Source organism: Phacochoerus africanus, chromosome 10 (assembly GCF_016906955.1).
Source record: "Phacochoerus africanus isolate WHEZ1 chromosome 10, ROS_Pafr_v1, whole genome shotgun sequence".
Taxonomy (NCBI): Eukaryota; Metazoa; Chordata; class Mammalia; order Artiodactyla; family Suidae; genus Phacochoerus; species Phacochoerus africanus.
The window spans coordinates 43,979,589-44,051,296 of record NC_062553.1 but is presented as its reverse complement, the minus strand read 5'-3'; the positions used below and the strand labels follow the sequence as shown (position 1 = coordinate 44,051,296).

Sequence of the window (71,708 nt, the reverse complement as noted above, 5' to 3'; positions counted from 1 at the left end):
AGAGTCTTTGCTCCTTCACCCTACATGGCCTTTTCTATTTCTGGCTCTACTGCCCTGTTTGCAGTCTTTTAAAAATCCCTGCCATTCAGACAAAGCACAGTGTCTCTTGGTTTTCACTTTGTTTTCTCTGGATTATTAAAAATGATCGGCTTTGATTTCATAATTGGCCATGTTCATCTTCTTTACCACTTATATCCAGATTGTTCATGAGGTTTCTTTGAATTGCTTGATATAAGCTAATTATTGAAGCAATAATGTAGTTTTCTGGAATTCCCATGGTGGCTCAGTAGTTAACGAACCCAAATAGTAATCATGAGGTTGCGGGTTCAATCCCTGGCCTTGCGAAGTGGGTTAAGGATCTAGCATTGCCGTGAGCTGTGGTACAGGTCACAGACATGGCTCAGATCCTGCGTTGCTGTAGCTGTGGTGTAAGCCTGCAGCTACAGCTCCAATTTGACCTCTAGCCTGGGAATCTCTATATGCCACAGGTGTAGCCCTAAAAAGACAAAAGCCAAAAAAATAAAAATAAAAATAATGTAGTTTTCTGACTTTCAAGCAGAGATTGAACGTATATTTCCATAATGGTCTTTTGTTTTTGTTGGACATGCACTCAGAAAACTGCACTGGCCTGTAAACCTACAACCACCTCCCAGATTAAGAAATAGATTATAGGAATTCCCGTCATGGTGCAGTGGTTAACGACCCGACTAGGAACCATGAGATTGTGGGTTCGATCCCTGGCCTTGCTCAGTGGGTTAAGTTTCCATGAGCTGTGGTGTAGGTCACAGACGTGGCTCGGATCCCGAGTTGCCATGGCTCTGGCGTAGGCCAGCAGCTACAGCTCCGATTAGACCCCTAGCCTGGGAACCTCCATATGCTGGGGGTGTGGCCCTAGAAAAGACAAAAAAGAAAAAAGAAAGAAAGAAATAGATTATAACCAGCATCTCCAGGGCCCTCTTCATGTTCCTCCCAATCACTAGTTCATCCCTGCTCCCCAAATATGAGCTCTAATGCTGAGGTCTAACACCACAAAGTCATTGTTCCTGCACACATAGTGTGTATTATTTTGGTTTGTTTGCTGCACTCTGCAACATATGGAGTTCCTGGGCCAGGGATCACCGAACCTGCACCCATAGGAGGAACCAGAGCCACTGAGGTTACAATGCCAGATCCTTAACCCACTGCTCCACAGGAGACCTCCACAGTGTGTATTATTCTGTACACAGCTTTTTGTCACAATGCATTATATCTTTGAGATTCATCCCAGTTTGGGGGTGAAGAACACATTGCTGATTCATGTCACATTGTATGAATGCACCACAATTCATTTACCACATTCCATAACTTTGGGGTTATTTCCAGTTTGGACTTGTGAAATACGTACTGAATTTTCATGTGTGTATTTTTGTGCACATAGTTTGTAGTCCATCTTGTTCATATTCCCAATGGTTATACAGCCTGAGTAGAATAACTGAATGTACGTTCTAAGTTAGTTGATCATGTAAAATGGTTTGCAAAGTGGTTGTACCCACTTCCTTATCACCAGCTATGTATGAATGCTACGTATGAGGTATCTCTAAGACTTTATATCCTATCACTTCATTTTGTTTATTTGGGTTTTTTGTTTGTTTGATTGGTTGGTTTGGGGTTTTTTGCTTTTTAGGGCCACACCTGCAGGATATGGAAGTTCCCAGGCTAGGGGTCAAATCAGGAGCTGAAGCTGCCCTCCTATACCACAACCACAGCAACTGCAGATCTGAGCCGCCTCTGCAACCTACACCACAGCTCATGGAAATGCTGGATCCTTAAATTCACTGAGCAAGGCCAGTGATCGAACCCATAGCCTCATGGATACTAGCCGGGTTCATAACCCACTGAGCCACAAAAGGAATTCCAACATTTACTTTCTAATTAGAGTTATATTGCACCTAGTGTCCGGCTTTTATACAAATGACCTCTTCTTTGCTTAATTACTAGTGGTTACTTTCTAGTTACATTGCACCTAGTATTTTCTTTTGTAATTGGAACATTCCCTAACACCCCTTCCCTGTAGGCAATCTTCTTTCCAGAGAAAAATTCAAGGAATGGCAACCCCGAAGACAACAAGAAACCATCACCCAGACCAACTGACTCAGGACTTGATATATCTGAAATGATCTATGGAGGGAGAATAATATAGATACCTTAATCAATAACCCTGTCTTCTGAGATAAACCTATAAACCCCCTTGCTATCCCCTCTCAAGAGGGGACGTGGTTTTGAGGCCTGTTGTGTCCTCCTTTGCCTGGAAAAGCAATAAAGCTGTTCTTTCTGCTTCACCCAAAACTTTGTCTCTGAGACTTAATTGGTGTCAGTGTACAGAAGCCGCTTTTCAGCTACAACGCTACCAGCTGTTCTCAAAGCAGCATCAGCTGGGAGCTGCAACCTTATGTTTTCAAGGGCTCCTCTTATAACTATTGCATTTTTGGACAATAAAATTTCTTGAGATCATACATTAACAAAAAGAAGATATATGTATATCATATATATAATGACTAATATATATTAGTATATATAAAATATATAATATTGAATACAAAAATAAACACCTATATAATATATATAATAATGACCAAAACTCCTATTACTTATGTTAATACCACATTAAATTTAAAACTTACTTAAATAAAACTAGACAATAGACTACTGGCTACAAGTCTCCTTGAAATGCAAGGTCCAGATTGGGTTTCAGCTTCATTCTAAAAAGAAATGAGGAGTTCCCGTCGTGGCGCAGTGGTTAACGAATCCGACTAGGAACCATGAGGTTGCGGGTTCGGTCCCTGCCCTTGTTCAGTGGGTTAACGATCCGGCATTGCCATGAGCTGTGGTGTAGGTTGCAGACACGGCTCGGATCCTGCGTTGCTGTGGCTCTGGTGTAGGCCGGTGGCTACAGCTCCGATTGGACCCCTAGCCTGGGAACCTCCATATGCCGCGGGAGCAGCCCAAGAAATAGCAAAAAGACAAAAAATAAATAAATAAAAAGAAAGAAATGTGTTCTATTTTATCTATTAACAGTTCAGGTTGTCACTTAAATTATTTCTTTTTTTTTTTAATTTATTTTTAGGGCTGTACCCATGGCACACGGAGGTTCCCAGGCTAGGGGTTGAATTGGAGCTACAGCTGCTGGCCTAGGACACAGCAACGCAGGATCCAAGCCGAGTCTGCAACCTACACTACATCTCACAGCAACACCAGATCTTTAACCCGCTAAGCGAGACCAGGGATCGAACCCACAACCTCATGTTTCCTAGTCAGATTCGTTAACCACTGAGCCACGACGGGAACTCCATCACTTCAATTATTTCTAACTGAGTCTGTTACACCCACATTAAAATATATGAACTCACTAAATGGCTTCATTCCTTTGGACAGGGTAATCCAAGCCTTGGCTCTATCTAGACAACAGTCAAAAATGTTACTAAGAGGAGTCCCATCATGGCGCAGTGGAAATGAACCTAAGAACCATGAGGTTGTGGGTTTGATCCCTGGCCTTACTCAGTGGGTTAAGGATCCAGTGTTGCCATGAGCCGTGGTGTAGGTCACAGGCGCAACTCAGATCCTGCATTGCTATGGCTGTGGCGCAGGCTAGCAGCTATAGCTCCTACTTGACTCCTAGCCTGGGAACCTCCATGTGCCTCAGGTGTGGCCCTAAAAGGCAAAATAATAATAATAATAATAATAATAGTAATAGTAAAATAGTAAAATAGAATGTTGCTAAGAATAACCTGGTTCCTACCCCTGCTTGGGCCACTGATTACAATAAATTTTTACTGATCTTTGGCCTCAACTTTTACTCTGCTTAAGTTTTTGTTTCTTCTAGAATACAACAAATAAGTCTTCAAATGATAATCAACAGGGACATCAAACAGTCAATACATGGACAAAGTTGGAACAAGCTGCCATATCATATATCATTCTGTGGAGTGACACCTCCCTCTTCAGGAATGCCCTCATGAGGGTGAGCTGGACCCTACAACACCCCTGTTCAGCAGAAAGCAGCCAAAGCAGCCATTGCCCCTTTTCCTTCATACTCTTCATTCCCACACACTGTAGAGGGAAATAGGCAGGTATTTAGACATGAGCAGGGTATTCAAAGGAGCCAAAGGCTTGGCCCTCAAGAAAAAGAGGGGGGAATGTCGGACTTCAAGTCACCTTCAAGAAGATCAAACTCAGAGTTCCCATTGTGGCTCAGTGGTTAACGAATCCGACTAGGAACCATGAGGTTGCAGGTTCCATCCTGGCCTTGCTCAGTGGGTTAAGGATCTGGCGTTGCCGTGAGCTGTGGTGTAGGTCGAAGACGCAGCTTGGATCCCATGTTGCTGTGGCTCTGGCGTGGGCCAGCGGCTGCAGCTCTGATTTGACCCCTAGCCTGGGAACTTCCATATGCAGTGGGAGTGGCCCAAGAAATGGCAAAAAGACCAAAAAAAAAAAAGAAGATCAAACTCAAAGCCTCTGGCCAAGGCAAGAATTACCAGACAGACCCTTATGATTGCCCAACCTGTCTCACTGTAACACCCCTTTCCCAACTTGAGCAACCTGGCCTACTCCTTCCTGCCCCTACTAAGAAAGGACTTTACTGTGGAAAGGAGAGAAAATCCAAGTTTGGATCAATAACTGGGGGACTTGGCAGTGGAATAAAATGAAGGAAAAATATTCTATGATTGGAAGATATAGCAATGGCCAGATTTTACTGACTGGGAGACCACAGTAACAAGCTGGTATTGTTGGAGTTCCCATTGTAGCTCAGCAGAAATGAATCTGACTAGTATCCATGAGGATGCAGGTTTGATCCCTGGCCTCGTTCACTGGGTTAAGGATCTGGTGCTGCTGTGGCTATAGTGTAGACCAGCAGCTACAACTCTGATTTGACCCCTAGCCTGGGAACATCCATATGCCACAGCCCTAAAAAGACCAAAAAAAAAAAAAAAAAGTTGGCATTGTTTCTAACTGAGATTAAAAAAAAAAAAGAATTGTGGGTATTCAGGTGAAAAGTTACAAACTTTGATTTATGTTTAAAGAATCAGTGGAGATGTGCAGGTTCTGATTTAAATTTTTAAGGAAACATGGATGTTAAGGATAGAGAGAGTGTGAGGGCTAGAATGAATTTGTGATAGGCTTCAAGTTCCCTTCAAGATTAAACCTTGTAATGCCCCTTCCCCCAACTTGACCAGCCCCGGCTGCTGACTGCCTACTAGAGAAAAAATGTCAGAGTTCCCGTCGTGGCGCAGTGGTTCGGATCACGGCATTGCCGTGAGCTGTGGTGTAGGTCACAGATGCGATTCGGCTCCCATGTTGCTGTGGCTCTGGCATAGGCCAAGGCTACAGCTCCGATTAGACCCCTAGCCTGAGAACCTCCATATGCTGTGGGAGCGGCCCTAGAAAAGGCAAAAAGACAAAAAAATAATAATTATATATATATATATACACACACACACACACACATACATATATATCGCCCATTCCTTACCCTGCCACCATATAACCTTTTCCCTGTGCAAATAAAGTGTCCCACGCAAGACTAGTCAGAAGATCAAATATGCCCCATCCAAGATCAAACAACACTCAGCCCTTACACACAGCGTAAGGGGATGAAGCAGGAGAAATTGGGTCTTCACTCACGTCCACCTGGGGTTGGTGGGAGGTAAAGAATGATTGTAAAATAAATTGGCCTCTCTTTTTATTTTTTATTTTTATTTTTTTTTTAATTTTTGGTCTTTTCTAGGACTGCACCCTCGGCACGTGGAGGTTCCCAGGCTAGGGGTCCAATTGGAGCTATAGCCGCAGGCCTATGCCAGAGCCACAGCAACGCAGGATCCAAGCCATGTCTGCAACCTACACCACAGCTCCCAGCAATGCCAGATCCTTAACCCACTGAGCGAGGCCAGGGATCAAACCTGCAAACTCAAGATTCCTAGTCAGATTCATTAACCACTGAGCCATGATGGGAACTCCTTGGCCTTTCTTTTTAATCTGTCCACATGTGAGTTCTCTCTCTGTGTCCCTGAATATGTACTTCTGCTTTAATAAATCTGTAAAACAGTCACCAGTCCAATGCTTTGCTACAGTGAGATGGGGACTGAGGAAACTGACTATCGAATTCACAGAAACCACTTAGATTTTTAAAGGAATCTAGACAAGACAGGATGATGGCTGAGTCTAGGATTTTAGGTGAGTAGAAGGATTCTATAAATGTTTGAAGAGCTTTTTAGTGGAAAGGATAATTGAAGAATAAGAGAAAAAGAAAAATGGAGCAAAAAGTTTACCATTTTGGCTTGAGCAAATGGCTAAGTGTTGGCATTGGCAGTAAACATGATAAGAGGTTGGAGGAACCTCAGCTGAGGGGGAACAAAAACTGATTTCCTCATGTAAAGCACAATGACATATACATCTATATTCATCTCTGTGTGCTATACATGTATATCCACAAACACTTCCCTAGACAAAACTTAACACACAGGAATAGAAGAAGAATTAAAGTGTCACCCTATTACCCACTACTGAAGGAAGAAATATAAGGAAAGACGGAGTGAAAGACAAGACTTTTCACTTTTTCCCAGTATTTGCATACAAAGGATCTAAAGTTTTTGTAATCAAAACAGTAGATAATAACAGTATAGTTGTACCTGAGATAAACTATATTTGGAATCATTCAAAATTTTAATCTGGGGAGTTCCCTTTGTGGCTTGGAGGGTTAAGAAACTGACTAGTATGCCTGAGGATGCGGGTTTGATCTCTGCCTCATTCAGTGGGTTAAGGATCCAGTGTTGCTGTGAGCTGCCGTGTAGGTCACAGACGTGGCTCCGATCTGACATTGCTTGGTGGTGGCATAGGCCAGCAACACAGCTGTGATTCAACTCCTAGCCTGGGAAATTGCCTATGCTGTGGGTGTGGCTCTAAAAAGACAAAAATAAAATTGGGTAAAAACTCACAGTATATTTGTTCTGTACCTTTTTTTTTTTTTTTTTTTGGTCTTTTTAGGGCAGAACCCCTGGCATACAGAAGTTTCCAGGCTAGGGATTGAATCAGAGCCGTTGCCACTGTCTTTCACCACAGGAACAGCAATGCCAGAACCAAGCCACATCTGTGACCTACACTGCAGTTTGCAGCAATGCCAGATCTTTTATCTCACTGAGCAAGGCCATGAATCGAACCCACTCGGCCACAACTGGAATTCCTCTTCCGTATCTTTCTGGGAATATACTATTCATGAACACACAGGAAAAGAAATTTTTCCCTTTTATTTTATTATATGAAAATGCCTTATCCTTAGTGTCTTTTCATGTAAGTATATCCAGAGACATTTTAGAGGGGAGAACCTGTGATATGAGACCATTACTTTTTGGATATATTGAAAATTTCATACTAACAATGAAATATCAGAAAGAGAATTTAAGGAAACCATTCCATTTACCATCACATTAAAAAGGTTAAATTGCCTAGGAATAATAAACCTACCCAAGGAGCCAAAAAACCTGTATTTTCAAAACTCTTTCAAAGATGCTGATGAGCAAAATTGAAGACAGCAAAAGCAAATGGAAAGATATACTGTGTTCTTGGATTGTTTGAATAACTGTACCACCAAATTCAATCTACGGATTTAATGAAATCCCTGTCAAATAACCAATGGCATTTTCATAGAACTAAAACAGAGAAAACTTAAATTTATGTGAAAGAAAAAAGACCCCAAGTAACCAATTCAATACTGAGAAAGAAAAATGGAGCTGGAGGAATAAGGCTCTCTGAGTTCAGACTATACTCCAAAGTTGTAATCTTCAAAACAGTAGGGTACTGGAACAAAAGCAGATCTATAGATCAATGGAACAGAATAGAAAAGCAAGTGTTAAACCCCAGTACTTCTGGTCAAATAACCACAAAGATGACAAGAATATACCATGAAGAAGAGACCATTTCTTCAATAAGTGGTTCTGGGAAAACTGGACAACTGTATATAAAAGAATGACATTAGAACACTCTCTAACACCATACACAAAAATAAACTCAAAATGATCAAAAATCTAAGTATCAACCCAGATACTATAACACCACTTGTGGAAAACATAAGCAGAACAGAGTTTGACATAAATTATACCAATATCTTTTCAGATGCACCTACAAATATAGTGAAAATCTATTTGAAATAGATTAATACATGTTTCTCAAAAAAATAGGAATCACAAATACAATATAATAATTTTAGAAAAAAAGGGGCTAAGCTACATTTTTAGTATTTAAAAAAAAATGTCTCCTTAGATCAAAATATCTGAAAAATAAATTGGGATCATACAATATTCTAAGCATGATTGTGATCAACCCACTGAAGCAAAAAATAAACTATTGAAATTTTGGATCTGGTATCAAGATTGCAAATGCCCCAAAACATCAAGTGGGAATAAAATGGTTTATTTTCAATTATCGTGGCTTTTTGTGGAATCAGGGTGGTCATTGGTCCAAAAAAGGCCTGAGAGAAAGCAGAAAAGCCACTAATGTGGGGGCTTTTCCTGGTTGGGAAGACTGCCTCTATAAGAAAGTTCTTCCTGGGTTAGAACCCCCCTCCTAAACCCAGAGAAGGGGCACCAGGCTGTCCTGAGAGCTTGCCCAAATGTGGGGCAGAGGTAAGCCAGAGAATGAGGATTAAAAGAAATCACCACCAGGAGTTCCTGTCATGGCGCAGTGGTTAACGAATCCGACTAGGAACCATGAGGTTGCGGGTTCGATCCGTGGCCTTGTTCAATGGGTCAAGGATCTGGTGTTGCAATGAGCTGTGGTGTGGGTTGCAGACATGACTCGGATCCCACACTACTGTGGCTCTGGCGTAGGCTGGTGTCTGTGGCTCCGATTGGACCCCTAGCTTAGGAATCTCCATATGCTGCAGGAGTGGCCCTAGAAAAGGCAAAAATACAAAAAAAAAGGAAGAAAAAGAAATTACCAGTCAGACATCAAAGAGGGACTTGATTCTTTATTACAAGGACTTTCCCAAACACAGGAAGTAAGCAGAACACACAGATCATCTTCCCAGGGGGCTCAGACCTCATCTTCAACTAGTCTTAGTTTAAGTGATGTGGCAAAAGGACAAACAGAGAAGTAGGGCATAAGTTTTCCTGTAAAAATGGCACTGAATGTATATAAATTAGATCTATCAAACAAGTTGTAAAAAGAAACTTCTCCCAACTCATAGTCCAGAAAAACACCAATGTGACAGGAGTTGCCTGAAGCCCCTGTGTCAGGTGTAGTAGCCCAGACCTGAATTTTCCAGCAGCCATTGTCTGGGGTTGGTGGTATAGGAACATTTCTGGGGAAAGATTCTTTACACACACCTAAGGACAATTCACCCAGGCCTCTTCCTTTCACCTGCCAAAAATGCCTGCCAGCATCAAATCCCTCAGAACCCAAAACAGCTGGGTGAGAAGTAAAGGCCTTGGATTGATGAGCTCGGTTTTGTTTCCTCCTTTGAAATGTTGCTGTTTTCCCATCTTGTGAAAGGATGAGACTGCCGTGAGCAGTTTTAGCATCAAGTGTCAGATATTCCTGAAATTTACTGATCATTTTGTGCAGGCCAAAATATTGTGGGGGGAGAGTGAGAATCTCCTTGTTTAATTCATAGGAAAAGCCTGCTGGGCTCTCCAGGTTTTCAAATGTGCTGTGGACCTTTTCAATGCCCATCAGTAAATTTGTGTCAGGCTGCACACGTTTATCGTTTATGTCATCAAGCAGAGTTTTCAACATGGATATGTGGCCTGATATTTGGTTATTTTTCTCAATTATTTCATCTTGAACACCCTTCTCTTCCTTTAGTAACCTGAAATGAATGTCATCATGCATCTTACCCAAGAAATGCTTCATATGTTCAACTTCCACTTGCAGTTTGCTCCTTTGATTCGCTACCTCCTCCATCAAGTGATATGCTTTTGAGGTTTGGATTTCTAATGCCTTATCAGCCTCTTCAAGATGCTTTGTAAGGAATTCGATGGAGCCTTTGAGCTTCTTCCTGTGACAGGCTGCAGCTGGTTCCATGGGCACCACGAGGTGCCCACCATGGTGAGAAGAGATCTTGCATTGGGGACACAGCAGCTCCAGGTCCTCCTCACAAAACAGGCTGAGAACCTGATGGTGCTTCTCACATAGCGGTTTCTCTTCCTGCCGCTTCCTCTTGCGCCTTGTGTTGGGAAGCTGCTTCACAACATCAACCATGTGACAGAGCTGGGTGTTCCTCCTGAGGCTCCTGTCAGGGCAGTGCTGGAGGCACACAGGACAGGGAAAGTCACCCTGCAGACCCTCCCAGCGCTGGAGGAGGCACGAGTGACAGAAGTTGTGCCCACAGTCAGTGGTCACTGGGTCTCGCAGGTAATCCAGGCAGATGGGGCAGCTGGCTTCTGCTTGGAGCTGTGCCAGGGAGGCTGCCTGGGCCATTGTCCAAGGAGGGTTTCTTTCTGAGGACACTCCTTCAGACAGACAAGGGAGAAGCTTCTCGTCTTCAGCCTTCTCTCTGTTCCTTCCTGGCTGCCAGGAGGTTGGCCGGGATCTGCAGGGAGCTGTGCTTCCTCAGGACTATTTCTATCCCTGCCCTTCCACTCCACACAAGCAGCCAGGAGGACTTAGAGTCCCCGTCACTCTCTGCTTCCTTTGTCACTTTGGTCCCCTTTTACTCAAGGGGCTGAAATGGAAGTTTGCTAGGTAGTCCTCTTCCTCAGAGAAAGACACAGCTCCAGAGAGGCATGCACATCAACAGCACAGTCCAGACGTGGGCAGCTCTATGACACAGCTCACCCGGTTCCTGCAAGAAAATGATAACAAGGGAGGGAAGAGATAAAGATAATATAATTGAGGAGTTCCCGTCGTGGCGCAGTGGTTAACGAATCCGACTAGGAACCATGAGGTTGCGGGTTCAGTCCCTGCCCTTGCTCAGTGGGTTAATGATCCGGCGTTGCCGTGAGCTGTGGTGTAGGTTGCAGACGCGGCTCGGATCCCGCGTTGCTGTGGCTCTGGCGTAGGCCGGTGGCTACAGCTCCGATTCAACCCCTAGCCTGGGAACCTCCATATGCCGCGGGAGCGGCCCAAGAAATAGCAACAACAACAACAACAACAAAAAGACAAAAGCCAAAAAAAAAAAAAGATAATATAATTGAGAATATTTACCCAAAGTTGTTGTCTGGATTCAAATGTGGTCATTTCCAAAAAACAATATAATTCTAGTCTGCTAAGATAATGGATATTGATGATTTTTAAAATTTTAATTAATGTATTTTGGGTAATTATAAGTGTTCCTATACTTGACCCAGAGCACTCTATTTATATATAAAAACCTATGATACCGACGAATGAGAGTTCCCATTGTGGCTAAGCAGTAACAAGCCCGACTAGCATCCATGAGGACACAGGTTCAATCCCTGACCTTGCTCAATAGGATAAGGGTCCGGCATTGCTATGAACTGTGCAAATTACAGATTCAGCTTGGATCCCACATTGCTGTAGCTGTGGTGTAGGCTGGCAGCTGTGGCCTCAATTTGACCCCTAGCCTGGGAACCCCTAGCCACAGGTGTTTTCCCCCACCAAAAAAAAAGGGGGGGAGGGAAACCTATGAGTCACTTCACAGTGATTAGGAGCAGGAAGAAGTGGGGCACCCCTCCCTGGATGGACACATGTGATGTTGGGGGCTGACTTGTGTCTCCTCCACAGTTCATATGCTGAAGCTGTAACTCCCAATAGACAGGACAGGATCCTATGTGGTGATGAGATCTGTAAGTGCTAATTAAGTTAAAAGGAGACTGCTGTGGAAAAGCCCTTAGGAAACCTTGATGGGTGTCCTTAGAGGGGAAAGGACATCAGGGATGGACACCCACAGAGCAAAAGCCACCAAAATGTGGCAGAACCAAAAGAGGAGGCAGAACCTATAGATGACCATTAGAAGTAATTGATGGGAATTGGCTGCAAGTTCAAATACATGAAAAAATACTATTATTCCATTTGGAAAATAATAAAATAGAATAAAATAATAAAATACCTAATAATAAATTATCCCATAAAAGGCTACTGATACTTATTTTAAGAGGCAAACATAGTATTAGACTTCATATTATTACTATTTTTTTTTTGGCCTTGCCCACAGCATGTGGAACTTTTTGGGCCAGGGACTGAACCCCATGCCACAGCAGGGACCAAACCCCTACAGTGAGGACGCTGGACCCTTACCCCACTGCACCACAAGGGGACTCCCATTATGATACTGAGTATGTCACCACTACAAGCTCCCACCCATGATTACACTTCTTCTTTTAAAAATATTTGAGTTGAAATTTTTAGATGCCTAGTGAATTACTTCAAATTAATTGTACAGGGCTGCTTCTGGGTAAAGAAGGTTGGAAATTGTCCACTCTGCTGTCCATACAGTCTGTTCCAAATGGACCCACTGAGCTCCTCCAGCCCTGTCAGACCTCCCAGGTGACCCCATGACCCTGGGCAGCTCACCTGTCCCCACACAGTCCCAACCAAGAGTCTGGCCCTGCCCCAGGTCTGTGCTTACCTGTCCACGCAGCTTGGTCTTGGCTCTGTGCTGGGGGAGCTGTTCTGTGTCCTGGAGGCCTGGGGGCAGTCTTGGCTCCCCCACCGTCACTCTGGGCTCCTCACAGCCCGAGGGCCTTCCTAGGTCCAGGTTGGAGCCCAGGACCAACCCCTCTTCTCTGTTCACTGCTGGGGTCAGAATCGGATCCCTTGGCCTTATAAAGCCTGTAGGGAGGGTCCTTTCCTTCTTCTCATTGGACAGACTGCAGATTCAATCAGCCTGGGGTGATGACTTGATCATGGTGATGGCTCATAATCTTTCTCTCTGATTACATCTTCCTTCCAGGGCCTGGAAGACACTCCCACCTTAATCCCCTCTCTCTAATTCAATCAGTGATCTTGTTTCTAGGTCCATTGAGTAATTTAGAAAGTCCTCATTTTGTTTTTCTCAAGTGAAATTGCTGAATAGTATTGGCTTCTCCTTTCAAAGACTGTTTAACTCTATCTTCCCCTTGTATGTGCTTGGTTGAGGAGACAATGGGGCTATGCCAGCATCTGTGGGATTATGACTGAAAGACTCTAAATCAGAAACCTGTCCAGTCAGAACTACATTTGCATGGAGTTCCCGTCGTGCTTCAGTGGTTAACGAATCCGACTAGGAACCATGAGGTTGCAAGTTCTATCCCTGGCCTTGCTCAGTGGGTTAGGGATCCTGGGTGTTGCCATGAGCTGTAGTGTAGGTCGCAGACGGAGCTCGAATCCTGGGTTGCTGTGGCTCTGGTGTAGGCCAGTGGCTACAGCTCTGATCCAACTCCTAGCCTGGGAACCTCCATATGCTGAGGGAGCGGCCCTAGAAATGGCAAAAAGACAAAAAAAAACAAAAGCAAAAACAAACCTATACGATATGGCTGTGGTCATTCCGGTTGGTCTCAGATAAGCAGTCCCCTGCTGTCCTGTCAGTGGGCCACCCTACATCAGGATCAGGGTTGATGACAAGGGCCCTTCATCATGGAACACTGAGTGTAGCCGAAAGGCAGCCACCCCCTTGCCTGCCTGTCACTCACTGAACATTCATGGGGAACCCGATGCTAAAATTACCCAGACAATCTGCTTCTGGGTCATGGTTTCATGCTTAACAGAGAAGAGCAGCTTGATTTACGGCAATCTTTTTTTTTTTTTTTTTTTTTTTTTAGGCCCAGCATAAGGAGGTTCCCAGGCTAGAGAGAGGTTGAATAGGAGCTGCAATAGTTTCCGTCGTGGCTCAGTGTTTAATGAATCCAACTAGGAACCATGAGGTTGCAGGTTCGATCCTTGGCCTCGTTCAGTGGGTTAAGGATCCGGTGTTGCTGTGAGCTGTGGTGTAGGCTGCAGACTCAGCTTGGATCCCGCGTTGCGGTGAGCTGTGGTATAGGCCGGCAGCTGTAGCTCTGATTGGACCCCTAGCCTGGGAACCTCCACGTGCCGCAGGTGCAGCTCTAGAAAAAGGCAAAAAGACAAAACAAAACAAAACAAAACCAAAAAAAACATGAATAGGAGCTGCAGCCTCCGGCCCAAGCCACAGCCACAGCAACTTGGGATCTGAGCTGCTTGCCACCTACACCACAACTCCTGGCAACACTGGATCCTTTAACCCATTGAGCGTGGTCAGGGATCAAACCCGTGTCCTCATGGATACTAGTCAGATTCTTTTCCACTAAGCCATGACAGAAACTCCCTCACTGCAATCTTTTGAAAGACAGCCCTCCCACAGGGTTTTGAAAATAGATTTTACATATATATATGTATATATATATACATTCCATCTCTCCTTAAAGGAGATGTTTCAAAATCTATCCTTTTCTGGTTTCCGGATTTCTAAAGCTTCTCAAAGGTGGCAGTTCTCAACCTTGTAGACCCTCAGGCAGCAGACAAGCAGATCCTCTCCTTCAGGAGGTGGGGGCTTCATGGGGTGTTGGAGGGGTGAGGAAGGGACTGTGACAGGGCAGCACCAGGACACCTAGAGGGGCAGGCTTCCCTGGATGGAGTGAATCAGAAGTTTGCATTGGGGAGCCCTGGGCTATAATTTAAATAAACATCCTTGGTGCTCCTGAAGTTTTGTGAGTTCCTCAGTAATCCTCAATCTCCACCCGCAGATTTGATCTTTCTCACATTTTTATATTCACAGAAATAGGATTTTTTTCTTTCTTTTTTTTTTTGGCTTTCTTTAGGGCCACCCACAGCATATGGAGGCTCCCAGGCTTGGGGTCTAATCGGAGTTACAGCTGCCAGCGTACACCACAGCCACAGCGACGCCAGATCCGAGCCTTGTCTGTGACCTACACCGCAGCTCACAGCAATGCTGGATCGTTAACCCACTAAGTGAGGCCAGGGATTGAACATGCAACTTCATGGTTCCTAGTCAAATTCATTTCCACTGCACCAGGACCGGAAATCCAGGATTTTTTTTTTTTTTTTTTTTTTAGCAGTAAGAAGAGTTCCTGTCGTGACTCAGTGGAAACAAATCTGACTACTATCCATGAGGATTCAGGTTTGATCCCTGGCCTCGCTCAGTGGGTTAAGGGTCCGGTGTTCCTGTGAGATGTGGTATAGACTGAAGACGAGGCTCGGATCTGGCATTGCCGTGGCTGTGGTATAGGCCAGCGGCTACAGCTCTGATTCCACCCCTTGCCTGGGAGCGTCCATATGCCATAGGTGCAGCCCTAAAAAGACCAAAAAAAAAGGCAGTAAGACATTTATTGACAGTTTCTTAAGTTACTGTCCCTCTAAAGTCTCTGAAATGTAACATTTGTGAACTACACATGCATCCTATTTTTTGCAAGACAATTTATAAAATATTAAGAGAAATAGGGAAACACAAAAATATATGTAATTTCTGGGTTATACAATATTTTGGGAAAAAGACATGCATTTCTATGTAAACAATCCACTGAAAAATAATGAGAGCACAGTGGGTATGGCTATTCTTTACACAGACCATTTATTCTGTGGTGTGCACTGAATTCAGAAGCCACTTCTGCCTCCTTTCACCCTCTTCAATCTCTCTTAATTACCTCACACTTGCATATTTATGTCAATAATACATCTAAGAAATCTTCAGCAAACCCAAAAGATTAAACCTTCGACAATATTATCTTCTGTTGCTTGAAAAGGCAGCTCAGTTAATTACGGTCATACCAACATCTATATGCTAGCAAGCAGCAGGAGAGAACATATGTTAAATGCTACTAAAATCTGTTACAGAAGAAATAAGAATTTTGTTTTAACATGTAAGGAATGCCTACATGCTGTCCCCTTGACTGAAAGCTCAATCATTCATATGTTCATCTGTCAAAACTGTCACCTGCTCACTGTCCCTGGACTCTGACTAGCAGCCTGGGACACGGGGACCCCAACACACTCCCCACAGGGGGCAGCTATGGTGCCCGTGCAGGGAGATGGAGTCCAGGGTGAAGGGGTTCCCTCCTCCCCGTGAGGACAGCATCCACTCCCAGGAGAGCAGAAGCATTTTCTTCAGCAGGAGCACACATGCCTGCACTCCAGAACCATCTTTCTTCCCAGTGTTGACAGGTAAAATGATAGGATGTGTTACAGAAAACCCTCGCAGGTAGAAGAGTCCCATGGTGGCCTCCTCTCCTCTGTTTCCTTTTCTACAGGAATCCTACCTAATTGCTTTTGGATGAGCCTCCCCAAGTAGTCTATACATATAAAATCCAACATTTATATTATTATGCATTGTGTGTATAGAAAATTCCCCTGTGTGTTTTTGCAATGAGGGCAATTTATGTTTTATTTAGCTTCCTAATTTGCGTTTGGTTTTTTTGTTGTTGTTTGTTTGTTTTTGTCTTTTAGGGCTGCACTAGCAGCATATGGAAGTTCCCAGGCTAGGGTTCTAATCAGGGAACCACCGGCCTATACCACAGCCACAACAGCTCAAATCTGAGCCGCATCTGCAACCTATACCACAGCTCATAGCAACATGGGATCCTTTACCCACTGAGCGAGGCTGGGGATCCAACCTGTATCTTAAGGAATACTGGTCCGATTCTTTTCCACTAAGCCACGATGGAACTCCTAGCTTCCTGTTTTGGACTTATATTTGTCCAATATCAGCACATTTTCTTCCTTTTTAATTTTAATTTTTATTTTTTTTACTTCCTTTTTAAAAAATGTTTTGGAGTTCCCACTGTGGTGCAACAGGATTGGTGGTATCTTGGAATCACTGGGTGGCAGGTTAGGTCCCCAGCCCGGCAAAGTAGAGTAAGGATCTGGCATTGCTGCAGATTGAATAAATTGAATCCAAATAGAATAAGCATTTGCAGCATCTTCTTTTATTTTATGGTAAATGTAGGGAGTTGAGGAGGCATAAGTTATTGACCTTAACAGCAACAGCACATCAATGTGGGAAATTGTACAGGACAGTGATCTAGTCTCTCCACCAGTAAGTGTGGTCAAAAAGGAAAGATACTGAATTGAAAATGGAAAAAAAAAAAAAATTCTAAACGGAAACCTAAAATTTCTAGGCTCGACCTTTGAATAAACCAACTTGAAAAAACATTTATGAACCAACTGGGGAATTTTTACTATATGTTAGATATTACATTATATCAAGGAGGTTTTGATTATTTTCTTGGAATTATAATTTTTTTATTTATAAAGCCTATTTTTTTCTGTTGGGTATGAGTTATATAGGAGTGAAATAAGAGCGAAAAAAGGAAAGAAAAAAGATAAACTAACAAAACTTTGATAAATATTGAGTGTTAATGGAAATATTTTCTAATTCAATTCTCCTTCTCTATATCTTTGAAATCTTTCATAATAATTATTTTGAAAATGCACTGAAAAATACAAACTAAATCCAGCTGCATAAAATATGAAAAAGAAGAGTCTCTGGAGTACATAAAAATTATCTATAACACTAAATTTTTCCTTTATATAAAATGAATTAATCCTTTATTGACAAAATACAAGTATTAATAATATGTGCCTTTTTGATAAAACTGTATTGACTATTAGAAAAACTTTTTTTCTTTCTTTAAATCGGCACCTGCAGTGTATGGAAGTTCCCGGTCTAGGGATCTTTGTGGTTGTTGTTGTTTTGCTTTGTTTTGTTTTTCCTTATTAGGGCCTGCAGCATATATAAGTTCCCAGGCTAGGGGTCGAATTGAAGTGGCAGCTGCCAGCCTACACTGCAGCTTGCGGCAACACCAGATATTTAACCCACTGAGTGAGATAAGGGATGGAACCTGCATTCTCACTGATGCTATGTTGTATTCTTAACCCACTGAGCCACAAGGAGAACTCCTAGAGAAACAGTTTTATGATAGTGAAGAACACCAGTTTATACAATGTTAAGGGGAGGGAAGCAAATTAAGGAACTATATGTAAAATGTTCTACGATTTACACTAAATTATCTGTCACATAAAAAAAATATAATGATATGGATATATAAAATTTTCTGAAAGCACACAGCTGAGAATATGCCTTTTTTTTTTTTTTTTGGACCACACTGGCAGCACATAGAAGTTCCCAGGCTAGGGGTTGAATTGGAGCTACAACTGCTAGCCTACACCACAGCCAGAGCAACGCAGGATCCGAGCTGCATCTACAACCTATGCCACAGCTCACAGTAATGCCAGATCCCTGACCCACTGATCGAGGCCAAGAATTAAACCCACATTCTCATGGATATTAGTCAGATTCATTTCCACTGCCCCACAACAGGAACTCCTAAGAATATGAATCCTGATTCATCTAACTGTTCCAATGATGGCTGATTATCCCTCTGTTCACATGTTGTGTTTTGTTATGCTTCTGTATTTTTAGGGAACCCTCCCCACCCACAGCATATGGAGGTTCCCAGGCTAGGAGTTGAATCCGAGCTGTAGCCACCAGCCTACACCACAGCCACAGAAATGGGAGATCCGAGCCACATCTGCAACCTACATGGCAAAGCTCACAGCAACACCAAATCCTTAACCCAATAAGCAAGGCCAGGGTTTGAACCCACTCCTCATGGATACCAGCCGGGTTCATTAACTCCTGAGCCATGGCAGGAACTCCTACATGATGTGTTTTGATGTATTTCTTCTCCTGGCATCAAGTAAATAATATTAGAAATAATATTAATCAAAAGGCTGAAAATAGGAGTTCCTATTGTGGCTCAGTGGGCTAAAAATGTGACGTAATGTCTGTGAGGATGCGGGTTCAATCCCTGGCCTCCCTTGGTGAGTTTATCTTGTATTGCCACAAGCTGCAGCGTAGGTCTCCGATGTGGCTCAGATCTGGAGTTGCTACGGCCATGGTGTAGGCTGCCAGCTACAGCTTCAGTTCAATCCCTAGCCTGGGAACTTCTATATGCCATGGGTGAAGCCATAAAAAGAAAAAAAAAAAAAAAGACTGAAAATAATGCCAAACAAAAATATAGCACATCATGGGCACCATGCACTTTACATGTATTCCCATTTGAAGTCACTATAGAATTTCTGGTCATTAGATTACAGATATTCTAAGTATGAAGTACTATTCCCATCCACCAATTACAAATGGGGAAGTGACTTCAAGGGATAGAGGATAACCTGCCCCCTTCTCTGGGATGTAAGGCAGATAAGCCTGATCTGGGTCATGTTATCTGTATCTGAAAGGATCATAATAAACATTGTCTGCCACCCTGGAAAACTCAACCCTGGAGTTCCCATTGTGGCTCAGCAGGTTGAGGACCCATCACTGTCTCCATGAAGATGCAGGTTTGACTCCTGGCCTTCCTCAGAGGGTTAAGGATGCAGCATTGCTGCAAGCTATGGCTTAGGTCAAAGATGCAGCTCAGATCCAGTGTTGCTGTGACTGTGGTGTAGGCCTCAACTGCAATTTCAATTCCACCCCTGTCCCAAGAACTTCCATATGCTGCAAGTGAAGCTGTTAAAAAAAAAAAAAAAAAAACCTCAGCCCAGTGTCCAGAACTTCATTGCTTCCTCACCAGTAGCATTGATTTCTTTTTAATTTTATTTTTACTAAAGGAGAGCTGATTTACAGTGTTGTGTCCATTTCTGATGTGTAGAGGAATGGCCGTCATCAAAAATCTACTAACAATTGGGAGTTCCCGTTGTGGCTCAGTGGTTAATGAATCCAACTAGGAACGATGATGTTGCAGGTTCAATCCCTGGCCTTGCTCAGATTCGGCATTGCTGTGAGCTGTGGTGTAGGTCGCAGAGGAGGCTCAGATCCTGCGTTGCTTGTGGGTCTGGTGTAGGCCGGCACCTACAGCTCCGATTTGACCCCTAGCCTGGGAACCTCCATATGCTGAGGGAACAGCCCAAGAAATGGCAAAAAGACAAAAAGAATAAAATAAAAAAAATAAATGCTGGAGAGGGAACCCTGCTACACTGTTGGTGCATATAAAAATTTGTACAACCACTATGGAGAACTGTACGGAGGTTCCTCAGAAAACTAGAAATAGAAATAACATATGATCCAGCAGTCCCACTCCTGGGCATATATCTGGACAAAACTCCAAATCCAACAGATACATGCATCCCTATGTTCACTGCAGCCCTATTCACCAGAGCCAAGACATGGAAACAACCTAAATGTCCATCGATAGAAGAATGGATTAGAAAGATGTGGTACATATAGACAATGGACTGATTAGGCATAGAAAAGAACAAAATAATGCAATTTGCAACAACATGGATGCACCTAGAAATTATCATACTAAGTGAAGTAAGTCAGACGAAGACAAATATCACATGAGATCACAAATATGTATAATCTAATAAAAAGTGATGCAAAAGAACTTATTCACAAAAAAGAAATAGACTCAAGAGATTTCAACACTAAACTTATGGTTACCAAAAGGGAACTACTGGGGGGGCGACAAACGAGGATTCTGGGGTTAACATATACACACTGCTGTGTATAAATAGGTGAGTAACAAGGAACTACTGCTCAGCACAGTGAAATCTATCAATAATATATAATAACCTATATGGGGAAAAGGGAGATTATATACATATATAATCTATATGTATACATATAGACATGTGCATACTTATGTATATAATCTATATGTATACATGTGTATGTATGTACATATACATTGATTCACTTGAAGCAATGCTGTAAGTCAACCATGCTCCAATAAAATTTTTTTTTCTTTTGTCTTTTTAGGGCCGCACCCAATGCATATGGAGGTCCCCAGGCTAGGGGTCCAATCGAAGCTGTAGCCGCCGGCCTACGCCACAGCCACAGCAACACCAGATCCAAGCCGCATCCACGACCTACATCACAGCTCACAGCAACACCGGATCCCTAAACCACTGAGCAAGGCCAGGGATCGAACCTGCAACCTCATGGATTCACTAACCACTGAGCCACAACAGGAACTCTCTAATAAAATTTTTGAAAAGAATGAATAATGCCAATTGCAGCAACATGGATAGACCTAGAGATTATCATACTAAGTAAAGTCAAACAAAGACAAATATGGTATCCTTTCTATGTGGAATTTAAAAAAAGAAAAAGAAAATTAGAGTTCCCACTGTGGTGCAGCAGGATTGGTGGCATCTCAGCAGTGAAAGGACCTGTGTTTCATCCCCAACCAGGTACAGTGTGTTAAAGGACCCAGCATTGTTGAAGCTGCTGTGTAGATAGCATTTGTGGATCGAATCTGATCCCTAGAAATCCATGACACTGGGTGGCAAAGAAAAAAATTTTAAAGATTCCTACACCTTTCTCACTTTCTCAGGAGAAATGGAGAATCATAATCACAAAGTCAGGATTATAATTTTGGAAAAAAAGACTCAAAGTTCCTGTTTTATTGTACTTGAAAAACAAAAATGCTTCCTGGAATCAAAATATCTGAAAAATAAACTGAGATCACACAGTATTCTAAACATTGTTATGGTGAACCCACTGAGACAAAACCCAAGCTACTCAAAATTTGTTTCTGGTGTCAAGTCTGCTAAAGCCACCAACACACCAAAAGGGTATGTAAGGTTTATCTTAACTCACTGAGGCATTTTGTGGAGTCGGGCAGCCAATGGGCCAAAAATGACTTGAGAGAGGAAAGCAAAGCCACCTTGGGGGGTTTGGTGGTTGGGGAGATTGCCTCCACAATAAGAGTCTTCCTGGGTTAGAACCCCCCCCCTCCTAAGCCCAGAGAAGGGGTCCTGAGAGCTTGCCCAGATGTGGGGCAGATGTGGGGCAGAGGTAAAGCCAGAGGGTGAAGATTAAAAGAAATCACCACTCAGACATGGAAGAGGGACTCAGATTCCTTATTACAAGGACTTTCCCAAACACAGAAAGTAAGCAGAACACACAGAACGCCTTCCCATGGGGCTCAGACCTCATCTTCAACTAGATTCAATGTAACTGATGTGGGAGAAGATCCAACAGAGAAGTAGGGCATAAGTTTTCCTGTAAAAATGGCATTGAATGAATATAAAAGAGATCTCTCATTCAAGTTGTAAAAAGAAACTTCTCCCAACTCATAATCCAGAAAAACACCAATCCAACCAGAGTTTTCCAAATCCCCTGTGCCAGATGTGGTTGCCCAGACCTGAATTTTCCAGCAGCCATTGTCTGGGGTTGGTGGTATAGGAACATTTCTGGGGAAAGATTCTTTACACACACCTAAGGACCACTCACCCAGCCCTCTTCCTTCAACCTGCCAAAAATGCCTGCCAGCATTAAATCCCTCAGAACCCAAGACAGCTGGGTGAGAAGTAAAGGCCTGGGGGTGATAAAAACAGTTTAGTTTCATCCTTTGAAATGTTGCTGTTTTCCTATCTTTTGTAATGAAGAGACTGTTGTGAGCAGTTTCAGCATCTAGAGTCAGATATTCCTGAAATGTACTGATCATTTTGTGCAGGCCAAAATATTGTGGGGGGAGAGTGAAAATCTCCTTGTTTAATTCATAGGAAAAGCCTGCTGGGCTCTCCAGGTTTTCAAATGTGCTATAGATCCTTTCAATGCCCATCAGTAAATCCAGGTCACGCTGCAAACACTTCTTGGTTATTTCATCAAGCAGACTTTTTAATCTGGAACTGTGGTCTGATATTTGGTTCCTTGACTCAATTATTTTGTCTTGAACATCCTTCCCATTGTTTAGTAACCTAAAATGAATTGCATCATGCTCCTTATTCAAGAAATGTTTCATATACTCAACTTCAGATTGCAATTTGCTCCTTTGCTTCTGCACCTCTCACATCAAGTCAAATGTTTTTGAGACTTGCATTTCTAGTGCCTTTTTAGCAACTTCATGCTGCTCTTCCAGGGGCTCAATGGAGACTTTGAGCCTCCTCCTGTGACAGGCTGCAGCTGGTTCCATGGGCACCACGAGGTGCCCACCATGGTGAGAAGAGATCTTGCATTGGGGACACAGCAGCTCCAGGTCCTCCTCACAAAACAGGCTGAGAACCTGATGGTGCTTCTCACATAGCGGTTTCTCTTCCTGCCGCTTCCTCTTGCGCCTTGTGTTGGGAAGCTGCTTCACAACATCAACCATGTGACAGAGCTGGGTGTTCCTCCTGAGGCTCCTGTCAGGGCAGTGCTGGAGGCACACAGGACAGGGGAAGTCGCCCTGCAGGTCCTCCCAGCGCTGGAGGAGGCACGAGTGACAGAAGTTGTGCCCACAGTCAGTGGTCACTGGGTCTCGCAGGTAATCCAGGCAGATGGGGCAGCTGGCTTCTGCTTGGAGCTGTGCCAGGGAGGCTGCCTGGGCCATTGTCCAAGGAGGGTTTCTTTCTGAGGACACTCCTTCAGACAGACAAGGGAGAAGCTTCTCGTCTTCAGCCTTCTCTCTGTTCCGTCCTGGCTGCCAGGAGGTTGGCCGGGATCTGCAGGGAGCTGTGCTTCCTCAGGACTATTTCTATCCCTGCCCTTCCACTCCACACAAGCAGCCAGGAGGACTTAGAGTCCCCGTCACTCTCTGCTTCCTTTGTCACTTCGGCCCCCTTTTACTCAAGGGGCTGAAATGGAAGTTTGCTAGGTAGTCCTCTTCCTCAGAGAAGGAAGGGGGATGCGTGTCAACAGCATGGGGATAGGATCAGCACAATCCAGACGTGGGCAGCTCTATGGCACAGCTCACCTGGTTCCTGCAAGAAAATGATAACAAGGAGAAGAGAATATATATTAAAGATTAGGTGCACGTGCATGCACGTACCCACACAAACACACATATACATACATATATATTTGACAGTATTTCACTAGGTCTTTTTTTCCTGAATTCAAATACATACATTTCTTTTTTGTTTGTTTTTGGTTTTGGTTTTGTCTTTTTGCCATTTCTTGGGCTGCTCTCACGGCATATGGAGGTTCCCAGGCTAGGGGTCAAATCGGAGCTGTAGCCACCGGCCTACACCAGAGCCACAGCAACACAGGATCCGAGCCACGTCTGCGACCTACACCACAGCTCACAGCAACGCCAGATCCTTAACCCACTGAGCGAGGCCAGGGATCAAACCCGCAACCTCATGGTTCCTAGTCGGATTCGTTAACCACTGTGCCACGACGGGAACTCCAAATACATTTCTTTTGTTTGTTTGGCTATGGGGATTTTTTTGTTGTTTTGTTTTGTCTTTTTGTCTTTTAAGGGCTGCACCCATGGCATGTGGAGGTTCCCTTGTTGGGGGTCCAATGAGAGTTGTAGCCGTTGGCCTAGGCCAGAGCCACAGCAACAGGGGATCTGAGCCAAGTATGCAACCTCCACTACAGCTCACAGCAATGCCAGATCCTTAACCCAGTGATCGAAGCCAGGGATCAATCCCTCAACCTCATGGATGCTAGTCGGGTTTGTTAACGGATGAGCCGCTAGATGGGAACTCCTCAAATACATACATTTCTAAACAAAAAGATAATTATAGTCAATTGGGATAGTATATATCTGATGATTTTAAAGGTTAATTGCTGTGATTTCATTAATGAAAAGTAATTCTATTCCTGAAATATATATATAGCACACTCCTTTTTTTCCCCCTTTTCTAGGGCCACTTCTCACGGCATATGGAGGTTTCCAGGCTAGGGGTCTAATCAGAGCTGTATCCAGCTCTGTATTCAGATGGGAACTAGGTCTTAATAAGACCTGTAAAATCCTGATTAATTTAAATGAGGTTCCTGGGAAGAAGCCATAATGCAACATTCACTTGTGTCCTTAGAGAAGAGAAAGGAGATCTTGTCTTGGCTCAGTGGTAAGGAACCTGACTAGTATATCCATGAGGATGCAGCTTCAATCCCTGGCCTCCCTCAGTGGGTTAAGGATCCAGTGTTGCCTGAGCTGTGGTACAGGCTGGTAGCTGCATCTCCAATTCGGCCCCTAGCACAGGAACTTCCATATCCCAAGGGTGTGGCCCTAAAAAGACAAAGAAAGAAAGAGAAATCAGGGATGGGCACCCACAGAGGAAAGATCATGTGAGGTCACAGTGAGGAGGAGGCCCCTTGGGAGCCAGAGGGGGTCCTCAGGAGAGAGTGGACCTGCTGGCCTTTTGATCTTCACCTTCCAGCCTCCAGACTGTGACCATAAATTTCTGTTGTTGAAGCCACTCCAATTGTGTGTGGTGATTTGTTATGGCAGCTCTTGGAAACAGACATTGGGTTTGTTGAACTATTTTTCTACTATTTATAAGCTTAACATGTTCTGTGTGGAAATATTTTTTCCCAAGGCTGACCAGTATTCCCAGTGTGCTCCTGCCCAGCCAGGCCAAGCCTGTTTCTCTGCTCTTTGAGTCACAACTTGCCCTCTGCCTACATCCCTAAGTGTCCACAGCCCATCAGTCTGTGTCTCATGGAAACGCAGTAGAGATTGCAGCAGATTCAAAACACGAGCCAACAGTTAGAAGTCATTTTTTTTTTTTTTGTCTTTTTGCTATTTCTAGGGCTGCTCCCTTGGCATATGGATGTTACCAGGCTAGGGGTCCAATCGGAGCTGTAGCCACTGGCCTATGCCAGAGCCACAGCAACGCGGGATCCAAGCCGCGTCTGCGACCTACACCACAGCTCACCGCAACGCCGGATCGTCAACCCACTGAGCAAGGGCAGGGACCGAACCCGCAACCTCATGGTTCCTAGTCGGATTCGTTAACCACTGCGCCACGACGGGAACTCTGAAGTCATTGATATGAGTTTGTTGCAAATTCAAACATGAATATCACCCTATCAGTTACACCAGAAGACAAGTGCCCTGCCCTTTTGGAAAAGGACTGGGGAATGTCCTTGGGCAAAAGGGGCTTTGCAGACTTTAGAACAAAGGCCCTTGGGGCTTGAGTCCCAGAGTAGGGGGAGGGGAGGAGGGAAGGAAAAGGAAACAGGCTTAAAAGCTTAACTTTATCTCAGTTACACTAAGGTGTAGACCTAATTGCCAGAAGACAAGAAGCTTAACTATATGTTTTAATCTCATCTGTTCCTCTTTTCTTGCATCTCTTTCCCCACCCAGAGGCACGCCCTAGTCCTGATGGTCACCATGCAGTTTCAAACTGCTGATCAAAGATGGATTTCTGGAAATTATCAGTGGTCATGAGACAAAATTCCCTTTCTGCTCTTATTAAAGCAGCTCCCCCCTTCTACTCAGGGGCCCCTTCCACTTAGGGAGTTGGCCCTTTTCTCCCCACCTTCTCCCTGTGCACAAGCTATCACTTTTCAGAAAGCTTTGCTTGCCCAAGAGACTTATGGAAGGGTATTCACTTCTCTCACTTCTCTAGTATTCCTGTCCAAGAAGCTAGAAAGGGCCCAGTAACAATTTCATTAGGGAAGGAGGCTATCTGATGATGAAGAATTTAACTGAGAGCTATTTTAAGTGGCAAGCATGGTATTCTTGACATCTTCATTTTAAAAAATGAACTTTAAGGCGATACATGAGGAAATGTTTAAAAATGAAATCTTCAGATGCCTAGAGAATTACTTCAAATTCATTGTACAGGGGGGCTTGTGGGCTCTTGGTAAAGAAGGTGGGAAATAAATTATAGTTACATGAGTACAGAAAGCCTTAGTACGTGGGGAGATCTATTATGGTAGTCTCCCTCCAGTCTTGGCTAAGTGACCCATTCTGTAACAATAGCTGCTTCTCCTAAAGCAATTCAGAAATTTAGCTTCAGCGTTTTACTCACTTGCCCACACCAGCCAAGCCAACTTCTCTCCCCTGCTTCTTTGAGTTACCCTCCCTCTCAGAGACCTTGGTTCCTGGAGGTTCTTCTCTCTTCTTCCTCACAGCTGATCCTACTCTGCCTGCATCTCCTCCCATTCAACCCCCCACATTCCCAAGCCTACTCCTCTAACCCCCAGAAATCTCCCAGACTGAGACTGAGGGGAGATGGAGGCAGGCGGAGGGGCCATCTGCTTGGATGCTGTGAGGGCCAGCATCCAGGCGGAACCTCAGGTCACCCGTGGCCTCCAGGGCTGGTTCCTTGACCCCAGACCCTTTCGGGGACACGTGGAAGAAGGCTCACTGTCCTCTTTCCTGGCTTTAGTGTGTGGGCATAAATATAAATACAAGCAGACCTCCTGGCATAGTTTGATTTTGAACAATAAGGAATTGGTGTCACCCAGAATTCCAGGGTGTTTACATCTCTCATCCTTATTTGGGTGGATTAATTCTAGATTTCCTATTTCCAACACCATCCCCAAAACTACATGAAGAATTACATTGAAGTTCCTGAAAATACTAAAATCTTGTGTGATGTGATGATCACTAAAACAAATTCTACACAGCTGACTACACATAAAAAGAAAAATGTCTATATATACGTCCATATTAAAAAGCCACCAAAAGCCAGCAAATTACTATTTTCCATAAGGTAACCAACATTCATGTACATAAAAACTTAACTAGGAAGTCCAAATATTGAGAAGGGGAGTTCCCGTCGTGGCGCAGTGGTTAATGAATCCGACTAGAAACCATGAGGTTGCGGGTTCGGTCCCTGGCCTTGCTCAGTGGGTTAATGATCCGGCGTTGCCGTGAGCTGTGGTGTAGGTTGCAGACGCGGCTCGGATCCCGTGTTGCTGTGGCTCTGGCGTAGGCCAGTGGCTACAGCTCCGATTCGACCCCTAGCCTGGGAACCTCCATATGCCACGGGAGCGGCCCAAGAAAAATGGCAAAAAGACACACACACACAAAAAAAAATATTGAAAAGAAAATGAAACATCAGCGAGCGTGTTGCCTGGCATACAGAAGGTTCCCCTCCCCTGACCCAGGAGCCTGTGGGACTATCCCACACCTCTGGCATGTGTGGTCCAGCTAAGAGGAAGATGTCAGGTAACATCTACACCTACATCTGGTGTTTCCCATCCCCTGCTGCATCCTCCTCTGAACCCATGGAAATTGTCCACTCTGCCAGCCAAGTGATTCCAATTAGCACCTCCATCCCTTTTGGACCTCCTAGACTACAACGACTTACCCATCTGCCTCACCTTGGGGGCACCCACCTTATCTGCACTTACTTCTTGATCTTGGCTCTGTGCTGGGGGAGCTGCTCTGTATGCTCAAGGCCTGGTGGAACTCTTGAGCTCTCTGACCTTGACTTTGGGCCCCTCAATTCCTCAAAGACATAAAAAGAAAAATGTTCTTTTTCCAGGGTTCCAGGTAGGAAAACTTGACACAGGCCACCCTTTCTGTTCACTGCAGGGATCAAAATCTGGTCCCTTGGCCTTATAAGCCTGGAGGATGTTTCCTTTCCTTCTTCCCATTGGGCAGACTGAAGAGGCAATCAGCCCAAGGAGATGACAGGCTGCTGCTGATGCCTCCCTTCTTCCTCCCTGATGGCATCTTCTGTCCAGGGGCAGAAGACACTCCCATCTTAATCCTCCCTCTCAAATTCCATCAGTGAACTCATTTTTGGCTATATTGAATATTTTATGTCAAGTTTTCATTTTGTTTTTCTCAAGTAAAATTGTTGAATAGTCTTGGTCTCTCCTTAATGATTATTTGAACTCCATCTTCCCCTTAAAAAAGATATTTCTGGAGTCTTTCCTGTTTCCGGTTTCTGGATTTCTAAAAGTTCTCAAAGCTTTCGGTTCTCAACCTTGCAGGCCCTCAGGCAGCAGACAAGCAGATCCTCTCCTTCAGGAAGTTGAGGCTTCAAGGGGGTGTTGGAGAGGTGGGAGAGGGGCTGTGACAGGGCAGCACCAGGACACCTAGAGGGGCAGGCTTCCCTGGATGGAGTGAATCAGAAGTTTGCCTTGGGGAGGCCTGGACTGTAGTTTAAATAAACCTCCCTGATGCTCCTGAAGTTCTGTGAATCCCTTAGTAATCACAAATCTCCACCTCCAGATGTGATCTTTCTCTCATTGTCATTCTCTCAGAAATAAGGATTTTGTGTTAATATGTGAGGAAGGCCTGCATGTCAACCCCTTCATTGACAGCTCAATCATTCCTGTGTTCATCCATCAAACTGTCACCTGCTCCCTGTCCCTGGAGTCTGACTAGCAGCCTGGGACACGGGGACCCCAGCACCCTCCCCACAGGGGGCAGCTGTGGTGCCCCTGCAGGGAGATGGACCCCAGGGTGAAGGGGTTCCCTCCTCCCCATGAGGATAGCATCTACTCCCAGGAGAGCAGAAGCATTTTCTTCAGCAGGAGCACACATGCCTGCACTCCAGAACCATCTTTCTTCCCAGTGTTGACGGGTAAAATGACAGGATGTGTTACAGAAAACCCTGCTAGGTAAAAGGGTCCCATGGTGGCCTCCTCTGCTCTGTTTCCCTTTCTTGAGGAATCCCACCTGATGGCTTTTGGATGAGCCTCCCCGCGTAGTCTATACATAAAAAACCCATCATTTATTTATTTTTATTTTTTTAATTAATGAATTTTATTACATTTATAGGTGTACAGCAATTCTCACAAACAAATTTTATAGCATTTCCATCCCAAACCCTGAGTGCATCCCCCCACCCCCCAAAACCCATCATTTACATAATATATGCATTGTGTGTATAAAACATTCCCTGTGTACATCTGCAGTGAGGGCAATCTATGTCATCTCCAACTGCCTATTTTCCACTTATTTTGTCCTATATCAGCATATGTACCTCATTGTTTTTTTATTATACTCAATGAATTTATTACATTTATAGTCGTACAGTGATCATTACAATCCAGTTTTGTAGAATTTCCATCCCACAACACCAGGTTGTACCTCATTGTTTTAAAATATTTTTACAGGAGTTCCCGTCATGGCTCAGTGGTTAACAAATCCGACTAGGAACCATGAGATTGCGGGTTTGATCCCTGGCCTTGCTCAGTGGGTTAAGGATCTGGTGTTGCTGTGAGCTGTGGTGTAGGTTGCAGACGTGGCTGGGATCCCAAATTGCTGTAGCTCTGGTGTAGAACGGCGGCTGCATCTCCGATATGGCCCCCAGCCTGGGAATCTCCATATGCCTCTGGAGCGGCCCAAGAAATGGCAAAAAAGACAAAAATAAATAAATAAATAAATAAATAAATAAATAAATAAATAAAATGTTTTTACATTCAGGAAATTATTAAAATAGAACCGATGTTATCTCAAGCAACTATACTGCTCTAAAATAACGTTTGTGTTGAGGATTTGCCTGTCTAGTTTATTCCCTGAACATTGCTAAAGAAAATAAGTAAAAACATATTTTATTATGAAAAATAATGTCCATTTGGGATTTCATTGATTCTGTAATCCAATTTGGAGAGAATTGAAACTTTTAGTATTTGAATCACCCAATCCACAGAGGTGTGGTTTACTTTTACATTGAATTCTTTAATCTCTTTCATTAAACATTATTTTGTTCATAAAACCATTGTATTTCATGTTTAGATTCACTCAAACCAGTTTTACATGTGGATACAATTGTAAAAGATTCACCTTAAACACAGTATTTTTCTGTTTTTTGCTCAAATGTAGATATACTTAAAATGCATGCTGAATTTTTATGCAATAATCTTGCTAAAATCCCCCAATTCTTCATAGTTTCTCTTTAGGTTCTTCAAGTTTCCTGAAGACAGTTATTTCTTTTGCAAATAATGACAGTTTTGTTTCTGTTATTGCATAAGGCATTTTCAGCATCTTCTTATCAATCTGGCAAAATCTTTTTAGGGGGATTTTACCCTTGAGTACTCAAACTTCACGGCCATAAGCCAATGACCACAGCATCACTAAAGGGAAGCAACTATGCTCACATGTACACTTATTCAATGTTTTCTGAATTACACTGCCTCACCTATGAATCATTCTAGCCAGAAAAAAGTTTTTTCTTTACTTTTGGGCCACACCCACAGCATATGGAGCTTCACAGGCTAGGGGGAAGCTGAAGCTGCTGGCCTACACCACAGCCACAGAAACACAGGATCTGAGCTGTGTCTGTGACCTACACCACAGCTCACAGCAATGACAGATCCTTAACCCACTGAGCAAGGACAGGGATCGAACCTGCATCCTCATGGATGCTAGTCAGATTTGTTTCCGCTGAGCCACAACAGGAATTCCTTGATGGAAATATTTTTAAAAGAATTGTCTCAGCTTCTTTGTATCTTTAAAGTTTTTCATAATAATTATTTTTGAAGTGCACTGAAAGGTACAAAATAAATTCAGCTGCATAAGGAGTAAGAATCAAGAATGGTTCTAGGGTACCACAAAATTACCTGTAAATTTTTTCCATAATATAGAAGTGTTGAATCACATATGACAAAATATAGCAGGTATTGGAGTTACCCTCATGATGCAATGGGTTAAGAATTTTATGTCATCTCTGTTAAGGCACGGATTCAATCACTGGCTCTGAAACTACCATATACTGTGGGTGCAGCCAAAAAAGGTTGGGGGGACAGGTATTAGTAATACCTGAATTACTTACACCTGAATGTGGTGATAAAGCATTTATGAAAGAAAAATCAGTAGTACCAATCCTGTCTTACATAAGGTTTTTCACTTTTTTTTTTTTTAAGGCTGCACTTGTGGCATATGGAAGTCCCCAGGCTAGGGGTTGAATTAGAGCTTCAGCTACAAGCCTACACTAGAGCCACATCAACAGAGGATTCAAGCTGCCTTTGCAACCTACACCACAGCTTATGGCAATACTGGATACTTAACCCACTAAGTGAGGCCAGGCATTGAACCCACATCCTCAAGGATACTAGTCAGGTTTGTAACTCACTAAGCCACAACAGGACCTCCCAGGTACAATTTCTAAGACTCTAAATTAAATGAACAAAAAGAGACAAGGAGTGGGAGGGTAGGCTGAAAAACAGGAGTCCCCTTGATTGTGATTTAAAGACATTCACCAGCAGAGTTCCTGTCCTTGCTCAGTGTTAGCAAACCCAACTAGCACCCATGAGGACATGGGTTCGATCCTTGGCCTTGATCAGTGGGTTAAGGATCGGCGTTGCCATGAGCTGTGGTGTAGGTCACAGACACCGCTCGGATTCCAAATTGCTTGTGTAGGCTAGCAGCTGCAGCTCCACTGGACCCCTAAACTGGGAACCTCCATACGCTGTGGGTGCGGCCCTAAAAGACAAAAAGACCAAAAAATTAAAAATTAAAAAAAAAAGAAGACATTCACCTGTATGTGCCCAGACCACACCCATGAAATACCTGGAGCTGGAAACTCAGCTCTGTGATCCTGTACACTTGTTGCCTTGGAACTCCAGGTTTTGACATTTTCATCATGGAGTTTTTTACATTAATTTTGACTTTTAAAAATACTGAAAGCTGTATTGGTCTTGCTCCTGAGTGTTCTGGCACCCCTTAAATTGTGCATCTGATATGAGTCCCTTGTTTCCCTCCCCTATCCTGCCGCTAAGGGTAGCACAGGGAACAGAGCTGAAGCCCTGACCTGAGAGTGGGGATTCTGCACACTCGGGAATCTTGTTTTTTTTAACCACCTGCCCACTGCCCCCAGACCCCTGGATCTTCCCTCTCTTCCCACAGGTTCTATCTCTCCTCTGTCCCTGTCATCACTCTAAAGCCCAAAGAGACAAGGAACCACTTTATTTGAGCACCTCAACTCACTACTCTCAGCACAGCATAAATTGATGTTTACCTGCTTCAGGGCAAAGGTCATCATCCCCACGACGAGTCATACAGCACTTTCTGTTCTCACCACTTGTTTCTGCTCTCCCCTCCCAACTGCCCTAGGAGGTGGGTTCTACCACTCACTCACTTTACAGAGGAGGAAATTGAGGCACAGAGGGGTGAGTTATGCCATGCTGCCCAGCTTATGGCTAATAACTGGCAGAGCCTGACTCAAACCCAGAGTCTTGTTCCAGAGTCCAAAGACTGGGCTGGCAGAGGCTGTATGATCTGTGATCACACAGCTCATCAGTGAGCAACCAGGAATCTGAACTCAGTTTCTTCTTACTGCACATGGAAGCCAATCCCTTTTACCTTGGTTTCCCATTGCTGGGGTTTACCAAAATGCTTGTTGCAAATTCAGATTCACTGGTCCTTCTATGAGCACAGAAGAGAAGCAGTTTTATGGTTAAGTAAACATTTATGAATGTAGACCACACACACCTAAAGACACACACACACCCATCCTTTTGGATTGCATGAGAATGGTAACAAAATGAACACAGTCCTGTAACCACCTTCAAGCCTGCAACTAACAGTCCAGTTCCCTTTCCCCTCCTGGCTTCTCTCCATCACTGCCTCTACTTTCCTCCCCAAAGATAACCACCAAGTGCTGCTAAACCATGCACTGCTTTGGACTGGCTCTGATCTTCATATCAGGGGAAAAATACACTATATTTTATTGTATTTCTGGGCTCCTCAGCTCCATATAAGGGATGGGGAATTAATCCTTCTTTTTTCTGTTTTCTAGGTCATTTTCCCTGGTGAATAGTATTCCACCGTGTGCCTTTACTCCTTTTCGTTACTCCATTCTGTTGTTGAAAGCCTTTGGGTCGTTTCCAGGTTTCCCCTATTGGGAACTGCAGTGCTATGAGCATCCTTGCACACACAGAAAAAAAATCTGAAAGGTAAATAACAGGAATGGAATTGCTGAGCTGAAGGGTAGGTAATGTGCATTATCAGCTTAAGTAAAAAGAACCAGAGGGGTTGCCAAGGTGGTTGGACCAATTTCCATTCTGATTTTTTCTTTACATCAGCTGTCATCCCCTGACACATTGTGTTTGTATGGGGCTAGATGTTAGAAAACACGTTAAAAAGTTTTTCTCCTTTGCATTTACGCACAAGACTTATGTTTTTGTTTACCATCTGTGCTGCTCTAGGAGAGCAGAGGCTTGGCTTTATTCACTGCAATTTCTCCAACACTAGGATATTTAGTTGCTATTTGATGCTCATGTGACTATATGTCAATGTACAAGTAAATAAGCTGTGAGTGCTTATATAGTACAGAAAGATTTAAATTAAACCATTAACAAAGATTATTTGGAGGGGCATTCATGGACTTCCTTTTTTGAATTTATATATTTAAACAATATATATTACTTTTTGAAAAATTGGTACTTCCTGTTAAAGAACAGTTTTATTATATTAAAAGACACTTTTTATTTTATTTTATTTTATTTCATTTTATTTTATTTTATTTTTTGCTTGTTAGGGCCGCACCCACAGCATATGGAAGTTTCCAGGCTAGGGGTTGAATCAGAGCTACAGCTGCTGGCCTACACCACAGCTCACAGCAATATCAGATCCTTAACCCAAAGAGCAAGGCCAGGGATCAAACCCGCATCTTCATGGATCCTGGTTGGATTCAATTTTGTTACTGCTGAGCCACTATGGGAACTCCCAAGACACCATTTCAATGTTAAATGGAGGGAAGCAGATTAAGGAACTATTTGTAAAATGCACTGCCACTTATGCTAAATCGATTATCACATAAAAAATATAAAATGTGGATATATAAACATTCTGAAAGCACACATTTGAGAATATGAATCCTAATTTATCTAAGTGGTAGAATGATGGCTGATTATCCCCCCGGTTCCTGTTCTTATGTGTTTTGATGTATTTTTTCTCCAGGCATAAAATAAAATGATACTAGAAATTTCAGAAGGGCTGAAAACAATGCCAATCAAAACTGAGGCATTTCATGGATAGCCTGCACTTACATGCATTCTCACTTGAAATAGTTACTGAATTCTGGTCATTAAGTTACAGATACTCTAAGTGTAAAGTGCCTTTTCTGTCCCCAGTTAACAAATGGGGAAATGGCTTTCAAGAGATGGAGGACAGGAAGTTCCATCCTATCCTCAGTGGCAAGGAATCTGACTAGTATACATGAGGACATGAGTTGGATCCCTGGCCCTGCTCAGTGAGTTAAGGATCCAGCATTGCCATGAGCTATGGTGTAGGAGGCAGATGCAATTCTGATCTGGTGTTGCTGTGGCTGTAGTGTAGGCAAGCAGCTGCAGCTCCAATTCAACCTCTAGCCTAGGAACTTCCATATGCCATGGGTGCAGCCCTAAAAAAAAAAAAAAAAAAAAATGGAGCTCCCGCCGTGGCGCAGTGGTTAACGAATCCGACTAGGAACCATGAGGTTGTGGGTTCGGTCCCTGCCCTTGCTCAGTGGGTTAACCATCCGGCGTTGCCGTGAGCTGTGGTGTAGGTTGCAGACGCAGCTCGGATCCCATGTTGCTGTGGCTCTGGCGTAGGCCGGTGGTTACAGCTCCGATTCAACCCCTAGCCTGGGAACCTCCATATGCCACGGGAGCGGCCCAAGAAATGGCAACAACAACAACAACAAAGAAAAAGACAAAAAAAAAAGGTGGCGGCTAACCTGCCCTCTTCTTAGGGATGTAAGGCGCCTGAGCCTGATGGGAGTTGGGTCATTCACACAGGAAACCATCATAGTAAACAGTCTCTCTCAATCAATTATCTCATCGCTATTCCCCCATCAGTCACTTTCCTTTTCCTACATATCATCTGTTCCCCAGGCTCCCACCACCTTCCCCAACTTGTGCTCAGGGAGTCACACCAGAGCCACACCTCCCCTCCCCAGGGAGGAAATGGACAGCCTCAAGGAGCCTTTCAGGTCTCAGGGCCTCATCAGGGAAGATGAGGTTAAGTGGCATTGAGAGGATCAGGGGCTGATCACCAAGGTGCAGCAGGGATCCTGTTATCACTGGGGGGAGGGGCCCACCCTGCCTGATCTAATCTAGGCGGGGTCTTGCCTTCCTCTCCCCTCCCCCAAAACCCTCTAGACCCTATGTGCCAGCCCTCCCCCTGGGAGCCTCAGGCTTTAGGGTGGGACCCCAAGAGCCCCGCCCTCCTGGGGTATATAATTGCCCAGGTCACATCTAAAACCACTCAATCTGGTGGGAGAGCAGTGTGAGGACCCAGCTCATCAAACCCAGTCAGAGCCTCAGAATCAGGTAAGCAGGGATCCAGGAGGAGGCAAATGGGGGCTTCCTGAGCCCCTGCTATGGGCCTAGGCTACGGGTCCACCTCAGAGGAAATTCACACTGGTATTTGGCTTCTATAAAGACATCTCATTTATTAGGGTTGCCAGTCCCTCAGCAGGCCTTTTCCTATATCACCTAAATGCTTCCTGAGAGCCCAGATGCCCTTGTCACTCAGTTCCTAAAAGAGACCCAGAAACCTGGGCAGGATTTGAGTCATTCAACAGCTAAGCTGGGACTGAGGCTGTATTAGGAGGAGATGCAATTGGGTGGTGGGTGGAGCATGGAGGATACGGTTAAGTGTGGAATGCAGACTTACAAACCTGTGTCAGTTAACTACAATCAGAGTGAAGAGTTCCTGGTGTCCTTACTGCTTAGTCTTATTTTGTTGGGGGAGGTAACCCTTCACTGGGTCTGGGGAGCTGGGTTAAGGAGGAGGTGATAAGTGAGCTCCAAGCTGGTTGGCTCTGGAGACAATGGAGGGCTGTGAATGAAAATGTCCTGTGGCCAGAGGGAAGTGAACCTGCAGGCAGAGGGCAGTAAGGTGAGTGATAGCAAAGCTTAGTGTTGGGAGAAGGTGGAGCTGAGGAAAGGCAGATCCTATGATGGGAACAGCTGTCCTGCAGGAGACTTGTGATTAGATCCAGGTGTGGGTCCAGGTGTGGGTGGGAGGAGACTGGAGGGGCTCAGCAGTAGTGGTGGGCTGGGCAGTCAGAGGCTGGTGCAGGAGCCCAGAGGAACTGGAGGGGCTCTAGACTTTATATCCTTATACTTTGAATTACATTCTGGGATCTCTGGACTCAGATTGTCTTGAAACTATCAGGGCTAGTGATGATTAAATCAGTAGACTTGGCTACCCCACCCCACCCCACCCCACATGGATGCTCACTTCTAGCTTTGGCATCACTTCTCTGATCCCAGTGGAAAGTCAGTATTGATAAGACACTCTGTGAGTGTCTGACTCTTGAGTTCTCAGCCCTGGGAGTTGCCTTCTCAGCCTCTTTGCTAAGGGGAAGCTGCACACCTTCTCTAGAATTTCGACCACACAAATCCTCACTAGTTCATAGCTTACCACCTCAATGCATCATCAGGGAGACATGTGTATATGTCTGTGTTTCTCAGCTTCGACTCACATTGCAAGCCTGATCTCAGTCTCATTCTGTACTTGATGTGAAAACTCAGTTTTACCATGGGGCCCAGAGTCCTTTCCAATTAGTACAAATCCCATCCACTTAGGTTGATATACCCTGTAGTTTGGAAGCTTAAATGAAAAGTAAATCTTCATTTATTATGAATTCAGTGCTATCAGAAATATCAGGTTTAAGTGAATAAGTACCAGGTTATTTAATAAGATTTTCAACAAGGATCAAAATCACTTGAAGTTGGGATTTTTATCCTTTAATCAGATTCTCTTAGAATCAGGGATGTTTATGTAATTTTCCCCAGGTTCCCAGATAGCAGGTGACTGAGGGGTCCTCCCACTCAGGCTCTTGTCCCCAAGCCTACAGACTTTGCAGTCCCAGACTTGGTCCATCAGCCTGTGGTCCATGTGGTGGGGGGAGGGGGGCAGAAGAGGGGAGAATCAGAGAATATGTGAAAGTGACAGTGAGCAGGCCCACAAGACACAGGGCAGCCTTTTCACAAGGTTTATTTTCCAATCCACAGGAAGGAAAAGGCACTTGGAGTTGTGTCTACTTGCTGACCAAGAGAGTTGCTGACTTTGGCTTCAACCTTGGAGCTGCTTAGGGCAAATGTGTCACCCAGCTGTGTTGTGATCATCTGCAGGAGTGAAGGAAGCCTCTCTGGACACCTACCTGCCTGCCAGCTTCCAAAGAGGAAGGACCCCAAAGGTGCACCTGCAGCCCAGGGCAGAGACCCTGCAGCCCAGCCTCTGAGAAACCCAGCTCAGTGCAGCCCCAATGGCAGTGGCCGCAGCCCTGGCTGGCCTCCAGGCAGAAGCCAAGTGTCCCATCTGTCTGGACAGCCTTCATGACCCTGTCACCATCCAATGTGGGCACAACTTCTGCCGCCGTTGCATCCAGCGGTCCTGGGCTGAGCTGGAGGACACATTCCCTTGTCCCATGTGCCGCCATCCATGCCTGGAGCCGCATGTGAGGAGCAACACCCAGCTGGGCAGGATGATCGAGGTGGCCAGGCTGCTCCACAGCAGCAGGAGCAGCAGCAAGATGAGCCAGCAGCCTCACCTGTGTGAGTGGCACAACCAGGTCCTGAGCCTCTTCTGTGAGAATGACCTGGAGGTGCTGTGTCCCTTGTGTGCACAGACCCCTAGTCACCAGGGTCATGTAATGAGGTCTGTGGCTGAGGCTGCTGACCACCTGCAGAAGGTGAGCAGTTATGTGGAGCCTTTGAAGAGGCAGGTGGCTGAAACTCAGGGCCTTCTGGCCATGCAGGATATAAAGCTACTGGAGCTTCAGGAGCAGGTGCAGCATCGACAGCTGGAGCTGGCCTCAGAGGTCAGGCAGATGAGTCGGGCTGTGGACCATGAGCAGGAGTTGGTCCTGGCCAGGCTGGTCCAGGAGGAACACAACATCCATGAGCAGCTGGTCACCAACATTGCTGCTTTCTCGGGTCACATCTGGGAGCTGTGGGGCCTCCTGCAGGAGATGAGAAAGCAGAGCTGCAGTTTCTCTCCGCAGTACTCGGTTCTGCAGAAAATCGTTCAGAAGTTTACAGAGGATGTGATCCTGGACCCTGAGACCGCACATCCCAACCTGTTAGTGTCAGAAGATAGAAAGTCTGCAACGTTCATGAGGATGAGGCAGATGGTTCTGAAAGCTGGGAGATTCAGGTTGGAGCCTGCGGTGCTGGGCTCTGTGGGCTTTGGGTATGGCAGGCGTTACTGGGAAGTGAGAGTGGATGGAGCCACGTGGGCCGTGGGCATCTGCATGGACACCGCCCCCAGGGCACGTTCCAGGCACATGGAGGGACAGAGCTGCTACTGGACAGTGGGACAGCACAGGGGGGATTACCAGGCTTGGGGGCCCGAAGGCATCGTCCCCCTGGAGCTTAAGGAGGATCCCTGCGGGATTGGCGTGTATCTGGACTACGAGTTGGGAGTGATTTCTTTCTACAATTTGAAGGACAGATCCCACATCCACTCTTTCACTGATAGCTTTTCTGGGGTCCTCAAGCCCTACTTCTGTGTGGGATGTGATTCTCGACCTCGTACGCTCAGCGCAGTAATAGAACACGAAGGTGCGTCAGTGACTTTGCCTCCTTTCCTTCCTGAAGTTTATGGACAGTAGGAGGAATGTTTATAGATGTCAGTACATCTTGCACAGAGAACTTTTTTTTTTAATTTAATTCTCACTTGACTTAAAGCCACGAATAAAGTTCTCATTTCTTTTTTTTCTTTTCTGTTTTGGTGATGGTGGTGGTAGTATTTCAGCAGCAGTAGAGATACTGTGGGAACTAAGAGGGACAGGGAGATAAACTCTAAAATGTTTGTGAAATTCTTATGTCGGTGCCTATAAAACTCATTGCATGGCTTCAGTAAAGGTGTGGACACCCGCATTTTCCTTTATCTATACATTGACCTGTTTTATAAGCACTTTACACGTTCCAAGTGGGAAGACACAGCTCTGGGGAGAGGACAGTTTTCTGTGGGCCTCTTGCTTTTCCAGAGGTGCCCAAAGCAAGGAACTGACTGCTCCAGACTGTTTCCCAGGATGTTTTTTACCAAAAAAAAAGCCTTGCAAGATGGAGGTGGTATCTCCATCCAGAGCACAGGCAGGTTTGGATACTGCCCACTCTCCCTCCAGGGCAAAGGTCAGGCAGATTTACTGCCATTTATGCAGGAGTGGGTTTTTCTCATCACCAATGGTGCATCTACATTAAATTCTGACCTGTTATTTGAGGTCTATGCATATTTTCACAACCAATAATGCATATATTCTAAAAAGCTAGAGACCAGAGTTCCCACTATAATGCAATGGGTTAAGTATCCCACCACTGCCACAGCTGTTGCATAGGTCCCAGAAGCCTGGACCAGAAACTTCCCACATGCTGCTGATGTGCCCTCTTAAAAATAGGGGGAAAAGTCAGATAAAAGATCAGAGACTAGGATTTCCCATCATGGCTCAGTGGTTAACAAACCTGACTAGTATCCTTGAGGACAGGGGTTCAATCCCTGACCTTGCTCAGTGGATTAAAGATCCAATGTTACCATGAGATATGGTGTAGGTTGCAGACTTGGCTCAGATCTGGTGTTGCTGTGGCTATTGTATAGGCAGGCAGCTACAGCTCTGATTCAACCCTAGCCTAGGAACCCCCAAATGCCTCAGGTGAGGCCCTAAAAAGCAAAAAAAAAAAAAAAAAAAAGAAAGAAAAGAAAAGAAATCTCGAGATTATATCAATGGATTAAAGAAAAATCATTTGATAAAATTCATCAGTTATGGTTGTGAGCTGAATATTTCCCATCTCAAACTGTACTTGAAGGTGGGCCTTTCAAGTACTAATCAAGGTTAAATGAGGGTGGGGACAAATGTAATATGACCAGTCACTAATTTAAAAAAAATTGGAGGAATTTCCATCGTGGCACAGTGGTTAATGTATCCGACTAAGAACCATGAGGTTGTGGTTTTGATCCCTGGCCTTGCTCAGTGGGTTAAGGATCTGGCGTTGCCATGAGCTGTGGTGTAGGTTGCAGACACACTCAGATCCCGAGTTGCTGTGGCTCTGGTGTAGGCCGGTGGCTACAGCTCCGATTAGACCCCTAGCCTGGGAATCTCCATATGCTGTGGGAAGCGGCCCTAGAAAAGGAAAAAAGACCAAAAAAAATGGAAATTAGTTAAAAAGGAATTCTTGCTGTGGCGCAATGGGATCAGAGGCATTTTGGGAGCACTAAGACATGGCTTCAATCCCCAGCCCAGCACAGTGGTTTAGAGACTTGGTATTGCCACAGCTATGGCTTAGGTTTTAACTCTGGCTCTGATATGATCCCTGTCCTGAGAACTCCATCATGTACAAAAAGACATAGAGAGCAATGGAACAGAATAGAGAACCCAGAAATAAACCAAGAAACCTATGGTCAATCTTCAACAAAGGTGGAAAGAATGTAAAATGGGAAAAAGAGTCTTTTCAGCAAGTTGTCCTGGGAAAGATGGACAGTTGCTTTTATTTTTTTTCCCTCCATACAACATGGGGACCAAGTTACACTTACATGTATACATTTTTTTCCTCCCTTTGTTCTGTTGGGATATACTTATCTAGACATAATTCTCAATGCTACACAGCAGGATCTCATTGTAAATCCATTCCAAGAGCAATAGTTTGCATCCAATAACCCCATGCTCCTGATCCCTCCCACTCCCTCCCTCTCCCCCCAGGTAGCCACAAGTCTATTCTCCAAGTCCATGATTTTCTTTTCTGTGGAAATGTTCACTTGTGCTGTTATAGGTTCTAGTTATAAGTGATATCATATGGTATTTGTCTTTGTTTTTCTGACTTATTTCACTCAGTATGAGAGTCTCTAGTTCCATCCATGTTGCTGTAAATGGCATTATGTCATTCTTTTTTATGGCTAAGTAGTATTCCATTGTGTATATATACCACATCTTCCTAATTCAATCATCTATCAATGGACATTTGGGTTGTTTCCATGTCTTGGCTATTGTGAATAGTGCTGCAATGAACATGCAGGTGCATGTGTCTTTTTTAAGGAAAGTTTTGTCTTGATGTATGCCCAAGAGTGGGATTGCTGGGTCATATAGTAGTTTTATGTATGGATTTCTAAGGTATCTCCATACTGTTCTCCATAGTAGCTATACCAGCTTACATTCCCACCAACAGTGCAGGAGTGTTCCCTTTTCCCCACACCCCCTCCACACTTGTTATTTGTGGCCTTATTAATCATGGCCATTCTGACTGGTGTGAGGTGGTATCTCATGGTAGTTTTGATTTGCATTTATCTTATAATCAGCGATGTTGAGCATTTTTTCATGTGCTTGTTGGCCATCTTGTTGTTCACCTTGGAGAACAGTCTATTCAGGTCTTTTGCCCATTTTTCCATTGGGTGATTGGCTTTTTTGCTGTTGAGTTGTATAATTTGCTTGTATATTCTAGAGAGTAAGCCCTTGTCCATTGCATCACATGAAACTATTTTCTCCCACTCTGTAAGTTGTCTTTTTGTTTTCTTTTTGGTTTCCTTTGCTGTGCAAAAGCTTGTCAGTTTGATTAGGTCCCATGGGTTTATTTTTGCTCTTATTTCTGTTGCACTGGGAGACTGACCTGAGAAAATATTCATGATGTTGATGTCAGAGAGTGTTTTGCCTATGTTTTCTTCCAGGAGTTTGATGGTGTCCTGTCATATATTTAAGACTTTCAGCCATTTTGAGTTTATTTTTGTGCATGAAGTGAGAGTGTATTCTAATTTCATTTCTTTGCATGCAGCTGTCCATGTTTCTCAGCAATGCTTGCTGAATAAACTTTCTTCTTCCCATATTATGCTCTTGCCTCCTTTGTCAAAGATCAGTTGACTATAGGTGTCAGGCTTTATTTCTGGGTTCTCTATTCTGTTCCATTTGTCTGTCTGTCTGTTTTGATACCAGTACCACACTGTTTTGATGACTGTGGCTTTGTAATATTGCTTGAAGTCTGGGAGAGTTATGCCCCCTGCTTGGTTTTTGTTTCTCAGCATTGCTTTGGCAATTCTGGGTCTTTTGTGGTTCCATATAAATTTTAGGATTGTTTGTTCTAGTTCGGTGAAAACTGTCATGGGTAAATTGATAGGGATTGCATAGAATCTGTAGATTGCTTTGGGTAGTGTGGCCATTTTTACCATATTGATTTTTCCAATCCATGAACATGAATTATCTTTCCATTTCTTTACATCTTCTTTAATTTCTTTGATTAAAGTTTTATAGTTCTCAGCATATAAGTCCTTTACCTCCTTGGTCAGGTGTATTCCAAAGTATTTGACTTTTTGAGGTGCAATTTTGAAAGGTATTGTATTTTTGTATTCCTTTTCTAATATTTCATTGCTGGTATACAGAAATGCAACTGCTTTCTGAATGTTAATCTTATATAAGGCTACTTTGCTGAATTTATTAATCAGTTCAAGTAATTTTGGGGTTGAGTCCTTAGGGTTTTCTATGTATAGTATCATGTCGTCTGCATACAGTGACAGTTTAATCTCTTCTCTTCCTTTTTGGATGTCTTTTATTTCTTTTGTCTGTCTAATTTCTGTAGCTAGGGCTTCCAAAACTGTTGAATAGCAGTGGTGAGAGTGGGCATCCTGGTCTTGTTCCAGATTTGAGTGAGAAGGCTTTCAGTTTTTCCCCACTGAGTATTATATTTGCTGTGGGTTTATCATAAATGGCTTTTATTATGTTCAGGAATGTTCCCTCTATACCCACCTTGGCGAGAGTTTTGATCATGAATGGATGTTGGACTTTGTCAAATGCTTTTTCTGCATCTATTGAGATGATCATATGATTTTTTACTTTTCTTTTGTTAAAGTGGTATATGACGTTGATTGATTTGCATATGTTGAACCATCCTTGTGAACCTGGGATGAACCCTACCTGGTCATGGTGTATAAATTTGTTGAATTTGGTTGGGTAAAATTTTGTTGAGAATTTTTGTGTCTGTGTTCATCAAAGATATTGGCCGATAGTTTTCTTTTTTGGTGGTATCTTTGTCTGATTTTGGAATTAGGGTGATGGTGACATCATAGAATGTCTTTGGGAGTGTTCCTTCTTCTTCAACTTTTTGAAAAAGTTTAAGGAGGATGGGCACCAGATCCTCTTTACATGTTTGGTAGAATTCACCTGTGAAGCCATCTGATCCTGGGCTTTTATTTGTAGGGAGTGTTTTTATGACAGATTCAACTTCATTTCTAGTGATCAGTCTGTTCAGTTGGTCTGTTTCTTCTTGATTCAGTTTTGGCAGGCTATAAGATTCTAGAAAATTGTCCATTTCTTCCAGATTGTCGAATTTGTTGGCATATAGTTGTTCATAGTATTCTCTTATGGTTTTTTTGTATTTCTGCCATATCCATTGTGATTTCTCCTTTTTCATTTCTAATTTTGTTTATTTGGGTTCTTTCTCTCCTCTTCTTTGAGTCTAGCTAGGGGTTTGTCAATTTTGTTTACCTTTTCAAAGAACCAGCTCTTGGTTTTAATAATTTTCTCTATTGCTTTTTGAATCTCTATTTTGTCGATTTCCTCTTTGATCTTTATAATTTCCTTCCTTCTGCTGACTTTAGGACTTTTTTGTTCTTCTTTTTCTAATTCATTTAGGTGGAGGGTTAAGTTGTCAATTTGGGATCTTTCTTCTTTTTTGAGAAAGGCCTGTATTGGTATAAATTTCCCTCTGAGCACTGCTTTCGCAGCATCCCATAGATTTTGAGCGGTTGTGTCTTCATTATCATTTGTTTCAAGGTAGTTTTTAATTTCCTTCTTGATTTCCTCATTGACCCATTGGTTTTTTAGTAGCATGTTGTTTAGTCTCCATGCAGTAGGTTTTTTCTCTTTCCTTTTCCCATGGTTGGTTTCTAATTTCATGTCATTGTGGTCAGAGAAATACTTGAGATAATTTCTATGCTCCTAAATTTGTTGAGGTTAGCTTTGTGTCCCAATATGTGGTCGATTCTTGAGAATGTTCCATGAGCACTTGAGAAGAATGTGTATTCTGATTTTTTTGGATGTAGTGTCCTGAACGTGTCAATTAAGTCTAACTTTTCTATTGTTTCCTTTAGGATCTCTGTTGCTTTGTTGGTTTTCTGTCTAGAGGACCTGTCCATTGATGTGAGTGGGGTATTAAAGTCTCCTAATATGATTGTATTCCCATCAATTTCTCCCTTTATATCTGTTAATATTTGTTGTATGTATCTGGGTGCTCCTGTATTTGTGGCATATATGTTGACGATCGTAATATCCTCTTCTTAAATAGATCCCTTAATCATTAAATAGTGTCTTTCTTTATGTCTTTTGTTTTAAAGTCTATTTTGACTGATATGAGTATTACAACTCCTGCTTTCCTATTGGCATGAAATATTTTTCCCACCCCTTCACTTTCAATCTATATGTGTCCTTTGTCCTAAGGTGAGTTTCTTGTAGGCAGCACATTGAAGGTTTTTGCCTTTTTATCCACTCAGCCACTCTGTGTCTTTTGATTGGAGCATTCCGTCCATTGACATTTAAGGTGATAATTGATAGATGATTATTTATTCCCAATTTAAACCTTGTGTTCCAGTTGATTCTATGATTCTCCATTCTTCCTTTCTTTTTTTGGTTGGATGGTCTCCAATTATTTTCCGCTTGAATGTTTTTCTTTTCATTTTTTGTGAATGCAATGTTTGGTTTTGATTTGTGGTTGCCCTGTTTTTAAAGAATGCTAACCTCTTCCTATAATTGTTTGTTTTAGCCTGATAGACCTGCAGGTTCAAACACATCATTACTATACTAAAATTAAGAAGAGAAAAAAGAGAGAGAGAAAGAAAAGAAAAGAAAAAAAATTTTTAAAGAGTCTATTTATTTCCTTACTTCCCTTGCCCACATTTGATGATTTTGATGTCTCTTTTTTTCTTTTTAATTTTATTTTGTGTTAAACATGTTCATGGTTAAATCTGTATGCTAGCTTATTTGAGTGACTGCTCTCTGATTGTGGTTTCCTCAATTCTAGTTCTTCCTCTTTTTTTTCCCTCTTTCCTTCCTTTTTGGTTTAGAGAAGCCATTTCAATATTTCTTTTAGCTTGGGTTTTGTATTGCTGTATACTTTTAGCTTTTGTTTGGTGGAAAAAATTTATTTCCCCTTCTATTTTAAATGATATTCTTGATGGATAGAGTATTCTAGGTTGCATATTTTTTCCTTTAAGTACTTTAAATATTTCTTGCCATTCCCTCTTGGCCTGTAGAGTTTCTGTAGAGAAATAAGCTGATTACCTTATGGGGGTTACCTTATAGGTAACATTTTGCTTTTCTCTTGCTGCTTTTAAGATCCTCTCTTTATCATTAAATTTGCCATTTTTATTATAATGTGTCTTGGTGTGGGTCTATTTGGGTTCAGCTTGTTTGGAGCCCTCTGTGCTTCCTGTATCTTGAAATCAGTATCCTTTATTTTATTTTGTTTTATTTTATTTTTATCTTTTTGCTATTTCTTGGGCCGCTCCCACGACATATGGAGGTTCCCAGGCTAGGGGTCTAATCAGAGCTATAGCCACCGGCCTACGCCAGAGCCACAGCAACATCGGATCCAAGCCACATCTGCAACCTACACTGCAGCTCACGGCAACACCAGATCCTTAACCCACTGAGCAAGGGCAGGGACCGAACCCGCAACCTCATGGTTCCTAGTCGGATTCATTAACCACTGAGCCACAACGGAAACTCCCACTGCGCCATGATGGGAACTCCAGTATCCTTTAGATTTGGGAAGTTTTCAGCGAAAACTTCTTCAAATATGTTTTCCATCCCCTTATCTTTTTCTACTCCTTCTGGAATTCCTATCATGTGTAGATTGGCCCGCTTTATATTAACCCATAGGTCTCTTATATTGCTTTCATGTTTTTTCATTTGGTTTTCTGGCTGCTGTCCTGTTTGGGTGCTTTCCATTATTCTATCTTCCACATCACTAATTCGTTTTTCTGCATTATTCATTCTTGTTTTTACAACAGCTGCTTTTAAATCAATGAAAGTAGAACACACCCTCACGTCATGTGCAAAAATAAACTCAAAATGACTTAAAGACTTGAACATAAGAAAAGACACCATAAAACCCCTAGAAGAGAACACAGGTAAAATATTCTCTGACATCAGCCATACACATGTTTTCTTAGGTAAGTTTCCCAAGGCAATAGAAATAAAAACAAAAATAAACAAATGGGACCTAACCAAACTGACAAGTTTTTGTGCAACAAAGGAAACCATAAAAAAAAATAATAATTAACTTAGGGAATGGGAGAGAATAGTTGCAAATGATGTAACTGTCAAAAGTCTAATTTCAGAGTTCCCATTGTGGCGGAGTGGAAATAATCCAACAAGGAACCACAATGTTGTGGGCTCAATCCCTGACCTTTCTCAGTGGATTAAGGATCTGGCATTGCCGTGAGCTGTGGTGTAGGTCTCAGATGTGGCTCAGATTCTGCATTGCTGTAAGCCAATTGGACTCTTAGCCTGGGAACCTCAATATGATGCAGGTACAGTCCTAAAAAGCAAAATAAATAAATACATAAATACAATAAATAAAATATGGCACAAATGAACCTACCCACAGAACAGAAACAAATTCATGGACATAGAGAATAGCCTTATGGTTGCCAAGGGAAATAAGGAGTTTGTGGGATGAACTGGGACGTTGAGGTTAGGAGATGCAAACTATTACATTTAGAATGTGTAAGCAATGATGGGAGTTCCTGTCGTGGCTCAGTGGTTAATGAATCCAACTAGGAAACATGAGGTTGCAGGTTCGATCCCTGGCCTTGCTCATTGGGTTAAGGATCTCACATTGCCATGAGCTATGGTGTGGGTTGCAGACACGGCTCAGATCGCACGTTGCTGTGGCTCTGGCATGAGTCAGCAGCTATAGCTCCGATTCGACCCCTAGCCTGTGAACCTCCATATGCCGCAGGAGCGGCCCTAGAAAAGGCAAAAAGACAAAAAAAAAAAAAGAATGTGTAAGAAAGATGTCCAACTGTATAGAGCAGGGAACTATGTCTAATTACTTGTGATGATGAAAGACAAAATGAGAAAGACAATGTGTATGGATTTATGACTGGGTCACTTTGCTGTACAGCAGAAATTGATGGAACAAGGTAAATCAACTATAAAGAAACATTTTTTAAAAGAAAAAAAATGTGCCCCTTTGACATAAGGATTTGGGGAGCCAATTTTTTTGAAAGTCTGCTCCTGCGAGAGAATCTCTAAAAACAGTAGAAGTTGCCCTTTTGTGAGGGAAATTTTTATTTAGAAAGAATTATACTTAGAGGCTGTTTCTCTCCTGTGCTAGGAAGAGAAGGATGACTAGCCTCTAGACACAGTTATCAATGGAAAAGGCAGAGACTGAAAAATATGCATAAGAACCTTACCCATGTTTTCTGTGCTTTTCCCAAAAACTTCCTGTAACTTGAGTTCCCATTGTGGCACAGAGGAAACAAATCCAACTAGGAACCATGAGGTTGCAGGTTCGATCCCTGGCCTCACTCAGTGGGTTAAGAATCCAGCGTTGCCGTGAGCTGTGGTGTAGGTCACAGACGCGGCTTGGATCTGGCATTGCTGTGGCTCTGGCGCAGGCCAGTGGCTACAGCTCCGATTAGACCCCTAGCCCCGGAACCTCCATATGCCTTGGGAGCGGCCCTACAAAAGGCAAAAAAAGACAACAAAACAAACAAAACAAAACAAAACAACCTCCTGCAACTGACACATCCTTCCCAACATATTTCTTTTGTCTTTAGCTGAAGATTTTTAAATATATTAAAATATAAAATATATATATAAAATCTTCATAAAAAATATATATATTTTTTTCTTTTCAGGGCTGCACCTACAGCACATGGAAGTTCCCAAGCTAGGAGTCGAATTGAAGCTATAGCTGCTGGCCTACACCACAGCCACAGCAATACAGGATCTGAGCAGCATCTGCGACCTACACCACTGCTCAAGGCAATTCTGGATCCTTAACCCACTGAGTGAGGCCAGGGATTGAACCTCCATCCTCATGAATATTAGTCAGGTTCTCAACCCACTAAGCCACAGAGGTAACTCTTGAAGATGGTGTTTACTCAGTTTCCCTGTGTCTCTCCTATGTATATAAGAGGTATACATGTTATCAAACTTCTTTTAGGTTTTCTCTTGTTAGTCTATCTTTATTACAGGGGCGTCTTAGTCAACAATCCAGGAGGGTAGAAGGGAAGTAATATACCCTCCTCTATACAGAGCAAGGGTGAGGAAAGGAAAACAAAATGTGGCTAATGTGAACTCTGAGCCATTAGGAATACAGTAGTCCCTAGGTATCTATGGGAGAGCGTTTCCAGGAAGGCCCTCCCCCACCATGCCAATATCCATGGATGCTCAAGTCCCTTATATGAAATAGCATCATATTTGCATGTAACCTAGGCATAGCCTCCAATTATTACCAACTTGGTCACCTGGACCCTTGCCAGGGTTCTAGCCTGGGCTGAGATTCCATATCCAGGCCAAGGAGGCTCTTATTCTGATTGGATTCAAGCAGTCAATAACAAAACCAATGCTGAGCCTGGAACAGCACAAGTTTTATCCAATGGCCAAAGAATGGATAAGCAGATCCTACTTTGCAAGTCAATACCTCAACCTAATTTGGGCGGAGATATCAAATATATAGAAGGATTGATGTAAAAGGGAGGGGATTAGAAAGAGTGGGAAGAATATTCCTGGGTTATCTGAGAACAGGGGTATGGTTTGGACCTAGAATTGACACCTTGCCAGGTTCTATAGTTGGTATAGGAATCAAAATGACATAAAAGAAAAAAAATTAATTAAATTTTAGGCGCAGAAATGTCATGAAAATTCCAAATGCATCAGGCAACTGAGACATTCTCCCATTCTGAGCTAAGACAAGGGATCAGGGCCTGGGCTTCTGGGAGTAAGGAGCCAGTTCCCTGGAAAATGAGAAGAGGAAATGTTTGGTAAACAAAGTTTGCCCTGCCATGCAGATGCGTCAAGTAAAAAAGTGATCTCTGTGTCAACAAAAAAAATGAATCAGTATATCTATGAAAGAATGGAAAATTTTATTCAAGCCAAATTGAGGATTTTAATTCAGGAACAGCATCTTGAAAGCTTCAAGAACTGTTCTGATGGTTAGAAGCCAAAGCACAGTTATACAAGTTTTTGAGACAAAGGGCTGTACATTAAATGATGTCTTATTGGAGTTCCCATCGTGGCGCAGTGGTTAACAAATCTGACTAGGAACCATGAAGTTTCAGGTTTGATCGCTGGCCTTGCTCAGTGGGTTAAGGATCCAGCGTTGCCGTGAGTTGTGGTGTAGGTTGCAGATGCGGCTCAGATCCTTCGTTGCTGTGGCTCTGGCGTAGGCCAGTGGCTATAGTTCCGATTCGACCCCTAGCCTGGGAACCTCCATATGCCCTAGAAAAGGCAAAAAGACAAAAAAAAAATGATGTCTTATTGACATTCTGCACAATCCAGATCTGTAAGTACAAAGTGGTAGGCCATTGTACCCCTTTACAAGATCAAAAAGGTATGTTATCTTTTAAAGATTTATTTTGTCGATGCTGAGAGAATGATGCTCGTTATGGTTAAGCAGGTATTTCTGCAATGGGGAGGTTTGGTTGATACATAATAGATACACAATGCACAGTAGAGGGGAGAGAGGAGGCCAAAGGGCAGAGAAAATGTTTAATGTTTAACATTTTTCAAGTCCAGAGTTCCCACTGTGGCTCAGCTTTTTAGGAACCCACTGTAGTCTCCATGAGGATGTGGGTTCGATTCCTGACCTCACTCAGCAGGTTAAAGATCCAGCTGTTGCTGCAAGCTATAGTGTAGATCACAGATGTAGCTCAAATTTGGCGTCACCATGACTGTGGCATAGGCCTGAAGCTGCAGCTCCAATTCAACCCCTAGCCTAGGAACTTCTATGTGCTGCAGGTGCGGCTGGGAAAAAAAAGTTTTTCATATCTTTCTATACATATGAATTTTATTTCACATCTGGCCATAGCACTCTTCTTGCTACAGGCCCCCTTTCTGATAATTTATAATTTATGTAAGCATAATTTATAATTACAGATTTCACCCACAAATGGTGAATTTTATGATTTATTAGCAGTTAGGGGAGGTAAATGGATTTTCTTGAGCCTGCTGCTTCTCAATTGCCTTCAGCTCTAAATATGCTGTATGCGAAGATGACATATTTGGGTGTGACACATTCAGGATATAAAACAAATCCCCCCAAGTTACTTGGATAGATGACCAAGGCTGGGTTCTAATTTGCATGAGGTACAAATATCTGTCCCATAGCCTGTGCCCTTTCCATAGGCATAGCTGATGTTGATGTTAAGGAGATGGGATGTGGGATTTTGTTCCCAAGTATGTGGGGGTAGATGGGGCTCAATAGCAAATTCAGGGGAATAAAAGACTGGGGTTAAGAGAGGATACTCGGTGTTTGGCTGGCAATGGGTAGGACCACCTGAAATAAACTCAGAGGATTTTAGGAAGAAATATGTTCTCATCCACAGCAACTAGTGATTTGAGGGAACAACTGTTCTCACAACCATGAAAGATACTTAGCTTGGCTTCATTTTCTCTGGCGATGATCTCAGAGTTTGGGCAGCTGAGCCCGGCTGCAAACCATGAGCAGGAGGACATCCTGGTTAGGCTGGTCTAGAAGAAGATCAACATCCAGGAGCAGCTGTGAACCAACATTGCTACCTTCTCAGACCACATTTCCGTACTGAAAGGCCTAATTAAGAGAACTAGAGGGGCTCCTGCTATGGCGAAGTGGGTTAAAGTTCTGGTGTTTCCACAGCTGTGGCTTATGTCACAGCTTAGCTTGGATTTGATCGATAGACTGGGAACTTCTGTCTTCCATATGTCATAAGTGCAGCCAAAAAGTAGAAAGATGGAGTTCCTGTCATGGCTCAGTGGTTAACGAATCAGACTGGGAACCATGTGGTTGCGGGTTCGATCCCTGGCCTTGCTCAGTGGGTTGAGGATCCGGCGTTGCCATGAGCTGTGGTGTAGGTCAAAGATGAGGCTCAGATCCCGCATTGCTGTGGCTCTGGCGTAGGCCAGCATCTACAACTCCGATTAGACCCCTAGCCTGGGAACTTCCATGTGCCACAGGAAGCATCCCTAGAAAAGGCAAAAAAAAAAAGAAAGTAGAGGAAGTTCCCTTATGGTACTGTTGGTTAAGTACCTAGTGTTGTCACTGCAAGGGCCTGGGTGGCTGCCATGGCAAGTGTTCAATCCCTCTATCGGGAATTTCTGCATGACGTGAATGTAGCCAAAAAAAAAAAAACAAAGAAAGAAAGAAAAGAATCACTATAAAATAATTTGCCAAAGACTCACATTTTAGAGTGACAAATTTTTCTCCTGATCTGGGGTTTCGTCATCTTTTATGAGTTAAAGGAGAACGGCTGGTGTGCAGGCAGTTTCCCTTGGAGGGCTTTGCAACAGGGTCCTTTACAGTAAAGTAGGGAAAGGGGCTTCAACACCAGATCTACTGGACAGCAGACCCTTCTCTTCTGAAAGCGTTCTAGCATTCAGGTTCCTGCTGTGTCTATGTCCTTTGGTTCCTAGAAATCAATGGAAATACCAATTCCAGGTGTTATACGAGGTCAAAACTTTCTCCTCTGGGCATGCTTCAGCTGCATGACCTGCGGTTTCATTCGGCTGTCTGTGAAAAACAACTTGGTATCTTGTTAAAAAGAGGATAGGGCCAGTTTGGACTTATTCTGAGTTACACTGACCTTTTTATTGGGACTCTTAGATCTTATGTTCACATAAGATTCAAAGCCTCTCAGAATCTATATAGGAAGAGATTATGAGTGAAAACTCCATGTTAGGCTGGAGCATTTTAATACTTTTGGTTTCTTTTTCTTTTTCTTTTTCTTTTTGTCTTTTCTTTTTAGGGCCATACCTACTCCATATGGAAGTTCCCAGGCTAGAGGTCAAATTGGAGCTGCAGCTGCTGGCCTACACCACAGCTACAGCAATGTCAGATCCCAGGCTTGTCTGTGATCTATGCCACAGCTCATGGCAACACTATATCCTTAACCCACTGAGTAAGACCAGGGATTGAACCTACATCCTCATGGATCCTAGTCAGTTTCATTATCACTGAGCCACAATAGAAATTTCTGTTAAGTCTTTTTTTTTTTGTCTTTTTGTCTTTTTAGGACCAAACCCACAGCACACAGAATTTCCAAGGCTAAGGGTACAATTGGAGCCGCAGCTGCCAGCCTATGCCACAGCAATGCAGGATCCAAGCCACATCTATGACCTACACCACAGCTCACAGCAACACTGGGTCCTTAACTCCCTGAGCAGAGCCAGGGATCAAACCCGCATCTTCATGCATGCTAGTCGGGTTGGCCAGCCACTGAGCCACGATGGGAAAGCTTAAGTTTGATTTTATAATCAAATATATTCTCTTCTTTTTGTAACAATGATATGGCCACTAAAATTCGAATCCCCTTAGTGTCTTGAAGCTTTTCTTCTATTTTCCTTTGAAATCTGTGTCTGTTATTTTGGGGAAGGGAAAATAATATTCCTGCTACCGTTCTAGGCTCTTGGCTGAGGTTCCACTCTAATAAAAGAGAGATTAATAGGAGAAAAGCTAATAGAAGTTCAATAACATGTGTACCTCCTGTACACATGGGAGAGACTCAAGAAAATTGAGCAACTCTCTGAAATGGCCTACACTGTCCCCTTATATAACATCTCTAGCTAAAGATCAAGAAAGATGAAGGGGGCTGCTAGTTATGGGAGGTTTTCAGGAAAAGCACAGTAAACAAGAGTAAGGTTGTTGGAGTTGCTATTGTGGCTCATCAGGTTAAGAACACAGCACAGAGTCTGTGAGGATGCAGACTCAATCCCTGACCTCATTCAGTGTGTTGAGGATCTGCTGTCGCCCCATAAAAAGAAGGAGAAAAAGAGTAAGATTTTTACATAGATTTAAGGCCCTGTCTTTTGTTTGAGTGATAAGAGTTTCTAGAAATTTCAAGTCATCCTTCTTTTCCTAGTACAACAAGGGGCACACCCTAACACATACAGATTTCCCTTATAAATATAAATGTCTTCCATGAAATGTAACTCCTACTCGTTTTTCAGAGCTTCATCTGTGTCTATGATTTCCTAAAAATAATCAACTTAAAATAATCCTGATGCCACCAAGAAGCACATTCTGGGGGTGGTATCTTCTGTTCCCCTTCCTTGTGATGGTCCCTGTGTGAAATGTGGGTCTTCTCTCCTTTGGGCGCCAGCAGGCTTGTTCATCTCAAGGAGTTGGATCGCAAGGAGATGGAAAGCTATTGCTTTTTGATACTTGCAGAAGATGAGGGAATTATTTATTTATTCATTTATTTTTGTCTTTTTGCTATTTCTTTGGGCCGCTCCCACAGCATATGGAGGTTCCCAGGCTAGGGGTCTAATCAGAGCTGTAGCCGCCAGCCTACGCCAGAGCCACAGCAACGCAGGATCCAAGCCATATCTGCAACCTACACCACAGCTCACGGCAACGCCGGATCGTTAACCCACTGAGCAAGGGCAGGGATTGAACCCTCAACCTCATGGTTCCTAGTCGGATTCCTTAACCACTGCGCCACGATGGGAACTCTGAATTATTTTATTTTAAATGATGCTCCCTGCTTTTCTTGCAGTAAGAGAGTTTGTACATAATAAGGTGCATTATCTAAAACAGAAAACATGATAATGTGAGAAAAAAGAATGTGTACATATATGTGTAACAGGGTCACCATGCTGTACAGTAGGAAAAAAAAATGCATTGGGGAAATAACAATTGATTACAATTTTAAAAAATAAAATAAAATAAAAAGACAGAAAAAGAAAAAGAAAACATGAAAAAGAGCATATGAACGCAAAGTTGTTGCCAAAACTTGGTCTCTGTCCACCAGTGCCAAATAGAAATATGGAGACAGAGTTTGGGGTGAAGGAGAAAAAGATAGCTTTTATTGCTTTGCCAGGCAAAGGGGCGACAGCAGGCTAACGCCTTAAAGACTCTGTCCCCCTTGGGGGAGATTAGGAGGTGGATTTATAGTTTGGTGGAAAATAGAGCTGTACATAAGGATAAGGCTAGAGGCCAGTTTGTATTATCTTTCAAACCTGGTGGTTAGTGGCCCCAGGACTGGTTCTGGTGGCTCTCCTTCTTCCAGGAATGAGACCACTTCATCAAGTACTTCTTCCATTTGTTGGGGGGTTTGATTCCATAGAAAGGCTCAAAGGTTATGGAAGGGCCCTTCAAGGCTCAGTGGAAACAAATCTGACTAGCATCCATGAGGACACAGGTTTAATCCCTGGCCTTGCTCGTTGGGTTAAGGATCCAGCATTGCCATGAGCTGTGGTGTAGGTTGCAGACACAGCTCAGATCCTGTGTTGCTGTGGCTATGACATAGGCCAATGGCTACAGCTCTAACTGGACCCCTAGACTGGGAACCTCCATATCCCATGAGTGAGGACTTAAAAATAGAAGTGTTGTTATGTATATTCCTTTAGGAGGAACCAGGACTCTGCCCCAAGGCTGCACCATTGTCTCTTGACTGCTCCTCCTTGTCCTCTGGTCTCTGCATCCCCTCCCTTCCCTGATTAGCAATTGCCCTTTGGATCTCAGAGAAGGTTACGGAGGCTAGAGCTTATTCCCTGAAAATAAGAAATGGAGGGCACAGAAAGGCTTGTGTGCCCAGGAGTCACACGGGGCCCTGAAAGTCAGAACACATCCAGAACTTAGAATGTGTAAGTGCCTGCTTTTCTTAGTGCTGCAGATATTTTAAAGGCTTAGTGAAATTAAATTGAACTTGTTTAGGTGATTTTCCTTGTTGTCAGAGTTTCTACCTTTTAAAAATATCCTTTTTTTCTTTCTTTTTCTTTTTTTTTTTTGTATTTTTCTAGGGCCGCACCCCAGCATATGGCAGTTCCCAGGCTAGGGGTCTAATCGGAGCTGTAGCCACTGGCCTACACCACAGCCACAGCAACGCCAGACTCCAGCCATGTCTGTGACCTACACCACAACTCACAGCAACTTCGGATCCTTAACCCACTGAGCGAGGCAGGGGATCGAATCCGCAACCTCATGGTTCCTAGTCAGATGCATTAACTACTGAGCCACAACGGGAACTCCAAAAATATCCTTTTTTCAGTTTGAGTCCAGAATAAATCTTTGAACATTTTGAAACCAAATAGTAATTAAATTTTCACTACAAAAACAGCTCCATAGAATTGAATGTTTTTTCTGTGATGTGGTAGAGCATTTACTTAAAGGACAGGCTGCTAGTTCATCTAATCACTGAGGTTCTCATGTGGCAAGGGGGCCTGGTGGAGAGTAAGAGAGAAGCACTGCAGTGGGATGGCTGGTCTTGATGCATCTCCAGAGGCCTTTATTGCTCCCATTGAAGTCTTATGTACTCCTGCTATTGTGCAGTACTTGGTTTTTGGCCAGAGGTGACTCTATAACCTCTCTTACCCCCCCCCCCCACACACACAGAAAAAAGAAGCAGAAGCCTATTTATGTACTAAACAAAATAATGTTTGGTTTCTCCAGTGAAGGTCTGGAATAGTATTTTTCTTTTCTTTCTTTCTTTCTTTTTTTTTTGTCTTTTTGCCTTTTCTAGGGCCGCTTCTGTGGCATATGGAGGTTCCCAGGCTAGGGGTCCAATCAGAGCTGTAGCTGCCGGCCTACACCACAGCCACAGCAACTTAGGATCCGAGCTGTGTCTGCAGCCTACACCACAGCTCATGGCAACGCAGGATCCTCGACCCACTGAGCAAGGTCAGGGATCGAACCGGCAACCTCATGGTTCTTAGTCGGATCCATTAACCACTGTGCCATGACAGGAACTCCTCCTTTCTTTCCTTTCCTTTTCTTTCTTACAGCCACACCTGAGGATATGGAAGTTCCCAGGCCACAGGTCCAATGGGACTGGCAGCTGCCGGCTTGTGTCACAGCCAGGGCAACACAAGTTCTGAGCCTCTTCTGTGATGTATGCCATAGTTTGCGACAACACCAGATCCTTAACCCTGTGAGCAAGGCCAGGGGTCCAATCTGCAACCTCATGAATGCAACTTTGGGTCCTTAACCCACTGAGCCAAAACAGGAACTCATGGAAATAGTATTTTTGAGGCTCACCAAGAGATTGTCCGATCTTTATCTCAATTCTGACTTTCAGATTCTATATCAACATGTAACCCTTAATCTCAGTCTGTTTCTAAACAGCCAAACCCCTTAGTTTTATCACAGATGGCATCACATTTATGTTGCTCATGTAAATATCCAGAGAATCCAAGAGATTGGGGCAGATGTTTACTTTGTTTCCATTTTCTTTATTTTATTTTATTTCTTCTTATTTGAAGAAAAAAAAAAAAAAACAGATCCATCCATGAGGACATAGAACTTCCAGCTAATCTGAATGGTGTCCCCTTTCTTTTTCTGCTTGTGCTAGTATTGCTGAGTATTGTTTAGCTTCATCATGATCCTTGATATTCTCTGCAGAAAAAATAAATCAATTTTGCCTTGTTTTGTGGAGATGGGAGAGGGGGCTTTACTTTCCTTCCGCTTAAGTGGAAAATATGTATATATGTGTTCTCTTTCCTTAGATTGAAATGCATCTCGAAGTCTGACATTGCCTATGTAGCAAGTAGCATATGTACTTGTTCTTCTCATTAAAATGAAAACTTGACCCTTCACTGAAAAGCAGCGAGCTTCAACCTGTCAGATGTGCACAGGAAGACTCCTCCCTGGGTCTGAAAAGGTGAACCCAGGGATAGAGGATGGACCAGGGACAGTGTGAAGGATTTACTAGAAAGTCAGCTCTGTAAGGTTACTTACAAGAGCGGGTCCTGGGAGGAGTTGCAGGGCCCCGAGGTCAGGGAGATGGAGACCTACAGACCCCTCAGCAGAAACACTGCTCAAGTCCTGCTGTGGCTGTGCCCTTGCTCCCGGGCTCAGTGGGTGGAGCAGAGCCTGGGTAGTGACTGTAAGTCTGCCCTGGGGCCTGCTTGGAGAAGTTGTGATGGATTCCGTAAAACCATTGTTATTGTAATAATGTTGATACTTGCTGCCATTTATTGAACACCTACTTAGGAATTGTTCATTTTCTCCTCCAACAGGGCTTGTTTGGGTTTATTTCTGCAGTTTTACAGAGGAGGAGTGTCTGGGGCTGGTGTGAGGCAAAGTTTTAGTTATGGACCTTGTGTTGCTGGAACTCAGCCTTAGCAACGTGGAGACAGAGTTTTGGGTGTAGGAGGAAAAAAACAGCTTTATTGCTTTGTCAGGCAAAGGAAGCCACAGCAGGCTAATACCCTAAAGACTGTGCCCTCCCTTGGGAGAGAATAGGAGGTAGTTTCATAGTTTAGAAGTAGAAAATAGGGCCACGGATAAGGATCAGGGAAGGCACAAGCTTGTATTCTTCGAGGTTGGTGTTTCCTGGCCCCAGTTCTGGTGGTCCTCTTCTCTGGCTTCCATTTGGTGGGGGTTTCGTTTTGCAGTAGAGCTCAAAGGTACTGTTGAGTGTGTTCCTTAAGGAGGAACTAGGACCCTGCCTCTGGGATGCCTTGTCTCTGCATCCCCTCCCTGTCCTGATTAGCAACTGGCTAAACCTGCCCTTTGGAACTCAGGGAAAGCTGTGGAAGCTGAAGCTTCCTCCCTAAAACAATCAGTGGGGGACACAGAAAGGGTTTTGTGCCCAGGAGCCCCACTGGGTCCTGCTGGGTTTCACTTACAAGAGGTGGCAGGTCCTGCCTGGGAGCCTAGCCTCTCAGAGCCCCTGCACCTCACACTGTACTATCTCCCCCACGCACAGGAACTGGCTTCTTCCCAGGGTTTTTATGGATAGTAAGTATCCCATTAACTCTGAGAACATTTTTTACATGGCAAATGGAATAGTACACAAAACAGGCTTATGTCTTTGTTATAAAACAATTTGAAAACAAGCCCACCTCATCCTTGTTATCCTGTAAGAAACACTGCTCAGTGGACAATGGTGAAGGGGAGGCTAGAGAGCTCAGCCAGGGCCAGACCCCGAGGGGAGAGCCAGCTGAGACCTGTGAGATTGGGAAGATGGGTGGGCCTTGGCTGGAGAGTGCATTCGTGTCAAGCAAAGCCATAAGGAGGCTGCAGCAGTGACCCAAAGCAGCGCCATCTCTTGATGGCTGTCTGAACTGAGACACAGTGCTGGGCAGGGCATCCTGGGGCTTAGGAGGAGTGTGCTTTCATCATGTCTCCAGCTGCTGCCATTCAGGGGCCTGTATACTTCAGCAGCCTCTGTCTCCAACCTGATAGTTCAATGTGTGACCTGACACCCTGCTGACACAGGCTATGCTCAGGGCATCAAAAATCCTCTGGAGGAGTTCCCATCATGGCACAGTGGAAAGGACCTGACTAGGAACCATGACGTTGCAGGTTCAATCCCTGGCCTTGCTCTGTGGGTTAAGGATCTGGCGTTGCCGTGAGCTGTGGTGTAGGTTGCAGACGTAGCTCGGAACCCGCATTGCTGTGGCTGTGACATAGGCTGGTGGCTACAGCTCCCATTAGACCCCTAGCCTGGGAATCTCCATGTGCCACAGGTGCGACCCTAAAAAGCGGAAAAAAAAAAAAAAAAAAAAAGTCCTCTGGAAACTGTGTTCACATTCTAAGCTAGGGAGGTTTTCCCCTAGCTTTTTCCTCTCCCTCAATATTGTCAGTTATATTTGTCTTGTACACAAAAGTAATTTATAAATTGAGCTCAGGTTCAATTCCTGAGCAGAGAGTTAAGATCTCACTTCAAGCTATCACTCACTGCTGTCCTTCCAAGATCAATTTAAACAGGGCTCATTAGTTCCCTAGTGGGTTAAGTTGTTAGCATTGCCACAATTGTGGCAAAAGTGGCAACTGCAGCATGGGTTTGATCCCTAGCCCCAGGAACTTCAATATGCTATGGGTACAACCAAAAAATTAAGTAATTTATTTAGTTAGGTAGGTAGTTAGTTATTGTCTTTTGTCTTTATGGGGCCACACCTGTGGAATATGGAGGTTCCCAGGCTAGGGGTCTAATCAGAGCTATTGCTGCTGGCCTACGCCAGAGCCACAGCAACAAGGGATCCAAGCCACGTCTGCAACCTACACCACAGCTTTCGGCAACGCCGGATCCTTAACCCACTGAGTGAGGCCAGGGATCAAATCCAAAACATCATTTTTCTTAGTTGGATTTGTTTCCACTACTCCACAATGGGAACTCTCAATTAAGTAATTTTAAAAAAAATTAAACAGGGCTCTTTGCTGTCAATCATCACTTTTCTACCAAGAAGTAGAAGGTAAATCAAATGAGCATCCCTTCCAACCGTGATCAGACCTAGATAAGTATGTTAAGTTTTAGGAAATCCTACAAAAATGACTTCTGCACCTAGGCAACCTTTACAATAAAAGTACAGAAATGAAGGCGCTCCCTCGTGACTCAGCAGGTTAAGGATCTAGCATTGTCACTGCTGTGGTATGCGTTGGATCCTGGCCCAGAATTTCTTCATGCTGCAGGTGTCGCAAAAAAAAAAAAAAAAAAAAGGAAAAATTCAGAATGAGTTTAAAATGGTCTTCAACAGTGAGCAATGGCTATTCTGAGCAGGGGGAGACAGCTCATAATTATTGACTACTTACAAACCAGGCACCATTCTGAGTATTTTGCATACACTACCTCATTTACTCCTCACAGCAGTCCTGTGGGAAGGTGCTGTCACACCATCTTTCAGAGGAGGAGCAGAGGTGTTTGATCAGCAGCCCAAGGTCAGCAGCGAGTCCTGGGTTCATCTGGATCTTCCCTGAGTCCTTGATGGTGCTGCACCAGCAGAGAGGGCCACTGGGTCCTCCTAGAAACTCAATACTTGGTTTTTAAGCCCAGATTCTTACCTATTTGTGTTATGGGGGCATCGTTTGCTCTTAGCCATGTTGTTGGTTTGTGTTTGATCTTCATTCTCAGCCTTTGCCCTTTTGGTGGTGGTGCCCCTGCTGCGGGAGTGTGGGCCCCCTGACACCCACTGGTGCACCCCCCCGCCCCCTGCAGGCAGCACTGCTCTCCTCCTCCTGCTCTGCCTCCAGCACTCCTTCCCGGAGCCCAGCACCCTGTACCTGGACCTCATTCAGGTCGCCCTGGCCCTGGAGCTGCTCTGTTCCTTGACAGGCTTGCTCCTGTACACAGGTAAGAGTCACAGAGCCTTTTTATTTTTATTTTTTATTTTATTTTTATTTTTGGTCTTTTTGCCTTTTCTTGGGCTGCTCCCGCAGCATATGGAAGTTCCCAGGCTAGGGGTCAAATGGGAGCCGTAGCCACTGTTGTATACCAGAGCCACATCAATGCGGGATCCCAGCTGCGTCTGTGACCTACACCACAGGTCACTATAACGCCAGATCCTTAACCCACTGAGCAAGTCCAGGGATCAAACCTGCAACCTCATGGTTCCTAGTTGGATTCATTAACCACTGAGCCATGACGGGAACTCCCAGAGGCTTTTTATTTTTCAGTTGAAGTCAAGTTGCCTCTCACTATGCCCTTTTGTGGCCTTTGCTTTGTGCAGGGACACTTCTGGTGTCTCTTCCATCAGGTTAACACCCCCTGCTCCCAATACTTTGTTTTTGCTGTAATGTCTTCACCAGTGGTCCTGTCTCCAAGGATAGTCATGTTGGATTTGGGGCTTCAAGTTCATCTGCGGCCTTCAGGTCACCAAAGTCCCAGCTACTCCAGGTGTCTTCTGTTCTGGGCAGGGAGCATTGCCAGCTCTTTCCTGACTCCTCTCCAGCCTTTCCACACCAGAATTTCCATTTCCTTTCAGCACATTTTACAGATTTTTTAATTCCCTTTATGAAGCCTTTTTTTTTTTTTTGCACGTTCACTTATTTGAAAAGAATGGCTAATTACTAATGTAATTGGCAAAAATGGAAATAGAAAATCTATCATGATTGAATAACCTGACAATAATGACATTATTTTAGTGAAAATTCAAAAATTGAATAAAGCCAAGCCACAGCCTGATGTACTAGAAGAAGAAGAAAAAAATCTGTGCTTACCCCATCAATATGACCTCAGAGACAGGATTCAGGTAAGTGCCGAGCAAATGATTAGAGAAAGAATTAAAAGTCTTTCCTTCTGGAAATCTGAAGATAATGCTCATGCTTGGAGTTTAGGACTCTGCATGGGTTAGAATTTGTTTAGAATTATGTTTGATTTGTTTACATCTCTTGGCTGTGCTGAAACCAGTTCTATTGAAAGAATCTCATTTGGGGATATTGCCTTGGCTTAAAACATCTAAAAAAAAAAGTAACAGGAGTTCCGTGATAGCTCAGCGGATTAAGGATTCAGCGTTGTCCCTGCTGTGGCTCAAGTGACTGCTGTAGTGTGGGTTTGATCCCAGGCCCAGAAACTTCCATGTGCCATAGGCATGGCCAAAAAAAAAAAAAAAGCAAGCAAGCAAGCAAGGGAGGAAGGGGAAAAAAAAGTAGCAAATACAATAATACAACATGCTGTATTGAAAACTAATAGGGGAGTTCCCCTTGAGGCAATGGAAACGAATCTGACTAGTATCCGTGAGGATTTGAGTTCAATCCCTGGCCCTGCTCAGTGTGTTAAGGATCTGGCATTGCTGTGAGCTGTGGTATAGGTTGCAGATGCAGCTCAGATCCCATGTTGCTGTGGCTGTGGTGTAGGGTGGCAGCCACACCTCCAATTTGACCCCTAGCCTGTAAGCTGCCATATGTTGAAGGTACGGCCCTAAAAAGTAAAAAAAAAGAAAAAAAAAGAAAACACTAGTGGCGATCCATTTGGGAAGAGACTGGTGAACACATGTAAGCCGTGGCCACTTTGCTTCTGTGCAGGCGGGAGATTATGAATCTCCTGGAGGAGATTGTGGAGAAGCAGGGGGACATCATCCTCTACCTGAAGCGCCACAATGCACTGCTTAGCAGGCGGCTATTGGCCCTCACGTCTTCTGACCTCAGCTCTCAGCCAAGTGGGATTTGACAGCAACTCTAGAGGAGCCCGAGTAATTTAAGACTGACTGCCTGCTCTTAAGACTGAATGCCTGCCTGACAAGCTGTCCCAGCGAACTGCAGCTTTGCCAAGTAACAGTCTACAATTGCTGTTGGAAACGTGAACTTGGTTCTCACCTGCTTGGACGTTTAATAAGCAGGACCCGTGGAGTGTTTAAAGGGCACTTTGTAGAGCCTTTCTAACTCAAGGGGAAGGTCTGTTTGCACATTTGAAATTATTGCACTGCTTGGTTTATTCCAGGATCAAAGGTACAGTTTAAACATCTCTGAGCAACTCTCCTTGCATCCTCCTTAGCAGCCAGTAATCATTTGGTGTTTTAGAGAGGAAGTCTGACATGACAAGCTGTTTAAAGTGGGGCTTTGATCAAATGAGTTTTTCCCACTTTATCCTGGTGAGTGAAGACATTCTTTCTCCTGGTTAGTGTTTTCTCCACTGAGGCCAGGTGGATCTTACATGCATGTGTGGTACCAAGTGACCTTGGCCCTTGGAGCCTTTCTAGTGAATTTCCTCGCTATAGGACCAAGGTCCCCATAAGGAATTTTCTTTGCACCTCCTGTGGGTTTCCATTCTCCAGAAATAAGACTTGAGGATCACTTGCACCAGTGTTAGGCCAACCACTGCTGCTGTGACAGCAGTAGCGCTGCTACTGGCAGCAGCTGAAATACTTAGAGAAGACTTCAGGCTTTAACTTTCCTTTGGCCCTTTTTCAAGACATTGCCGTGTATTTCATATTGACTGGACTGTCATTGGATCAATAAGTTCAGGGATAGGAAAGGAGTCTTTTGTGGCTTTAAGTTTGTCTGAAAGAAAAAAATAAAAACAGATTTTAACCTTTTTTTTTTAACCCTAAAAAAAAAAGAAAAGAGGAGTTCCTGTTGTGGCTCAGTGGTGAGGACCCAACTAGTATCCAAGAGGATGCGGGTTTGATCCCTGGCCTCGCTCAGTGGGTTAAGGATCCATGAGTTGTGGTGAAGTTCCCATTTGAGGTTCAGATCTGTCATTGCTGTTGCTTTGGCTGTGGTGTAGGCCAGCAGCTGCAGCTCCTATTTGACCCCTAGCCTGGCAACCTCCATATGCTACAGGTGCAGCCCAAAACAAGACAAAAAAATTTTAAAAGTTTTGCATTGTTTTTAAAAATTATGGTGAATAAAATGTCGTATCAACTTATATATGAATATTAAACATATCTAATTCTCCAAATAAAAAGAAGCATTTTTATGAGTAAATGGCATTTTTTTTTCAATTTTCCTACCATGTCCTTTTAATCTATTAATTTGCTTTGGGCATCTTTAAATGCTGTCTCAGAAAGACTTCTAGTTCAAAGCATAAAATGAGGGAGGGAATATTTTTCATTAAGTATCTGCCAAAGGTTTTTTTTTAATTTAGCCAAATAATTCATATTTGATTTAAAACTTCTTAAGCTTCACATAACCTTTTGCCCAGGGATGTATTTATTGACCACATCATACTTATGAAGGGCAAATGTCAGTTTCCTTCAGATATGGCCATTGCAGAGCGTTCTGAAGGTTTCCTGCTGAGGACAAGGTGACTGTTTTGTCACCTGGAGCCATTACCATTGAAGCCCCAAAATGACAAACTAGAGCCAAAAGTTTTTAAAAGTTCAGATTGTGTCCAAGTTTCCTGATTTCTCCTCCCTCCCTTCTTTTCTTCTTTCCTGTCTTTTTATTCTGTACTTATTTTTCCTTCCTTTTTAATAAGTATGACTCAAAGCCATTGCCTTCTGTGGAGATCTGTCTCTATGTTCAGCAACAATTTTTGCCTTTAGCTGTTTTCCTTCAGGAAAATACTGGTGGTAGATGGCTTATTCTCCTTTATTTTTAAATTCAGTTTGTATCCATGGTCATTTTCTAAGGTTTATGAATGAACCTTGGTTTACAGAAAAAGGAATAGTTAGAAAAGTTGGAATATTCAGGTTCTGATGGGATGTTTGTATGATCACCAACATCTAAACTCTGTAATGAACATTTCAAACAATAGAAGAAAGTGAAACTCTCAGAATTAGCAGAAATGGGAGTTCCCGTCGTGGCTCAGTGGTTAATGAATCTGACTAGGAACCATGAGGTTGCGGGTTCGGTCCCTGCCTTTGCTCAGTGGGTTAAGGATCCGGCATTGCCATGAGCTGTGGTGTAGGTTGCAGACGCAGCTTGGATCCCGTGTTGCTGTGGCTCTGGTGTAGGCCAGTGGCTACAGCTCCGAATCAACCCCTAGCCTGGGAACCTCCATATGCCATGGAAGCGGCCCAAGAAATGGCAAAAAGACAAAAAAAAATTAGCAGAAATGAATGAAGAAGACAATTTAAATCATTCCGTACACCAGGCGGATACTGGGCTAGCACCTTGGCTACAAAACTCAGTAAGACCGTCCTGGTTTGCGCTCACATTCTAAGGAGAAGACAAGGACTTCCAGGCTCTGCATCATCCAGAAATGACGGCAGAAAAGCCCAAGGTACCACAGGGACTGCAGATAAGAGAGTTCCCTGGGGAAGGGCTTTAGGATCCCAGAAAAATTCACAAGTAAACAAGAAGAGTGACCACTGCAGATGAGCATGAGCCCCAAAGTGTGAGGTGGGACTTGGGAAGAGGGATGACCAGCAGCAGCTTCCGGGACCCCCGATGCTCTCTAGGCCGAGGGGCCTGCACTGGAATGGAGTCCACTGAAGGGGTGGTTGTTTTTCACCTCAGGGGGATCAGAGTGTGCAACGTGGGAAAGTGTGTGGCAGAGTACATGGTGCTGAACTAGGGCATGTGTGGTAACATTTTATTAAGCATAGATCTGTATCTGTGATGTATTTCTGTACTGCTAATTTGGAGATTTTATTTCAAATGATAATAGCATCATGACAACTTCATTTCTTTCTCCTTTTTTTGTCTTTTCTTGGTTTTTTTTTTTTTTTTTTTTGGTCTTTTTAGGGCCATTCCCGAGGCACATGGAAGTTCCCAGGCTAGGGGTTGAATTGGAGCTGCAGCTGCCGGCTGCACCTTAGCCACAGCATCATGGGATCTGAACCTTGTCTGTGACCTACACCACACCTCACGTCAACACCAGATCCCCAACCCACTGAGAAAGGCCAGGGATCAAACCAACACCCTTATGGATTCTAGTCAGATTCATTTCTGCTTCACCACAATGGGCACTCCTTAACTCCATTTCTGTGATTACTAATAAATTTGAGCTTTCGTTCCTATTCTTTGGCCTTTCATAAATCTTCCGTGATGTACGTATTTGAGTCTTTTGCTCATTATCCTCCTAAGATATTCTTTTTCTTAACAAACCTGATCTTCCTTCATTTTATACTTGTTGGAAATATTTCCTAATTTGCTTCAGGTTCTTTTGCTCTATACTCTTCAAACCTTGCAGATTGGATTCTGTCCCCTCCGTCCTGGTGGAAAGTTCACCCAAATGGATCCCTAAAGCCACACCAGGTGGGAGTCAGCAGTGGCTTGAGGGAAGTTTAATACATCCAGGCTTCTGCTGGAGGCCCCGTTTCTCCTTCTTTTTCCTTTGAAATCAAAGTCTTATATGAATTAATTATTTTTCCTATTTACTCTAAGCAGGGTTCTCCAGCCTTGGCACTACTGACATTTTGGGGTGGATAATCTTTGTTGTGGAGGCTGTCCTGTGTGTCGTAGGATAATTATCATTTTTCTTGGCTACTAGGATGCCAGGATCAACCTCCGGTTCTGACAACCAAGAATGTCTCCATGTACAGGCCTTTCAGTTCACACTTCGCATTTAACTGAGAGCTGCCACCCACCAGAGAGGGAACCAGGGTCATTCAGACAGAGAAGGTTTCTGTTCTCACAGAGTCTACATGGTGGTTGGGGAGAAGGTGGGGGAGGGCTAGAGGGAAGGGTGGAAATGAACACAGTAAAGAGATCAGCCACCTATCAGGTTTGATGAGCATGATTCTTCCGTAGATTAGGCCTCATGGAGATTCTGATACTAACATGACTTGTGGAGAGAATTTAGCTTACATGTTCTGTGAGTATTTAGAAAGTTGAATGGCAAAAAAAATGAACTTTAAGTCCTATCCCATTTTTTTTACAAAAGACACTGTTCAACGATCTCACAGCCTGATCAGAGATGCTCTTATGCATCTTGAATACAAAACTTCCATCCGGCAGCCTCTTGAAATCTGGAAGAAACAAACTTCGAATATATGACAATCACAAATCACAAAAATCTCAAAACATTTCTTACAATAGTTTTTCGTAAATCAAGTAAGCCTGTCTCTAATTCTTCCCCTCACCTTCTCTCTAATCTAGTCTATCTTTTTGCCCAGATGCTCCACTGGAACTTCTCATCCAGGCAGGGGTAGGAACCCCTTCCCTGGGCTGAGTTTGCCCCCTCAGCCTGCCTGCACTCTTCCCCTCAAGTGCCCACTCCCTCCTCTGTTGATTTTCTTTTTTTTTTAACTTAATGAGTTTTATTACATTTATAGTTGTGTACAATAATCATCACAACCCAATTTTATAGCATTTCCATCCCAAATTCCCAGCCCTTTCAACCCCATCCCCTAACCTGTCTCCTTTGGAAAACATGTTTTTCAAAGTCTGTGAGTCAGTATCTGTTCTGCAAAGAACTTCATTGTATCCCTTTTTTTTTTTTGATTCTATATATAAGTGATAGCATATGATGTTGGTGTCTCACTGTCTGACTAACTTCACTTAGCATGATAATTTCTAGGTCCATCTGTGTTGCTGCAATGCCAGTATTCCATTCCTTTTTACGGCTAAGTAATATTCCATTGTGTATATGTACCACATCTTCTGGATCCATGCCTCTGTCGATGGACATTTAGGTTGCTTTCATGTCTTTTCTACTGAATATAGTGCTGCAGTGAACATTGGAGTACACTTTTCAAGTCATGATTTTCTATGGATAGATGCCCAGGAGTGGGATTGCTGGGTCAAATGGTCATTCTATTTTTAGTTTTCTGAGGAATCTCCATCCTGTTTTCCACAGTGGTTGCACCAATTTACATTCCCACCAACAGTGTAATAGGGTTCCCTTTTCTCCACTCCTTCTCTAGCATTTATTGTTTGTAGACTTTTTGATGATGGCCATTCTGGCTGGTGTAATGTGGTACATCATAGTAGTTTCGAGTTGCATTTCTTTAATGATGAGTGATGCTGAACATCTTTTCATGTGTTTTTGGCCATCTGTATGTCTTCTTTGGAGAATTGTCTGTTTAGATCTTCTGCCCATTTTTTGATGAGGTTGTTGGTTTTTCGGTATTGAGCTGTAGGAGGTGTTTATAAATTTTGGAGATTAATCTCTTGTCAGTCACTTCATTTGCAAATATTTTCTTCCATTCTGTGTGTTGTCTTTTCATTTTGTTTAGGGTTTCCTTTGCCATGCAGAAACTTTGAAGTTTAATTAGGTCCAACTTGTTTATTTTTGTTTTTATTGTCATTACTCTAGGAGGTGCTCTGCTGATTTTCTTTACTCTGCCTCTGGGATACTGCCTACTCCTAATTTTCCTCCAGCCTCACTGGTCTCCTCTCCTGTCTCCTTTGAAGGCTCTTTTTCTTTTTCCTATTTTTGCTGTGCCGAGGCATAAAGAAGCTCCCAGGCAAGAGGTGGAGCCCACGCCACAGCAGCGACCTGAGCCACAATAGTGAAAACACTGGATCTTTAACCAGCTGAGCCACAAAGGAACCCCTGCAGGGTCTTTTTCTTACTGTCAGTATCTCCTAGGCCCTTCTCCACAGGTACTCACTCTTGCTGACCTTCTGGCTCTAGCTCAGTGTACAAGCTGGCTGCTCCCAGGACTGTCCTTTCTGACATCTGCACATTCGACACCATAAACATGGCACTTCTCAATCCATCCATGGAGGACTAGTGTTATAGGAGACTGGGCACGTTGTTATGGTGACAGTAATAATTAAACAGTGAGGTGCTGTCCATGAGTAATCAGATCAAAGAAACAAAGTAGGAAATAATGAACTAGACAAAAGTGGATAGGCAAATTTAATATACAATGGTGACACTGGGAGTTCCCATTGTGGCACAGCAAAATGAATCCAACTATCCATGGAAATGCAAGTTCGATTCCTGACCTCACTCAGTGGGTCAGGGATCCACCATTGCTGTGAGCTGTGACATGGACTGGCAGCTGTGTCTCCAATTCCACCTGGGAATTTCCATGTGCTATGGGTGTGGCCCTAAAAAGCAAAGGAAAAAAAAAAAGAAAGTGACACAGAAAACCAGAAAACTTAACTGGGTAAAGCATCACGGAAAAATACCTAGTTTATTACCTATAACTTACAACTTATATCTTCTAATTCTAGCTGATTCAAGGAGTTCACAGCTTAAAATGAAATTATTAAAAGTATTATAAATAAAAAATGGGGTAGTTTTTTTAAATCTTTTAAAATTTTATGCTTTTTTTTTTTTTGGCCTCGCCTATAGCATTCCAAAATTCCTGATTCAGGGATCAAACCCACACAACAGCTGCCTAAGCCATAGCAGTGTCAGCCCTTGATCCTAAACCTATTGAGATTGGCATAGGAATTCCCTGGTGACTCAGTGGCTTAAGTACCCAGCATTGCCACTTCTGTGGCTCAGGTCACTGCTGTGGCTCAGGTTTGATCCTGGGCCAGGAATTTCCACAAGCCGTGGGCACAGCAAAAAAACAAATAAAAGATAGGCATAGAAGCCATAAGTAAAAAGCCTGATATATTTAACTATATAAAAAAATATTTCCCCTTGGGAAAGACTGTTGTAACATGAACAAGACAAAAGTTATAGGACAAAGAAACTAGGTAAAAAATACTTATAACTCAAGTCAGACTGAGAGTGTGATTTATAATAAGAAATATATACTTGACACAGAGCTCCTTAAACCCTTGGCTTTTGTCTTTTTAGGGCTGCACCCATGACATATGGAGGTTTCCAGGCTAGGGGTCTAATCAGAGCTATAACTGCTGGTCTACACCACAGCCACAGCAACACCAGATCTGAGCCACGTTTCAACCTACACCACAGCTCATGGCAATGCTGGATCCTTAACCCACTGAGCGAGGCCAGGGATCAAACCAGCAACTTCATGGTTCCTAGTCGAATTCATTTCCACTGTGCCACAACGGGAACTCCAAGAGCTCCTTAAACCCTTGGAATTCCCTATATGATAAGAGCAATAGGAGCACCTTTGGTTATAATATTTGGTCTGCTGTCATCATTCTTGAATAGCTGCACATCCATAGAACTGAGAAGATAACAAGCCCTTTCAACCCTAGCTGAGCTGAGGTTCATGAGGTGACATGAGGCCCTAAGGATGGGACTTTGCTGCCTGAGAAACCAGCCAAGTGATTAGAGGGCTGGACCCTACCATCCCTTCCCTAGCAGCCTCCAGCAAGGGAGCAGGAGCTCCTGGAGGCTGATTCAGCTACCAGTGGCCCACGATGTCACCCCTTGAGCCTATGGAATGATGCCTCCATAAAACCCCCAAAGGATGGGGCCCAGGTGTTCTTGGTGAGCACTTGGAGATGGGGAGAGTGTGCTGTGCCAATGTTTCTTATGAAAGGGAAACACCTACTTGGTTTTCAGTTTCCCATGTCTGCTGTTTCTTAGAATATAACCACCTTAGGATGTTCTCTTGTGGCACAGTGGGTTAAGGATCCAATGTTGTCACTGCAGAGGCTCTGGTTGCTGCTGTTGTATAGGTTTGATGCCTGGCCCAGGAACTTTCACATGCCCCTGGGGTGGGCAAAAGAAAAAAAAAAGGAAATAAATAGCCTAAAATAATTAATTTGCCATAGAAACACATTTTGGGGTGACTTCTTCTGCTCCCCTACAGGGTTTTGAAGAAAATTGATGTGGTGAGGCCACCAGGAGGTGGCCCTGGGGACAACATAAAAAAAAAAAAAAAACTCACTTGTTAAGTTAAAGCTCTAGGAGCCCCACCCCTTCAAATTGTGCCCTACAGTGAAACTAAGCTCTAATCTGCTCTCTGTCCAATAGACAGCTTTGTCTGTGGCAGGAATAGTACCATCCAGCCTTTACCTTTAGTTGAGGTGAAACCCACCAGTTCTCTTTTGGTTAATCCCTTGCAAACTCATCCCCATGTTTGGGATTTCCTTTGTGGCACAGTAGGTTAAGTTTCTAGTGTAGTCACTGCAGCCAGCTCTTGTCCCTGATGTGGCAAGGATTCAGTCCCTGGCCCAGGAATTTCCATAAGCCGTGGGTGCAGACAAGCCCACCATCCCGAAAGAAAAAAGAGACTCATCCGTACTTTCCAACAATTACCCTCATACCCAGCAATCCTCTGGGACATTCCTGGAGAGGGTCATTACTAGCAGCCTTTTCTAGACAGTGGTTGAAACAAAATGAAAATTTCTTCTTGAGGAGTGAAGGAAAGGAAAAATTTACGGGTATATTATTGCAATGCCTACCCACCAAACTATTAAAATATTCCAGCCTAACAGGGAGTTTTTAGTCATAATCTCTTCCTGTATGGATTCTGAGAGGTTTTTTTATCTTTTTTTTTGGTGGGGGGAGCCTATATGTACAGCATATGGAGGTCCCCAGCCTAGGCTAGGGGTCAAATCGGAGCTTCAGCTGCTAGCCTATGCCACGGCCACAGCAACAGGGGATCTGAGCTACTTCTGAAACCTACACCACAGCTCACAGCAGCACCAGATCCTTAACCCACTGAGAGAAGCCAGGGATTGAACTGGAGCCCTCATGGATACTAGTCGCATTCATTACCCCTGAGCCATAATGGGAACTCCCGATTCTGAGAGGTTTTGAATCCTATGTGGAAATAAGGCATAAGGATTCAATAAAAGGGTCAGTGTAACTCAGAACAAGTCCAAACTGGCCCTATCCTGTTTTTAATAAGATACCAAGCTGTTTTTCAGAGACAGCAGAATGAAACTGCAAGTCATGCAGCTGAAACATGCATAGAAGAGAAAATTTCAACCTTTAATCATACCTGAAATTAGGGTTCCTGCTAGGAACCAAGACACAGCAGGAACCCGAATGCCAGTCTCCCAGTAGATCTTATGCTGAAGCCCCTTTCCCTACCTTACTGTAAAGGGCCCTGTTCCAAAGCCCTCCAAGGGAACCTGTCTGTCAGCAGCTCTGCACACCAGCCCTCCTCCCCTAACTGATAAAAGATGACCAAACTCCAGGTCAGGAGACAGATTT

The 71,708-nt window shown here is 43.6% G+C and overlaps 3 protein-coding genes across 3 annotated transcripts; 1 reads left to right on the top strand and 2 right to left on the bottom strand.

Annotated features, from left to right (window-relative positions):
• Window positions 1-9,060: 9,060 nt before the first annotated feature.
• Window positions 9,061-10,446, bottom strand: LOC125137407 (tripartite motif-containing protein 60-like). The gene has a single exon (XM_047798108.1). It carries the CDS (start codon window positions 10,444-10,446, stop codon window positions 9,061-9,063), a length of 1,386 nt encoding a protein of 461 aa, XP_047654064.1.
• A 12,287-nt stretch (window positions 10,447-22,733) lies between these two features.
• Window positions 22,734-23,255, bottom strand: TRIM61 (tripartite motif containing 61). The gene has a single exon (XM_047798106.1). It carries the CDS (start codon window positions 23,253-23,255, stop codon window positions 22,734-22,736), a length of 522 nt encoding a protein of 173 aa, XP_047654062.1.
• Window positions 23,256-37,764: 14,509 nt separating this feature from the next.
• On the top strand, window positions 37,765-62,504 carry LOC125137405 (tripartite motif-containing protein 75-like). Its single transcript, XM_047798105.1, has 5 exons — window positions 37,765-39,061; window positions 60,207-60,277; window positions 60,590-60,689; window positions 61,145-61,232; window positions 62,360-62,504. Exons 1-5 carry the CDS (start codon window positions 37,765-37,767, stop codon window positions 62,502-62,504), a joined length of 1,701 nt encoding a protein of 566 aa, XP_047654061.1.
• Window positions 62,505-71,708: the final 9,204 nt, after the last annotated feature.

Bases quoted from the DNA above. Each gene is read 5' to 3' on its own strand.
- LOC125137407 (XM_047798108.1), bottom strand. From the start codon at position 10,446: ATGGCCCAGGCAGCCTCCCTGGCACAGCTCCAAGCAGAAGCCAGCTGC.
- TRIM61 (XM_047798106.1), bottom strand. From the start codon at position 23,255: ATGGCCCAGGCAGCCTCCCTGGCACAGCTCCAAGCAGAAGCCAGCTGC.
- LOC125137405 (XM_047798105.1), top strand. From the start codon at position 37,765: ATGGCAGTGGCCGCAGCCCTGGCTGGCCTCCAGGCAGAAGCCAAGTGT. The intron at 60,278-60,589 runs GTCAGCAGCGAG...CTCTGCCTCCAG, and splicing joins TGTTTGATCAGCAGCCCAAG to CACTCCTTCCCGGAGCCCAG. The intron at 61,233-62,359 runs GTGTCTTCTGTT...GCTTCTGTGCAG, and splicing joins CAAAGTCCCAGCTACTCCAG to GCGGGAGATTATGAATCTCC.